Source organism: Nelumbo nucifera, chromosome 4 (assembly GCF_055504915.1).
Source record: "Nelumbo nucifera cultivar China Antique chromosome 4, China Antique-T2T, whole genome shotgun sequence".
In the NCBI taxonomy this organism is placed as follows: Eukaryota; Viridiplantae; Streptophyta; class Magnoliopsida; order Proteales; family Nelumbonaceae; genus Nelumbo; species Nelumbo nucifera.
This window is the reverse complement of record NC_142652.1, coordinates 87,027,315-87,088,262: the sequence shown is the minus strand read 5'-3', so window position 1 is coordinate 87,088,262 and position 60,948 is coordinate 87,027,315. Positions and strand designations below refer to the sequence as shown.

The 60,948-nt window shown below is 40.0% G+C and overlaps 2 protein-coding genes across 4 annotated transcripts; one reads left to right on the top strand and one right to left on the bottom strand.

Moving 5' to 3' along the window:
- The first annotated feature begins 1,815 nt into the window (after positions 1-1,815).
- Positions 1,816-31,202, top strand: LOC104613108 (AP-5 complex subunit mu). 3 transcript variants are annotated; one of them, XR_016085797.1, is made up of 9 exons: positions 1,816-2,130; positions 2,514-2,660; positions 3,000-3,311; positions 9,613-9,905; positions 10,029-10,927; positions 13,095-13,258; positions 28,573-28,629; positions 29,121-29,168; positions 30,819-31,202. XR_016085797.1 is itself a non-coding variant. In XM_010280809.3 (8 exons), the coding sequence occupies exons 1-8, from the start codon at positions 2,066-2,068 to the stop codon at positions 30,906-30,908; spliced, it is 1,911 nt and encodes a 636-aa protein (XP_010279111.1). In that variant the 5' UTR covers positions 1,817-2,065; the 3' UTR covers positions 30,909-31,202. The 3 variants fall into 3 exon arrangements, 1 of the variants encoding a protein (XP_010279111.1); XR_737889.3 differs by lacking the exon at positions 30,819-31,202 and having other exon boundaries at positions 13,108-13,258; XM_010280809.3 differs by lacking the exon at positions 13,095-13,258 and having other exon boundaries at positions 1,817-2,130.
- Positions 31,203-45,325: 14,123 nt separating this feature from the next.
- LOC104613120 (putative galacturonosyltransferase-like 4) lies at positions 45,326-47,221 on the bottom strand. Its single transcript, XM_010280824.2, has one exon. It carries the CDS (start codon positions 47,008-47,010, stop codon positions 45,943-45,945), a length of 1,068 nt encoding a protein of 355 aa, XP_010279126.1. The 5' UTR covers positions 47,011-47,221; the 3' UTR covers positions 45,326-45,942.
- Positions 47,222-60,948: the final 13,727 nt, after the last annotated feature.

Here is a 60,948-nt window from a genome sequence, read left to right as displayed (position 1 = left end):
CTCCCCTTGTCTTCCCACCACCGCCATCACCGCTACAACATGTAGTAGCGGTGGTTCGGTGAATAATAATAATATTTTTATTAATTATTAATTATTAATTAATTTAATATTCTTTTATTAAACATTAATTATTTTTGTTATTTATTAATTATTAATTATTTTTATTAACTAGTAATTTTTAATTATTTCATTAATTTTTCAAAATCATTTTAATTTTTATTTGTGTAAATTAATAATTAGTAATTATTAATTATTTTAATACTTTTATAGTCATTAATTTTTTTTAATTTTAATCATTTCATTTATTAATTAGTAATTATTAATTTATTATTTTTTATTGTATTATTTTAATATTATTTTGAGGTTGAAAATTATTTTTATGAGATAATGCAAATTGAATTCAACATTTTCAAATAGTATGTTTTAGGGGTAAAATAGTAAAATTAGTAAATTTTAGATGGTAAAGGGTTGATCCAACACAAACAAAATTATGGATTCAGATCCTCTAAAAAGTAGAAAAGCATCTATACCTCTTTTCAGATTTTAGACACTTTTAATATATTTTTAACTTTTCAGATTTATCAAACGCCACCTTATACTCTTAATACTCTTGCACCTTTTTTGCAAGAGTATTATCAAGACAATTAAAGATACACAGTCCTTTTTCTGAAAATTGATTACTATATTATTTTTTCATCGATACAGTCACTCATTAACCCTCCCCCCCCCCACCACGCGACATTAGCCCTCCCTCTCCCCACTTCACTTTGACAAGACTTTTCTTCTCCCCATCTCTTAACTTGCAATTCTTAGTGTTTCTAACCTATCAATCCATTCTTATTTCCGCCTCATCTCCCTCTCCCCTCGTCGCGTTATCATTCTTCATTTTCACTGCTCTTAAACTTGCAATCAGAGGTAGTATGGAGAAAAAAAAAGGAGAGAGCATCGGGTTTTGTAGAAGACAAATGAGTTTCATGGCATTTTAGCTTCTTCTATTCAAATCCTAGCTTTCTTTGTTACTTGTTCATTTTTAGATTTTTTTCGGTGTTTTTTGCTATTCTTTTTTTCTTATTTTAGTCTTTTGGGGTTTTTCTTTTTTGCTCACAAGCCACATCAAATGGGTTTTTTCTTGTATAATCTGATTTTTAGATTTAGGATTTTTAATATTTATAGAATCAGTTGAATTTGAATATTCAATGCTTTAAACAAATTCGAATTCAGTTTACATTTTTGAGTATCCGGCAGATATTGAATCGAATTCAAACAAACTACTCTTTAACCAAAATTGAATACAAATATCATCAAATTCGAATTTGCTCCATTTACAAGCCTAACATCTTTTGACTATAGCTACCAGAATATCTTCCCAAAGACTTGCCAAAAAGGAAATACTGTCACTATTAATCAAAATCGAATTTTAAAAATACTGTCGCTATTAATTGTTTTGAATTTGCATATTGTATGATCCAATTTTGTTTCATATTTGATTTCTTGGGCTTTGAGGTTTGAATTGAATCAGATCTCCAGATGTGTCCATGAATGGAACCTGTTTTATATATCCATCAGATATTGGATCTATTGACCACCCAAAAAAAATGATATTGGATCTATTTGGTATCTCTCGGATACTTGTATTAGATTCGGATGTATCCCCGATCTGAATTCGATCCAGTATAAAGGGCATAGGAACGGATACTGGATCCTAATTCCTAATTCCAATTTCCAAATCTGGATTCGTGTTCGGGTGAACCGGGTCAGAGTTGCAGTGGGCCGAATTGGGTCATAATATATATAAGGTCCATTGTCAACCGGTGGGACTTAAAAACCAGGTCGAGGGCTTTAGGGGATCTATGTGTCATGATGTGCTTGTTGGCGCGTAAGAGGGTGTGAAGAAGCCGCAGTTTGGCCCCGGACTATCGGCGGTCTCGGCTCTCTTGCCGGCCTTCGCTGTGGAATTTGCCTAGCCTCGTTGATCGATCCGAAGACGCGACAACGACATTCAATCTGTTGTTGTTACTTTTGATCTCTCAATTTTGAAATCACAAAACCAGTTTTCGGAGGAGCAATGACTGGCTGCCGCATCAGGGCTCTCTGGATCCTCAACAATCAAGACACCATCGTCTTCTCTAGGTGATTGATTCTTTTTCACCGAAGATTAAAGGCTTTTCCTTTGGGAACTTGATTTTCGAGCTGGATTTTCCGTTCTCGTTATAGAGATGGAGAATTCTAGTGCTTTCTTGTTCGTTCTCCTGTCGGATCTGAAGTTTCTGAACTCACGAGATAGTTTCTGCATGTGGAATTTGGATTTCTTATTCGAACGTGTTGATTGTCTGTTGTTTCAACTTTAAGTAGCACTATTGTGTACTGTTTTTTTTCCTGTTTTTCGTTTTCCGATACCAAATGTTCTCGTATGCAAGGGTTTTCAACGTGGAGCTCTGTTTTCTTGGGCTAACTTCCTTGTATTTATTTATTTATTTTTAATTTCTACTCATTTGTTTGTTTTTTCTGATCAGGAGGTTTCCGGTAGTTGAGAAGCAGTGGCGATTAGCTTGCAAGAGAGAGAACGAGAGCTCTAGTGGGGATAATTTGAATTCCATTGTGTTGCCGTTGCTTCCAACTGATTCAGAGTTAGCTGCTGCTTTCCTAGAGAGGAAAAAGAGGTTGGCAGGAGATCTTTCATTAAAGTGATTTCTTCTATTTTTTTTTTCTTTTCTTTTAGTTGTGTTGGTTGGTTGGCGGTGTTGTTTGATTGTCAATTGACCTGGCAATGACATACAGGAACAAAACCCTATGCTTCGGTTCCTCAACAACATAGAACCACTCTAAAATTGTATAGCTATTTATTTTCAAGTGTCTATATTTATTTTATGTTGCATTAGCAAGTGGCTGAACCAACAAAGTATATGTTAGTGTTAGAAACAACTCTTAATTTTATTTTATTTGCATTTAGAGTTCCTGCTTTCATAAATTGATAATTAGTGGTATGGCTTTATGTGCAGAGAGGGTTCTGCCCGTGGTTTTGGCATACGTGTGACCCAGTCAGTTGAAGGTTCAGATTCCTGGGTTGATGACCCTATTACACGTCATATTATCAGCCTTTTTATTAGTAAAGAAGAGGAAGGAGTGAAGTTTTTATTGTGGCCGTTGGTTTTGCATGTAAAAGGCCATTATTATATTCTTGTATTGCCTTTAGTTGAACCCCAGCACTTAAAAGCATATGAAAGGATGTGCAGAAGATCTGATTGTGGAAATTCCATTGGAATAGAAGAAAGCTTATCAGCACTCCTCTTTGATCTTCCATGCATTACAGGGTAAGGTAAGTTTTTGGAGATGTTGATTTGATTATTATCATTAAAAATCAACAGAAAAAGAGAAAGAAAGAAAAAAGAGAGAATCTCATGATATCATACTTGGTGTTTTATTTAGCTCATATAATATTAATAGTTTATACTTTATAATGGATTTCAGAATATTGATAAATTCTGTTCATTTATCAAAAAAGAAAATATTGATAAATTCTGTTTTGTTCCTTTTTTGTTCCATTTATCTTTCATTTCATGATTACTATTAGTCTTTGATAGGCTTTTTTTTTTTATAATTAAAAGAAAACTTTCATTAAAAGGAAAAAGAAAATTACAAACCGGTTAGGTGTTAAGGCAACACCTAGAAACCACCCAACACAACATCAATAACAGAATAAAACAAATCGAAATCAATTGGCCAAATTAATCTTCCACCACTCCAAACTCTTCCAAACCTTCCTCATCCATATTTCTCCCATAACAAATCAGAAGCTTTCCTCATACTTTTTCCTTCCTATTCCTCTCAAAAGCTTCAAAGACTTTCCTAGCAAAGCTCTCACCTCCCAAAGAACAAGCCCAACGACGTGCCAAATTCCACTTCTTTATTAACTAATTTCAGTGCAATAAAAGAATAGTAAAATATTTCAGATTATAGGAGAAAAGAAGAAGAAGAAGAAAACAAGAAGAAGAAGATGGAGAACAAGGGAGAAAGTATTTCTATAATCTCCACTCACACCTCACTAATTCTTTTATTAATCTTCATTAATTGGGTTAATTACAAGTCTGCCCTTAAGTGGGCAGCCAGCTAAGCAAGAACTTTAAAAGAACTTATAAAAGAGATTAACAGGTCCAATAACATACAAAACAAATAACTTACTACTTAAACATAAAAACAAATACTAGGGCCCATTCGGCGTAGTCTCTCTACACTCCCCCTCAAGCTGAGCATAGATTTCAATCATGCCCAACTTGCTCATATAGTGTGTCAGCTTCCCTTTTGGAACACCTTTGGTCAAAACATCAACCAACTGCTCTTATGAAGAGATAAATGGCAAGCAAACTTCCCCTGAAGCAACTCTCTCCCGTATAAAATGTCTATCAACCTCCATGTGCTTAGTTCTGTCATGTTAAACAGGATTATGTGCAATGTTGATAGCTGCCTGGTTGTCACAGTAGAACATCATTGGTTTTTCATAGTCAATACCCAACTCTTCCAAAAGTGATCTCAGCCACAGTAATTCTGACACTCAATGTGCCATTGCCCTGTACTCTGCTTCAGCTGAGGATCTGGTTACTATAGACTGTTTCTTACTCCATGAGACAATGTTTTCTGCCACGAAAGCACAATATTCTGAGGTGGATCTCCTATCATTGATACATCCAGCCTAGTCAACATTAGTGTATGCCTCTAACTTCGTGTGCCCATGCTTGGCAAACAAAATACTTTTTCTTGGAGTGCCTTTCAAGTAACACAAAACTCTTTCTACAACAGCCAAATGTGTATCTTTGGGAGAATGCATAAATTGACTAATAACACTCTTTGCATAGGAAATATCTGGTCGAGTCATGCAAATATATAACTACTTAACTAGCAGTCTATGAAACACTCCCCTATCAGACAACAGTTCACCATCAGTAGTAGAGAGCTTATGATTGAGGCCTATAAGGGTGGAAACCAGTTTGACACCAAGTTTGGTCTCTACAAGGAGGTCAAGAACATACTTGCGTTGAGAAATGAAGATACCATCCTTAGATCTAGCAACTTCAATTCCCAAGAAATATCTGAGATCCCCCAAATCCTTGATCTCAAATTCAGAGTTAAGAAAGCTTAATCACTCCCTGGGTGTCATTACCCATAACTACAATGTCATCAAAATAAACAATCAGAAAAGTCACCAAAGAGTTACTTCTTTTTAGAAACTAATTATGGTCAGATTGAGTTTGTGTGTAATCAAAGGAGACAAGGGCAGCTCTGGATCTCTCAAACCATGCTTGAGGAGACTATTTGAGACCATAAATGGATTTCTGCAGTTTACACACCTTTCCTTGCATTTTCTTTCCATACACCCCTGAAGGACATATAGACCTCTTCATGTAGGTCTCCATTCAAGAAGGCATTTGTAACATCAAACTGGTGGAGGGGCCAATCAAAAGTACCAGTTAGAGACAACAAAACTCGAACTGAAATCATCTTAGCGACAAGAGCAAATCAAGGTAATCAATGCCATACATTTGAGTGTAGCCTTTAGCAACCAATCTAGCCTTAATAAATCTCTCAATGGTGCCATCGAAATGATACTTAATGGTGAACACCCATTTAGAACCCATTGGTTCCTTCCTTTCAAGCAAATCCACAATATCCTAGGTATGGTTCTTATGCAAAGCATCTAGTTCAGCCATCATAGCATCCCTCCATTTAGGTTTGGATAGGGCTTCTGGTACAGACCTAGGAATCACATGGGTAGAAACAGAGGCAAGAAAATAGTAGTAGGTAGGGGATAGAAGGCTATAGGACAGGTGTTTGGAGATACAATGTGTTGTACACTTTCGCTTGCCTTTGCGAAGGGCAATAGGAAGGTCAAGGTCTGAGAAGGTAGCAGAAGGGTTAGATGAAGGCCGACTTGTTACCTCTGAAGTGATGGGAGGTGCAAGAGCCCAGAGGTTCTATTGAAGGAGTGGAAACAACTTGCCCATGCTTGAATCTTTGTTTTTGATACCACCTTTGGACAATGGGATATGAGTGAAAACTAGGAGTGTGATTTGGATGAGGAGCAAGAACATGAGAGGTAGACCCAATGGAAGGAGAAGCAGTAGAGAAAGATGGCTCAATAGAAGACTCAAAGGGAACTAGAAGGGGAAGTGGGGAACAACTGGGGACATAGCAAATGGCTCCTCAGAATGCTCCCCCTCAGGAGAAACACCAAAGAAAGGAGTAGGCTCAACAAATGTGACATCCCTAGAGACAAAATGGGTGCCATGAACCTGAATCAAAACAATATGTACATAGCAGGTGCACCCAAAAACTCGGAGAGGAAGAGAAAAGAGATCCTCATTCGGAAAGAGAAGGCTAAATGGGGTTTTGAAACCCAGAACTTGAGAAGGCATGCGGTTAGTCAAATATGTGGTAGTAAGAACAACATTCCCCCAAAATTTGATAGGAACATGTGATGCAAACAGGAGACATCAGCAACCTCAACTACATGGTGGTTCCTTCTTTTTGCCACTCCATTCTGTTGTGGAGTGTAGGAATAAGAACTTTGATGAATAACCCCAAAAGTCTCAAAGTATGATGAAAGGTTCTCCTCAAAATATTCCTTAGCATTATCAGAGTGGAGTATTTTGATCTAGGTGTTAAATTGAGTAAGAATAAGTTCATGAAACTTGCACAATGGTTGGAACTTCATCCCAAGGTCTCATGAGGTAAATCCAAGTTTAACGAGACTAATCATCAATGAAGAGGATAAAATACTTGCAACCCCCCATAGTAGGTAGATGATATGGTCCCCACACATCAGAGTGCACAATTTGAAAAGGAGAAATAGATCTTTTATTGCTTACTGAATAAGAATGTCTACAATGCTTTGCAAGTTCACATGACTTACAATGAAGACTCGATAAAGACATTCCCTTAAACATATCGGGAAACAAATGATTCAAAGCAAAAAAAGGTAAACGACTAAACCGTAAATGACATAACATGACTCTATCAAAAGACTCTAACAAAAAAGACTCCAAGGCTACTCCAATAGGTGGTCCAAGATTCTTATCAGGTGTGTTTAACAAGTATATTCCATTATGGCCACTCCCAATCGTCCTCTGAGATGTTAGGTCTTGAAAAACACAATGGGTAGGGAAAAGGGTTATGCTACAGTTCATGGATTTAGTCAAGCTACTAATAGATAAATGGTTGGTATTAAGTCTAGGGACATGAAGAATAAAGGATAAGACAAGGGTGTTAGAGGCCTTGATATCCCCTTTGCCAGAGATGGAAGCAAGAGACCCATCAACAAGGGATATCTTCTCTCTACCTGAGAGGAGTTGATATGAACAAAAAAGGTTAGATAAACTGGTCATATGGTCCGATGCACTAGAATCAATAATCCAAAGGATTTTATGATTACCTGAAATCGTAGCATGATTTGCAGAAGTATGTGTATCTGAGTTAGCAAATGCGGATGATGAGGTGTTGTCGGAAGGGTTGGATGCTGAGATAGTGGTTTCCAAGTGATTCAGTAACCTCCCATACTTTTCAAACTCTGCCTTTATTGTTGTCAGCTTCTCCATTAGCTGATTTTTCTTCACTTTCCCTATTCCCTCCACCAGTTTGATTGTAGTCACTCCTGTGAAAAGGGAATCTACTGGACCAACTCCCGACACTGGGACCTACTTCATCTCACTTCCAAATTGCTCCATTGACCAAACGAAAATAAAAAACAAGGTTTTCAATCTTTATAGACCTAACTGAGGTTAGTTGAACACCTAAAGGTCCCAAAACTAGGGGTTCACTGTACTCGACTTTCGGGGAGAAAGAGAGAAGTAGCCGCTCCTACCAAAGCTTCCCAAACCTCTTCTAACTGCAATCACCCACTTCTGGAGATCAAAAGGAGCCCTCCAAGCCTTGAGCACCACACCCAAACAGTCTCTTTAACATGTAATTGGAAGCTGTCTAGTCGGCTAGGGTTTTGGGCAAAAAATCAGCAGCTCCACTTTCTTGGCAATCTACAACCAGATTTTGACTCTCCAAACCCTCTACCAACTAGGCAAAAAAGTTCTCTGAATGATCAACAACTTATCTCTCCATACACTCCTCTAATTGAAGGGTGTATGGGAAAAGAAAAGAAAACCAAAAGAGGAGGAAGACTTGCTCTGATACCAAGATGTGATTCAGTCCAATAAAGGAATAGTAAAACATTTCAGATTATAGGAGAAAAGAAGAAGGAGTTCGATAATCTCCACTCACCCTCACCCCTCACTACTTCTTTTATTAATATTCATTAACTGGGTTAATTACGAGTCTGTCCTTGAGGGGGCGGCCAGCTAAGCAAGAACTTATAAAAGAGATTAACAGGCCCATTAACATACAAAATAAATAACATACTACTTAAAGATGTAGGGCTAATAAGATACTACAAAATAAATAACATACTACAAAATAAATAACATACTACTTAACAGGCCCATTCGGCCCAGTCTCTCTACATATTTATTTACTAACTAGTTTATTGTTCTGTGGCTAATAAGACCTAGAACCATTTCTTCTAGGTATTTTGGGGCTTCCCTCAAGATGTAGGGGCTTCATGACATTATGGCATTTTGCTTTGTTTGGCTCTAGAGACAGGCTTATATGGAGATGCAATCTAAACGCCTGCGTTGTTTGGTCAGAAAAAAAGAAGGATTTTTGAAGATAGAAGTTGCAAAATCCGGGCAGTTATTGGCCTTATCATCATGGAGTTGGTTCCATTTTGAGTTGGAGACTTGGAGTCAAGCAGCCAGCTTTGGTTTTCACAAAGAGATCATAGGGATTGGTTCCCTTTGCCTTATTCATCAAATTAGTTGATTAGGATGTTCCACGAGGATGCTTCATGGCATGAAAGAACTATGCAGAAGGTTAGACTCTTGGCAAACAGCCTGAACATTTTTCCTGGATCCAACGGTTGGCTGTTGTTCTTGTGGATCTCTTAGAAAATAGAGGATTGGTGGCTTTAGAAAACAAAAGCTTTGCTTTGGTGTTACTTCAATGAAATGGCAATTCCTGCAAGAAATGATTATTTAACCTAGACAGCCCACCTGTATGGTGGGTGATAGATTGGTTAATCTGATTATTTGGATAGGCTGATCAATGTTCACATGTATGTAATGAACAAAAAATTCTAAAAAGAAATACAGAAATGAAAACTTTGTTTCTTGACTATATAAAGAATCAAGGACTCATCCATCTTCCTTCACAGAATAACTGTACCATTCAATACTTGTGCTTCTCAACTCTTTGGACAGAAAGAAGAGATAATGATTTAACTAATTATAGAACCCTAATGGTAACCATAAAGAAAGAAACTCCTAAAGGATTCAATGGATTGATGACAGTATTGTGGGGATTATTCTGCTGAGAGTAGGGTTGCCCAACTTGAAGAATTTCAACTACATTGTGCTCAGGTTAGGGTCTGGAACAATTGGAATTTTAACAAATTCCCAACTCAACCTGACCCAAGTTGTACCTTAATTGAGAACTTGTTATTACTCAGACTGATGTATTAATAGCACCTGCAATATGCTTGGGACATGTTTCACTGTTTTTCTTTCCATTTTAAAGGGCATTTATGGTGGGACATGCTATTGGTGATGTAATCACTGGTGATTTGGTGGAACCTGAGGTAGTTATAAGTGCGGCTCCTTCAGTTGGAGGATTGTTGGATTCCTTAACTGGCAGCATAGGGATCTCAAGCATTTCTGCAAGAGCAAAACCTGTGGCTGCACCAGTTGTGGCTTCTACAACTTCAGGCGCTGCTGTAGCTGGAGCTGCTACATCAGATGCTCCAAAGATAGGTTCAAGGCCTTTTGACAAAGATGCACTGCGGACATTTATTAGTAGCTCAATGCCCTTTGGTTGGTACTTTCTGTTATGGTATTTCTCATCTCAAGTTTCTCTCATATGATCTTTTGTAGATCTTCCAACAAGTTACTAAATATCTAGATTGGTTTTTAATCTGTGCATTTATTCAAATACAGGGACTCCTTTGGACCTTAACTGTTCCACTATTTCTGCTATGAAGGTGAATGGATTTTCTTCATCAGATTTGCCTCCTGCAGACCTAAGGCAACCGGCATGGAAGCCATACCTCTACAAAGGAAAACAGCGAATACTGTTTACAATTCATGAAACAGTTTATGCTGCATTGTATGATCGTGATGAAATTCCAGATGTTTTATCAATTTCAGGTCAAGTAAACTGCAGAGCAGAATTAGAAGGATTGCCTGATGTGTCATTCCCATTGACAGGGTTGAACAATGCTCACCTAGAGGTTTTATCATTCCATCCTTGTGCTCAAGTTCCAGAGCAAGGTGTAGATAAGCAGGGTGTGATGTTTTCACCACCACTTGGGAATTTTGTTTTAATGCGTTATCAGGCATTCTGTAGCCTTGGACCTCCGATAAAAGGATTTTATCAACTTTCAATGGTCTCTGAAGATGAAGGTGCCTTCTTATTCAAATTGCGCTTAATGGAGGGTTACAAGCCTCCCCTAACTATGGAGTTCTGCACTCTGACTATGCCCTTTCCTAGGAGAAAGGTGGTCTCTTTTGATGGAAATCCTTCTATTGGTGCAGTTTCAATGACTGAACGTTCGATTGAATGGAAAATTGTTGCAAGTGGAAGAGGTGTTTCTGGAAAAAGTATTGAGGCAACTTTTCCTGGAACAATCAAGTTTGCACCAAGGTCAACTCAAAGATTGCCCTCCATGCTTAGGTCAACTCAAGGACATATATCTGAAGATGATAGTGATATTGAGCCTGAGAATTCTAATAATATGGTAAATGTAGAGGAATACTTGATGGAAAAGATGAACAAGGATCTTCCATCAGTTGATTTAGAGGAACCATTCTGCTGGCAGGCATACAATTATGCGAAGGTATGTATTAGCTGTTTATCCCTGTGAAATAATTTATGGTGACCTGCATGTATGTGGTGTATTTATTGCTGCTTTCTGAAATATACTCTCTTGACTAGTTAAGCCCTCCTTGTGCATAAAGAGTTTCATAATCTTATTTTTTATTATTTAAATTTATAGATTAATCATAGTTTTCCACTATAAAAGGTGAAGCAAAGGGGAGTTATTGGGGGACATTATTAATATTAACATTTATTTAATGTGCTATTTATGTTGAACACAAATTTCATAAAATAAGCTTGGGAGGATCAATTATTGTACTAGTAAATAAGATGATATTTAATGCACTATTTGTGTAAAGGGGAAAATATTAAATCAATGATAATACTGCTAATTAGACGGGCAAAGATGTTATTGAGAAATCAAGATGCAGGTAATTGTGTAATGATGCTTCTTTGTACAAGGTAATTAGATATATAGGGTTATCCTATTACTGGTCATTTGTATTTTCACTTTCCAAACTTAAAGTGTAACATTTACCCTGTAAAAAATGTTTTTTTTTTCTAATTTATCAAAAAATGCTTTTTGTAAAAAAATGACAAAAAGATTTTTACAAAAAAGTTAGGTCCACATCCAATCCACCTAAATAAACATAATTACAAAACTGTTGAGAGTTCTTCACTGTGCATTCAAACTGCTCATAGTAGTGAATAATTATTTTAAAGGCATTGCCTAGGCAACTAGGTAGGGGTGGTCATGGGCCGGACTGGGATTTTACAGGGTATTAACATCATTCTGGACTGCCTGGACCCAGTCTGGCCCACACCTCAGGCCTAAGCATCCAAGCTTGCTCGTATGGATTAACAGATCTATACTTAAGAAAACTATTTTAATTTAAGGTTAGGGGTTATTTTCTCTCTGTAAGTAACATTCTCATTCTTTTTGAAGTTAGTGAAGAATTCTTTGAAAGCAATTATTTTTTTCTGCAACTTTTGGAGTTTCTGCATTGAGGAGTCCTCTTACTCTCTTTTGGTAGCAAGACCATTAATCTACCTGCCTGTCCTGTCCCCCCGTCCCCTTCTATACATCATCCCATTTATGTGCTTTTTTTAACCAATGAATTTATTGTCATCTCTTTCTCTCTTGCAGAAGAAAGTCCACATTTAACTCTTTCTACTAATTTATTAGCCCTAGTTAATTAATCATAATTTCAGATTTTAGTATTCTTTAAATCTCAAATTATTTAATCCTATGACCACTATATTTTAACAATAAACAAATAGACAACTTAAGATTGGGTGGTCCTCCATCGCTAGGTTTGAGTAAGAGGTACCAAAACTTCTATGTTTAATAAATTCTGGAGCCAAACTCCCATTTTTTATCCACTTATTAAAAAAACTCTTTTTTATTGATACAAAAGGAAGAATGAATTATATATTACAAACGCACATCTACACCAGTACCCCAAAATAATTTATCCCTTTCCACCCCTTGTTTTGCCAAAGCATCTCCGATGTGTTTGCTGATCTGTGAATAGACCTGTTCATGGGCCGGGCTGGGCTTTGTATATATATCAATAGAATACACTCAGGCCCGAGCCCAGCCCGACCATCGGGCCTAAGTCTTGAGCCCGAGCCCAGCCCTCATATAAAGCTCGAAGCCCAGGCCCGAGCCCGAGCCCGAGCCCGACCAGAAATTTGAAAAAAGAATTTTTTTCTTTTTTATTCAATTGAAAAGTGTTTTATTTATATTAAAAACTTCAAAACTCAAAAATAATAAACATCTCACTATTACTTGGAAAGAAACAGAAGAAGAACAAAGAAAAAATATTGTATATATAATTTTTATTAAATAAAATATATGTTTATTGTTTAATATATTGTATCAAGTTGGGCTCGGGCTCGGGCTCGGGCTGGGCTTTTTTGAGAAAGCCTGAGCCCGGCCCAAAAAAATGTTGGGCCCGGTGCTTTAGGCCCGAGTCTGCAGGCCTAAAATTATGACCAAGCCCGACTTAATAGCGGGTTGCCATCCTCTGATGTTGCCATCACAAGAAAAAGATTTATGCGCATATACTGTGTCTTATGCAAGCCATATACTGAATATTGTTTTAGGTGATTTTATGGTGCACTTTTTTATCTGTAACTTCCAATTTTATTTTATTGATTTGAAAAAGAATAATATATTACAGAATGGTTGTGCAGAATACCCCAACAAGTTTAGGGCTGTCTATCCCTTCCCATGCTTCTATTTCAGTTATATATTTCAATTTTATATCCTGGTTTATGAGTCCAGAAACCTGCTAGACCATTTGCTGATCAATGAGTCCAGAAAAAAGATGCTCCCAACTCCCTGGTTAGGCTCCTCACCTTCATTTTATTCCCATGCTGCCATGTTCCTAGTGTATCATTATGAATTTATGATGTCAACTTATGATCACCTTTGAATATCCTTCTGCCACAATATTTATGTAGCTTAGTTGTTTTTCCATTGTCAATCCTTGTAGTACAACTAATAATTCCACTCTGGTTGAGTTTCCTTGGCCCACCGGTCCAGTTGATTTTCATTATATCTCCTTGATGATTTCCGAAAGATGGTACTGAACAGAACTGAATGGCGAAACAGATTCATGCCGCTAATGTTATCTAATGTAAATAATAGAGTTCCTTACCTTTAACAGAATATCTCTAGAGTTCCTTAGCTTCTTTTCATCTTGAAGTTCATTTGAATGTAAACTGTTGTAATATTAGATTTATGTCACACAGGGGCATTATTGTCTTTTCTCTCACCCTAATATTCTCTAATATAAATAATAGAGTGGTCTGCTGCCACACATTCTTTTGACCCCTAAATCTTCTTCCTCCTCTCTCTTCTTTCTTCCAACTCTTAACCGGACAACATAAACTTATGTTATTTTTATTTTCTTAGTCATCTGGGAAATTGGTGGTGCATTATTCATTATTCTCCCCATCTTCGTTCATCTTGGTTTGTGAACTTCTAGTTTTTTCATTTAAGGTAGGTAGGTGAAAACTGAGGGAAAGAACCCAACTTGGTAATGTAGCAGGGTCAATATCCCTATTGGTAATACATTTTTATATTGGTGTCTCCATTTTGTTAATTATGCAAAAGAATAACCCATTGGTCATATTTTCATGAAAACCCAAGGCAGGGAGTTTAGAAAAAAGAAAGGATCCAGCAATGGGCAGCTTGTTCATGTCACCAAGGTTTTTCATCATCTCAAGGACGGGTTGGGGATGGTCCATGTGGCAGATTTAAGAGAAAATACAAAAGGAAAGGATGTAAGCTCATATCTAGAAATCAGATCTGTCTGACAAACAGAGGTGATGAAAACGGTTTAGCTGTGGATTCAGACAAGAAGGCTCAGAGCATTGATTTAAGTTAATCAAAGAGGGGAAGCTCTCGCAGGGGAAAAGGAGGATAAATATAGGTTAAAGGATTATGAGAGGAATTTGGAGGAAGAGAGAGAGAGCAGGAAGAAGGTTGAGGAGAAAAATAATGAAAAGGGGGGGGGGTAGTTAGGGGGAGAAGGAAATAAGAAGGAATAAAGCTGAAGAAACTCCCAAGGAAAATATAATGCAGAGAGGAAAAGTTGGCATTGATCAACTAGTTGATAGACAGTTGGCAGTTGGGAAATCTCTTGGTCTTTTCTTTTTGAAGTAGAGGAGTTTGACATCGTTGATGAAGAGTGAGGTGTTCTGTTGGTATGCTGCAGGTGAAAGGGGCGAGGCTTGTGTAGCTGTGGTTGTTCTGCATTTGGTTCCCTGGCTTAGTTTGTGTGTTCATGTGGATGCTTCAAATTCTGGGTTTTAGTTTTTATATTTCTTTTGGGGTGGTTGGTTTTGTAAGATATTTGAGGGTTTGTTGTGATGAGATTTGGGTGAAAAAGTTTTCAAAGGAAAGTGTTTGGGAGAATGTTGTTCCTTAGCTTTGTTTGGAGGTGTTTCCTCAACACTTCTCTAGGTTGTATTTGCTTTTTTCTTTTTAATGAAATTTCTTTTTTACTTGTAAAAAAAAGATATTTTCATAAGATGATGCCTTCTTTTCTCTTGCTTCAAAAGCATTGAAGGCATGCTATACAGGAATTGGAACTTACGTAGTCCCTGATTTGCATTGACAAGAGTTATGGTCATCCTTATGCCGTTTGAAGAGAACAAGGTGATACTGGATGTGGGGTTGGAAGAGGTAGATTTCACCACAGTCCAAACTGAGGAGGGCATTATAATGGTGGAGAACTGGTGGCCCCTCCTATAACTCGAAGACTTTCAACAATGGAAACTTTCGTTTGAAACTGGTAGGCCTCCCATTCAATCTATGGTGAAAGTGCCTGTTGGAGAAAATTACAGCTGCGTTGGATGGAGTTCTCATCTCCTACAAGAAAACAGATCTGAAGGCTGTTGGGATGCGAATTATAGGAGTGAAGCCAGACGCTGTACCACGTTCGTTCGAACTGTAGCCGATGGCTTATGGAGCAAGGTATGGGTAGCATTGGAGGTGGAAGCAGCACTGTTGAATGGGAGTTCGAAGGTTGAAGAAGATGGTGACGTGGCAGGTAGGGTGACACGTGGTGGCGACAGAGAAGCCACAAGACAATTGCGTAAGAAACAGAGTAACATGTGTACTTCTAAGGAAGTTGAAAAGCCAATAGTCTGGAAGGTTCGCACTCCAGAAAAAGAAGTGTATTCAAAAAATGGGGATAGGAAAGCGGGAGATTTTTCTTTTAAAGAGATATTAATGAAAGGGGCTGGAGTAGAGATTGGGGTGGGCCCACAAGGGAGTAAGTTAAACTGCCAGACCTTAGACGAGCTGGTGGTTCGAGCCGGCTCTAACATTTTCAACTCGGCCCACCGAATAGACAATAAGGCTAAGGTGTCACATGATGCTTTAAGTCATCACGTGAGGCAACCCGTTGGACCTTTGATAGACAGACTGAAGGGTCTATCATCGTCTTCATCATCTCTGAGATCGAATAGTAGGTAGAATGGGTGCGAACTAAGATGGAATCCGTGGCCAAAGAGGGTGACCGAGCACCCTAATCCAAGATTCACTAGGTGGAGAAATGATGCACAGGTAGTAAGCGAGTCAGATTGGTGTGACTCGGAGGACAAATCAGAGTTTTCTAGTTCGGAAGAAAACTCTTTAGCTGGAAGCGACCAAGGTTTGGAGCTAGAGCTGGGCGACATGGAAGCACTCTTCAAGCTTAATCTAGACGATCAAGCCGGTCAGGTTCAGTCTAGTTTGGAACCGATGACAGACATAAGGTCCTTGGGTGCTGTAGAAAACTTTCCGTCAAAGGAGGAGGAACCAAACCAGAGCCATAGACAATGTCAGGGAGCATCTTTAGGGATGAGTGAGGCAAGCCAGGAGATAAACGCTGACGCGCCAAGCAAGGTCAAAGTGCCAGACCCAGGCCAAGGCCATTTGATTTAGAAAGACACTGACCAACCAGCAACACCCACTGAGTCGGGAACTGGGGGTGCCATCTGTATGCCCTTACCGAGTCATCCTATAATCAACCCAGGTTTACTAGGTATCCAAGGTAACTGTGAATTCAGTTTTGGTTACTAATGGTGATTGTGCTATCCTTGCAGACACTACAGCTGAGAACCATTTTCACAGAGAGCCCCAAAATACTGAAGGTGCCCAGACTGACGGGGGAGCAAGTGATGTGGTGGGGGAGGTAGCAGCAATTGATGCTGTGGGGGATATCAGAGAAGATTATGGCAGGAAAGCAAGGTTGGTAGAAGATAGAGAGAGAAGCTGAGGATCATGGTGAGGGTGAATCTGATGAGGAGATAATGCTAAGGAAGTGGCTGAGAAGATGGGGGCTGAAAATTTCGCAATTAGGCCCAGACAAGTTTCAGAAGAAGTTGATTGAAAGGGAGAAACTAGACAAGAGGCGGGTAAGGGATCTGAAAAAGCAGAGAGGAGGGTGGGGTCAGACGGTGAAGGGTAGTGGGATAGGTGGAAGGAAAGGCTGAAAATAAAAGATAGGTGGGGTAAATGCTGTCATGATGATATGAAGATTTTAAGTTGGAAAGTTAGAGGGCTGTGGAGGAGGGTAGCAAAAAGAAGACTCATAAAGGAAGTGTTAAGGAGAGAAAAGCCAGATGTGGTGATGCTCCAAGAGTCTAAGGCACAAGAGATTGATAGAAGGTGGGTAATTAGTGTTTGGGGAGGTAGAGACATAGGATGGACAATGGCTCCGTCTTGTGGTGCATCAGGAGGAATAGTCACTATGTGGAATGAGAATATGGTGGAATGTTTGGAGGAATTAATAGGTGGGTTCTTAGTGTCAATAAAATTGCAGAATTTGGATGATAATTTTAATTGGGTGTTGACGAATGCTTATGGGCCTAAGGAATGAGATGTGGGAAGAATTGGCAGATGTGAGAGGTTTGTGGCAAGGCCCGTGGTGCTTGGGGGGGGGTTTAATGTGATCTGACATACTACTGAATCGAACAATCCGAGACAAAGGATAACCACTAGTATGAAAAGATTTAATAATTTTACAGACATATTTGAATTGAAGGAAATAGGGACCGAACAATATAGGTATACCTGGACTAACTGTCATTTGAACCCGGTGTGCTCAAAGCTGGATAGGTTTCTTGTGTCTTTGGACTAGGAGGAACATTGGAGTAACATGGTGGGCAGGATGCTGCCCAGGATCATCACCTTAGATCACTGACCGATATGTATCGGACAAGGGCTGACACCTTTTAGATTTGAGAACATGAGGTTAACAGTCCTGAAGTTTGTGCGAAAGGTTGAGGAGTGGTGGAAGGAAGATAACCCCCAAGTTGTGTGGGAAGGGATTAGATTCCGCAGGAAGCTTTGGAATTTAAAAGCAAAAATCAAGGAGTGGAACCTTAATAAGTTCGGGAGGATAGAAGAGAGGAAGGCTTATCTCATAAACAAGATTGAAGAAATAAATAAAAAGGAGGAATCCGACTCATTGGGTGTAGGGGAAAGAGATGAGAGATTTAATTTAAGAAAAGAGTTGGATTCTACACTCCTTAGAGAAGAAATGACTTGGAGGCAGAAATCAAGAGTGCGTTGGATCAAAGAAGGGGATGGGAATACAAAATTTTTTCACATGATTGAGAATGGGAGAAAAAGGAAGAATCTGATCTCTATGTTAGAATTGGAGGGTCGCACAATAACTAATCATGACGAGATTGCAGAGGCTTTTGTGGATCATTTTAAATCAATCTTAAGAAGGCCTGTCTCAGGAAGATAATTGGAAGGTTTAGATTGGCCAGTCCTAGAAGATGCCGTTAGTAGGAGCTTGGAAGAGAAAATTTGAATTAGATGTGGTGAAGGAAGCAATTTTTTCCATGGACCGCTCTAAAGCTCCAACGCCCGATGGATTCACTATGGCTTTCTACCAGGACTGTTGGGAATGGCTAAAGGATGATTTGATGTGAGTCTTTGTGGAGTTTTATGGTAGGGGGATTGTCAGTAAAGGTGTAAATGCCACTTTCATTGCGTTGGTTCCCAAGAAATCTGGTGCCTGCCACCCCAAGGACTTCAGGCCAATCAGCCTGGTGACAAGTCAGTATAAAATCCTTGCAAAAGTCCTCTCTATTCGGTTGAAAAAGGCCCTTCCGTCAATCATATCTCAATTTCAAGGGGCCTTCATCCAAGATAGACAAATTTCAGATCAAATACTCATTGCCAATGAGTGTGTGGAGGATTTCAAGGTAACAAGAAGGAAGGGCATTGTGTGTAAGTTGGATCTAGAGAAAGCCTATGACTTGGTGGATTGGGAGTCTTAGTTGAAGGTTTAAGGAAGTGTGGCTTTGGGGCAAGATGGTGTAAACGGATTAAAGGATGCCTTCAATCTTCCCACTTTTCGGTGTTGGTAAATGGTGCAGTTAAGGATTTCTTTGGTGCCCTAAGAGGTGTGAGACGTGGGGACCTTTTGTCCCCTTTCCTCTTTACCATTTTAGCTGAGGTCTTTAGCAGATTGATCTCGAAGGCAGCGGAGGTAGGTTTGTTAAGGGGTTGGAAAGTAGGAAGGGAGAGGGTGGTTCTAACTCACCTACAATTTGCAGATGATAGAGGAACTCGTGTGAGCAATGTAGTAAGAGACCTAAGATGGGAAGTTTCACTCAGGCGGGGAAGTGGCGAGTGGAGCTGGCTATAGAGTCAAAGAAATTCCTATTTGAGCCGGGACGGACAAAGGGCAAGTCGTACTTGAAGATCAGGGAAGGAAATAGGGCAACGATTATTCTACCAGAGGAAGCTTGCAGTTGGCTGAAAGGTTTTGTTGATGGAGTAGTCAATACTATCAAGGAAGAAGGTTGGAAAAACTCACTGAGTTGCAATGGTAAAAGATACGATGCAGTACTTAGGAAAAATGAGAGGGACTGGTTCTTCACAGTAACAGAGTATTTTGGCATCAACAAGAAGTAGATGATTTGTGTGCCGGAGGGGCAAAGGAAGCAAGGTTGGAGCTCCTTTGCTAGGAACCTTCAAGCTTTCCTAGTGAAGGTTGAGAGGAAGGGCGAAGAGCCTAATGGAAGCCCAATGGTTTGTAACTCCACCTCCCACTGTTTACCAGCGTCGAGTAATAACCACACCCCGCTCTGTCAAGAGGTCTTAGTAAACTCTGCAACTGTTCTTTGGAAGATAACTCTCGATGAAGAAAGAAGCAACTGGGAGCACAAAATGGTGTTAAAGGCAGATAAGGTGGTAAGGGATTGGACAAAAGTCCTTAACACAGTGGCAGAGAGATTGGGTGTTGATGGCGATGCTGTTCTTTTGCTGTTTTCTGAGAAGAAAGCAACCCTTGACGTGGGTGGTGAGAAGTTGAGTTTCAGCACGGTAAGAACTGAGGATGGGCTGATACAGATTCAAAACTGGGTCCCAATCTGCAATGAAGTCGATCCAGAAGAAGGCGGTTTCTCCATTAAACTGTTAGGGCTTCCATTCAACCTCTGGAATGAATCGATTCTGGGAAAAATCACAAGAGCTTTAGGTGGAGTTTTGCTGGAACAAAACCAGAGGTACTTGCGAGTTGTGGAGATCAAGGTCGCAGGCATAAAGCCAGAGAACGTGCCTCACTCGTTGGAAATCCTCTCTGGTGGCGCCTGGTACAAGATTTGGCTTGCTTTTGAAGCTGAAGCATCGCTTTGGGGAAGACGCACGGAGGTAGGGGATGATGGTGAAGTGGCAGGGTGGAGGACACGTGGCAAGCTAGGGACGGAGAAGCGGAAGTTTGGCTGTGTGAAAAGGGAAGAGGAACAGTCGTAAGAGGTTAATCAGTCCCGTAATGCTCTATTTAAGGCAATAAATTCAAATATTTTTGAATTAAAGACTTTCATTAATGGTGGTCCTTCCTCTGTTGACGTGGCCAGGAGAGGAGTCGGCTTGGTTGGTCTCAACCGAGTGGCTCTATCTGAACCGGCTGGAATTAGGGGCGGCCCAGCCTTTAGACCTTTGATGACTTTAAGTGAGCCACGTGACAGTTTAAGGTGTCACGTGGGTCGGGTTAAGGAGAGGGAGATGGTAGACAAGACTTACCGTCTATCATCTTCCAAATCAGGTGTGTCTGAAACGAACCAGGTTCAGGGGCGGTGAACAGAAGCTGGAACCAAGTCTCTAAGCTGGGTCTCTCGGTGGGATGTCGACGAACAACTCTCTCTTGCAGTAGATCGCCCAAATCCGCGATACCTGAGACACAGAACAGAAGAAAGGGAGGAGGATGATAAGGATTGCTTAAGGTGTAGTTCCGAAAGTGAAGATGAGGAGAGTTCAGAAGAAATTTCAAGCCAAGGGAGTTTGGAAGACGATGAACTCCAAGGAGATCAAAACAGGGAGACTCTAAATCTGATGGGTCTCTTTCTTGGAAATTGGGAGTGTGCACAAGTGGAGTCTGGGGCAGATTGGAAGGAAAAGTCAGTGTTTGCCAACAATGCTGGTCAAACCGACGGGGGGCAATTTCAATGCCCACAAGGGGATAAGCCTTCACAAAGTCTTGGGGCTAGGCAAGAAACCGAGATGGTGGCAGATCGTGTTAACCCAAAACTGAACGGGGATACACCTCTGAGAGGTAAATAGTCGGGTAAGAGAAGCAGCCTATGTGTAAACCAAATGATGGGGAATGTTTCCCTCCAAAACGAGGAGACAGAAAACTCCAATTTCTCTTTACTGGGTTTGGCTTCCACCTGTCCTCCCTTGCATTCCCCTCTAAACTCCCGGTCAGATTCAGGTAAATCTGTCAACTCTGTAAATTCATTTTTTTCTATTGATGAGGTTGCCGGGTCCCTTGTTCTAGATTCCCTCCCCAGTTCAGAGTCTGAAGCCCATAGTCAGAAGACCACAAGAAGTTTTCAGGGGGTGTTGGAAGGGGAGATGAGGGTGGAGGGAACTTGCATGGATAAAAGAATTTGGGGAATCATTGACGGTATAATGGGAGCAATTGAAATAAATGAATTATGGAGGAAGGCTACAACTGGGACAGAATCGGATTATAGTGGGGAGGCTGAGGGCAGAGTTGAGGAGATGGCTAGGAGTGGAGAGCACAAAGATATTGAAAGAGGAGAGGATAGTAAGGAGGACTCGATAGCAGAATTTGTTGGCAAGCTAGGGTGTAAACTTAAGAACCCAAATGACCTAAAAGCCTTTCTACAAAATAAGGAGGAGAGTAAGATTAAAAGAAGAAAACTGAGTGAAGTTGAGAGGTTAAGGAGAGATATTGAGGGGGATAAGAAGTTTGGGGTGAGAGGGGAGAGAAGGAAAGGGATTAAATAAATCTCAAGTGAGTTAGGGTTGAAGCCTAAATTTGAAATGCGGATCCTAAGCTGGAATGTAAGGGGGATGGGTAGTGCGAGGAAGAGAGCAACTATCAAGAGGGGATTAATAAGTTTGACCCGGATGTGGTGTTAATTCAAGAATCTAAGAGATCTAATTTCGACAATAGATGGGCAAGAGGTGTGTGGAGATCAAGGGGGATAAGGTGGACGACTGCTCCATCATGGGGAGCTTCAGGTGGGATTGTAACTTTGTGGAAAGAGGATGTGGTTGTAGGGGTCGAGGAATTAAAAGGAGATCACTCACTATCTGTGAAATTTAGGCAGGTGGCAGATGGTTTTGATTGGGTCTTAACAAATGTATATGGCCCAATGACTACAGATAGAGAGAAACTGTGGGAAGAGTTGAGTGATATTAGGGGCCTCTGGGAAGGACCCTGGTGCGTGGGAGGGGATTTTAATGTGGTGAGGTTCAAAGAGGAAACTAATAATCTGAGTCAGAGGGTGACTACAAGCATGAGGAATTTCAATCAGTTTGTGGACACCTTTGAGCTTAAAGAAATCCCTCTTCTAAATCACAATTTCACTTGGTCCAACCTACAATCTAGGCCGTTTTGCTCCAAGCTAGATAGATTCCTGTTTTCAACAGATTGGGAAGAGCATTGGAGGAATCTAACTTCTAGGGCACTCCCTAGACTTACCTCAGACCACTGGCCCATAGTGATGTGTAAGGAGGAATTAAGAGGAGATGGACCTACCCCTTTAGGTTTGAGAACATGTGGCTGGCTCATCCGGGATTCATTGAGAAAATCAGAGACCGGTGGGAGCAATGTAATCTATTAGTAGAGTGGGAGGGTATGAAATTCCACAAGAAGCTTCAATTTCTAAAATCCAAGATAAAGGAGTGGAATTGGCTGGAGTTTGGAAGATTGGAGGAGAGAAAGCAGACTTTGCTGGAACAATTAGAGGACTTGGATTTGAAGGAAGGTGCCCCTTTGGAGAGGAAGATAGAGAGTTGAGGTGGAGTGTGAGGAGGCAGATGGAAGACCTTTTGCTCCAAGAGGAAATAAGTTGGAGATAGAAATCTAGGTGCAAATGGTTAAAGGAGGGAGACAGAAACACGAGGTTTTTCCATTCTTTGGAAAATAGCAGAAGAAGGAAGAACTTCATTTCAAAATTGGAAGTCGAAGGTGAAGTAATTCCCCACCAAGCAGAAATGGTAGAGGCCTTTGTAAATCATTTTAAATCTATTTTCAGAAGGCCGGTAAATGTGAGGGTTTGGTTGGAAGGGCTAGATTGGCCTACTCTAAGTGTAGCGGATAAGGAGTGGTTAGAGAAGGTTTTTGATATAGAGGAGATTAAGGAGGCAGTGTTTATGATGGATAGGACAAAAGCTCCAGGCTCAGATGGATTCACAATGGCTTTTTATCAGGATTGCTGGAATATTGTGAAGTAGGATATTATGCGGGTCTTTGAGGAATTTCATAGGAGGGGAATTATCAATCGGGGCTTAAACTCCACTTTTATTGCTTTGATCCCGAAGAAGAAAGAGGCTTCACACCCTAAGGATTTTAGACCTATCAGTTTGGTGCATGGTCTGTATAAGATAATTGCAAAAAGTGCTGTCTCTAAGAATAAAGAAAGTTCTTCCTTCTATTATTGCACCCAATCAAGGAGCGTTTTTGAAGGGGAGGCAGATCATTGTTCAAATCTTGATTGCAAATGAGAGTTTGGAAAGTTTCAAGAAGTCCAAGAAGAAGGGTGTGGTCTGCAAACTAGATTTAGAGAAGGCCTATGACCTAGTTGATTGGTCTTTCCTGGTGGAGGTGATGAGGAGTTTTGGGTTTGGAAACAGATGGTGTAAATGGATTTGGGGTTGTGTTAAGAGTTGCCACTATTCAATCTTGGTGAATGGAGTTGTAAGGGATTTCTTTCCTGCCTCGAGGGGAATAAGACAAGGAGACCCACTCTCCCCCTTCCTATTCACTTTGGTTGTAGATGTTTTGGGCAGACTGATTCATAGAGCTGATGCGAGGAACTTAGTAAAAGGGTGGAGAATAGGAAGGGGTCAAGTACCACTAACACACTTACAGTTCGTAGATGACAATTCTTTTTTGTGAAGGTGGGGACATAAATTGGATAGGGAACCTGAAATTGGCCATACAATTATTTGAGTAGATGTCCAATCTAAAAGTGAACTTTGATAAGAGCTATTTGGTGGGAGTGAATTTGGAGGAGAGAGAGGTAAGTGAATATGTGGGGTTATTAGGGTGTGCAATTTCGGATTGGCCATTGACTTATTTGGGTCTCCCCTTAGGAGATAATCCCATGAAGGACAACTTCTGGAACCCAGTTCTAGAAAGACTTGAGAAAAGGCTTGCCTCATGGAGGAAAAATTATCTTTCTCTAGGGGGGAGAATCACTTTAATTAGGTCTACCCTAGCTAACCTTCCTGTTTACTTTCTGTCGGTGTTTAAGATTTCCGCAAAGGTCTCAAGTAGAGTGGAAAAGTTAATGAAGGATTTCTTGTGGGAACCAGGAGAGGAGAAGAAAGACCATAGGGTGAGTTGGGAGGTGGTAACTAGAAGCAAGCAGTTGGGAGGGCTTGGGATTGGGAATATCAGGAAAAGAAACATGGCATTGTTGGGGAAATGGTTATGGAGGTTTCCAATGGAAAGGGACAAACTCTGGACGAAGATTGTGGCTAGTATACATGGGCTGGAAGACAATGACTGGGATCCAGGAATCTTGGCAAGGACTACAGCTGCTTCTCCTTGGAAAGCCATTCATGATTTGCTTTCGGTTTTCTCCCCTTGGATAAGGTATGATCTGAACTTTGGTAATCTCGTAAAATTCTGGGAGCAGCCTTGGGTTGGGGACTCATCTTGATTGTCCAATTTCCCTCCTTATATGCGTTGTCAGACCTGAAGAATGAACCCATTTCTTCTTTCTTAGTTCCTTCTGATTTTGGATGGAATCTAGGGTTGAGGAGAACAGTAAGGGATACGGATTTGGGTTGCTTGTCATCTCTACTGGCCACCCTTGAAAATGTTTTCTTGGACCCGAGTAAGGATGACTCCAGAATTTGGACCCCATCCTCCAATGGTTCCTTCTCCTGTGCGTCGTTTTTTGAGACCTTGGTCCATCCTCTTGCTCTCTCTGGCCTTTTCTTCCTTGTTAATGAGATTTAAAGTAAACCCATTCTTCCTCGGGTTGGTAGTTTTTGCTGGGAAACTTTCCTGGAAAGAATAAACACAACCGACTTGCTTCAAAGAAAGAGACCTAATTCTTACTTACTTCCCAATAGGTGTGTTCTTTGTAAAGCTAATGGGGAAACGGCTTACCGCCTTATGGTTACTTGTTTAGTTACTAAGACTATTTGGGAATGGGCTTCATCCTTGTTTGGATGCACTTGGAATCCCCCCGTGAGTTTGCAAAGCTTGTACTCTCCCTCGTTCTCTAGATGGCCTAAGAAAAGAGGGAAGATCATGTGGAGAAGCATTAGAGCAGCTGTGTGCTGGTCCGTATGGGAAGAGAGGAACTCTAGACTTTTTTCAGACAAGGAAAGATCTATGGAGAATTTAACTGAATTGATACACTTAAGGGTCAGCCATTGGCCGAAATTTTTGGAGCTTTATTTAGAGTTCTCCATGGCTGATCTTTTGAGAAAGTGGAAAGAAGTTGCTACCTCGGCTTAGTGCAAAAGGACCTCTAGACCTTCTTGGTCGCCCCCTCCTTCAGGATTCATGAAACTGAATTTTGTTGGTTGTAGTTTAAGGAATCCCGTGCCTTCTGGGATTGGGGGAGGTTTCAGAAATGAGGCTGGGATTATTTTTGCTATGTTCTCTGGCCCTATTAGTGAGGGTGACTCTCTTAGGGCAGAGATTTTAGCAGCTTTGGAAGGAATCAAAAGAGCAAGAGAATCAAACATTCAGTGCTTGATCATTAAAGGGGACTCGGAGGTGGTAATTAGGTGGTTGAAGGAAGACAACAATGGTTTGTGGAGCTACAGAAATGAAAATAAAAAATGTAAATGGCTGAGTAGGGATATTGAGGTGAAGTACAGTTGGGTGAAGAGAAGTGCTAATTCCATGGCTGATGGGTTAGCCAAGCAAGGGGTGCTTAAGGATTCTTTGCTTTGGGCCACTTTTTAGCTTTCCTTCTTGTTCTCTGTTGTGGGGGAGTTAAGATATTTTACCTCCCCTCTCTTGTACTCAAAGTTTCACAATTTTTATAATCTAATAAAACTTTCTGTTATTGATAAAAAAAACAATTTGTGGATGACATCATTATTTTCTGTGAGGCTGGTGAGGAGTTAGGGGCAAGAAACCTAAGAATGTTGGTAAAACTCTTTGAAAAAGTGACAAATCTAAGAGTAAATCTTCACAAGAGCCAGGTGGCAGGGATCAATTTAGCACTAGAAGAGATTAATGTTTGGGCCGAGGAACTAGGATGTTTATGCAGTGAGTTGCCACTCAAGTATTTAGGGCTCCCCCTTGGTGCAAATCCCAAAAGCATAGGTTTTTGGAATCCAGTTGTGGAGAGGTTTGAAAAGAAACTCAGTGGTGTGGAAGAGGAATTATATTTCTCTGGGGGGAAGGATTACTCTTATCAAGTCTACCCTAGCAAACCTTCCAGTTTACTACCTCTCGGTGTTCAGCTTGCCTCAAGTTGTGAGAAAGAAATTAGAGAGAATAATGAGGGACTTTTTGTGGGAACCTGGCGAGAAGAAGAAAGATCATTTAGTAAGATGGGATCTTCTAACTAGAAGGAAAGAATTTGGAGGATTGGGGTTAGGAAGGTTGAAGGAAAAGAACGAGGCTCTACTAGGAAAGTGGGTATGGAGGTACCCACAAGAAACAAACATATTGTGGCACAAAATTGTGACTAGTATTCATGGGCTTTTTGAAAATGGTTGGGACGCTGGAGTGTCTTACAGGGTTTCCAGTGCTTCACCGTGGAAAGCAATTCACAAACTCCTCTCTTTGTTCCTCAATCATGTCAGGTTTGATCTCAACTCAGGTAACAAAGTCAAATTATGGGAAGATGTTTGGGTGGGTGACTCTTCTTTAAAGACTTTATTCCCTTCAGTTTATGCCCTGTCCCGCTTTAAGGGCAAACCGGTTGCTGATTTCCTGTCCCCCTCTCCCTCACAATCTGGTTTTGCTTGGAACCTGGGTCTCCGCCAGAAATGTGCGTGACTCGGAGTTGGATTTGGTGTCTGCTATTATTCAGATGCTTGACGGGATTTGTATTGAACCTACTAAGCAAGACACTAGAATCTGGATTCCTAACCCCCTTAGTGAGTTCAGTTGTGTGTCCTTCAAAACCTTGACTTTTCAACCTGGGGTCCAATTTCCAATCCGTGAAGTCTGGTGTCGCCCTATTCCCCTTAAAGTGGGTGCTTTCTGTTGGGAAGTTTACCATGGTGCAATTAACACCTGTGATCTGATGCAGAGGAAGAGGCCTGGTTGGTGCCTTTCACTTAATTGGTGCTGTTTGTGTGAGTCTAATGGTGAAACTGATCTTCGTATTTTTGTTTCCTGTCCTGTAGCTAGCAGCATTTGGGAGTGGTTCTTTTCTCTCTTTGGATGCAGGTGGGATACCCCGGTGAGCTTGGGGAGATTGTTTGAAGCCTCTACTTTCAGGTGGCCAAAAAGAAGAGGAAAAACCTTGTGGAGATGCACACGGGCAGCAGTACTTTGGATGTTATGGGAGGAAAGAAATCTGAGGATTTTTGAAGGAAAGAAAAGGTGCAAGGAATTACTGATAGAAGGGATTATGTTAAAAGTGACTTCATGGGTAAAATCGATGGAGTCATTCTCAGATTTTACTGTGGATGATATAATCAGGAACTGGAGGACTATAGCATCCTTGTCATCTGCTAAAAAGAAGGTAGTAACAAGTTGGAATCCTCCTGAATCTGGATTCCTCAAATGAAACTTTGATGGGAGCAGTTTTGGCAACCCGGGCATGGCTGGAATTGGTGGGGTCATTAGAGATGACATGGGGAATGTAGTGGGGCTGTTTTCCGACCCTATTGGGTGGTGAGACTCCATTACAGCTGAACTAAAAGCTCTGGTTTTCGGTATACAAATAGCCTCGGAAATAGGTGTAAGGAAGCTGGTTGTAGAAGGCGACTCCAAAGTGGTTATAAGCTGGCTAAAGCAGGATGGAAAGGCTCCATGGGTATTCAGAAATGTGATTAAGAAAATTAATCACTTTACAAAGGATATGCAGGTTCTATTTCAGTGGACTCCAAGAGCAGCAAATGGGTTTGTGGACCAGCTAGCAAAGCAAGGGGCTAATAGGGAACATTGTTTTTGGGCTCTGTTGTAAGACTGTAAAGCAAATCTTAGGTGGAATGTTTTTGGACATTGGGGTAGCTGAGGGTATCCAATCTCTGTATTAATGTTCATATCTTTTTATTAATAAAATCATTTTCACTGATAAAAAAAGAGTTATGATCAATGGCATCATACGACTAGTTGAATGTTACTATTTTCAGAGGTTTTAGGGAAGACCAACCAATCGGCGCCATATATTCTTTTTATTTTTATTTTTATTAGCGAACCGTATATTCATTTTATGACAACAATCACACTCTGTTGCTTTATCAACTGTATTAGTGAGAAACTGATAAGTATTTGGTAAAATGGCATATTGGAGTGAGCACATGTTAAGCTCACAAGTGATATTAATATCAGTATCTTTGCCTATTTTATGTTGATAAATCATTTGGGGCAACATATATTGAACCTGTAAAATTGCAGCAGCATTTAATTGAGCTCATTATATTAAATTAACAGTTAATTCAATCATGATCACAAGAAAGTTTTGGCTTTACAATCATCTAATGCCCTGGTATGATTGTTACTTCATTATTTACAGGTGTCCTTTAGGATTGTGGGAGCAACACTTTCAGGAATGACAATTGATCCAAAAACGGTAAGCCAAGTACATTTTGACTGTTATAGTTTTCTCAAATTCCATTCCAATTGGTTCTTAAAGCTTTGTTATGCCACCTTTGATCATTTATGTAACTTGCTTTGTTTATAAAGTATTACCGAAACCAATGTTTTTAAACCATTATTGACCAAGACGGTCAGAATGTTCAACCTGTTGCATGTAGGGAAAGCTGGGTTGGTTCAACTCTAAACCCACAAAGCCTTAAAACCTGTTGATGACCTAGGAGGGGTGAGGGGAATTATATCATATGATTCTTTGAACAGTCTCTTTGGTTCAAATGCACTTCTGACCCTTATTGAGTACTTTGGCCTTTTTTATATTTGGATAATAGGATTCCTTGCTGACTTATATGGCTTAGTTTTCGGTTTGCCTGGACGTGCAAAAGACCTAATACTTGCTCATAATCATGAGTCGATACTTCTAACTTCATGGTTTTTATTACAACTCCAAATTTTATGTACGGTGTGCAGGTTAGCATTTATCCAGCTGTCAAAGCACCAGTGGAGTTCTCAACTCTGGTAGGCTCAACTTAACTGAAACAAAAGCTTTTAGTGCTAGTATGCTTCTTATTTGTTTCTTCGAATGTTTATTGTCTAAATAAAAAGATTACATAAAAGTATGATTACACAAGTGCTCTTGAGTTCTTCAACAAGGACAATAGATAGTCACAAAATCCCATTCTACCAAGTTCTTCAGAATACAACATACCAACTTTTCTTATGAGGGATTCATTCCTGGGTGAAATTAAGAAAAAAATGGATGGGATAGAAATTATGGTCGAAATATTACAGAAACCCCCCCTGGGCACGTGAAATGGCTTAGCAAATGCACTAGCTAGGTAGGGTGCAAATAGGGACCAAATGTATAGGGAATTTGTATGATTATATCCTAGAAGGAAGAAACTTGTAAGAGGTAGGCAGGATGGGGCCTAGCCTACATAAAAAGGGTGTCTCAAGACACATCCTATATACATTGTAACATATGCATTATTTCTTTCTATACTTAATAAATTGATCTTTTGTTGTTGCTGATAAAAAATGTAATGATGCAGGCAATGTTGCCCATTTACATAATTACATGAATAGCCATCATCATTGACCTAACCCCAACTATGGGGCAGGTTAAGGCTGCATTTGGCATTCCTTATTTCAAGGACTTACCTCCTTTTTGCAATTAAAAACTCAAGTGTTCATAAGGGCATTTTATTAACAGCAAAAAGGAGATTAGTCATTAAAATAAGGAATGTCAAATGCAGCCTAAATGGATCTTGTTCCTTTGGTTCTGCTCCCTTTAATACCACAACTTTTGTCAACTATACTCTTACCACCAGAATGCTTTTGCTTACCTGCACGGCTGCACCACATGCCCTTTTAGCCTTTTCTTTGTCCTTTTAGAGCCTTGAAGTCTTCAACTTGCAAAAGATCACTCTGTATCACTGACGTAGTTATTGGTCTCATTTGACATTACTGGACCATCATTGAAGATATGTACAGATAAACTCAAATTGCATTACATTTCTATTGGCGGATGGTTATAAGCAGCACATATAAGTTTTTTATACTTTTTGTAAAGCAAGTATGAACTTCCTTTTTTAGCATGTATAATTGTCATTGCTGGACCTATATAATTTCTACTGGTTTTACTGATTTTGGGAAATATATTAGTGGGAATATAAATAGGAAAGCTCAGCTTACTCGAAGCAATCCTTTCACCTCAGTGCCATGAAATTGGAAGCTGACCCTGTATTATACATGATGCTTTGGTGGAGAACAATATGAAATTGTTCTAGGCCATTTATTTGTAAACCGGTGTACAAGTTAGGATCGAGTGAGTAGCTACTGGCTGGGCTATGCTGAATACTTCTGGATCCCCTTTTTATATCTCTACAATGCATGCCGATAATCAAATATCTAGTTGTCTATAGTTCATTCCTGGATCCCATAAGCTAGGAGGCTGAAAAGCTATGCCTATGGCCATTTATCAAAGGGTTGATGACTCAGTTTAACAGAAGATATTGGCCCTTGGTAGAGGGGAAATGTGAAAACAGGATTCATGGGTTGTAAGTCGGGATAGTTATGTTGTTTTCCTCCTTTTTTATTGCCTGTGCATGTGATGTGTGTTCTAGGAGGTTTCCACCATATTTACCTGCTATGATTTGGGTGCTACAGGTTTCCTCTGGAGATTATATATTGTGGAATACCTTGGGGAGATGCCCCTTTGCTGCTTCACCTACAGTACAGAGAAAGGACCGCAAATGAGGGCGAACAGAATTTTGTGCTTCCGCTGAAAAGATGCCTTGTGTTTTCCAATGAAATGACCCAACTCCTGTGTTTTAAATGGGAGCCGAACAAGAAAGAATTGACATTGGATGAATCGAACATTTCGAGAGGTGTTGCGTTGCAACATCCAGGTGTAGAGCTTTTTAATCATCTCGATTTCAAATAAAAAAATGGGGAAGACGAGTACTGATATTCTGGGTGTGAGTCGTGTGACCATGTAAAGGGTATTATTCATTCCCTCTTTAATTACTTTAGTGCCATTCTTTTATTTCATTGGGCAAATTTCTTAAAATATCCTTATGCTTTAGGAAACTGATTAACTCTATATATATTATTTCAAAATACCCTTAAGTTTTCTTATAATCGAATTTATCCTTTCCACTGTCCTGTAAATTTTTAAAATAAAACCGAACTACCCAAGTGATGAAAAATTTAATTTGCTTGGCATTCTCCCATTGTCACTGCACTGGGATCTCGGGCGTACTTAATTACAGGAACTTCAACCGTCACCACATTGGGTTCTCAGGCGCGCTTGATTACAGAAACCTCACCGTCACTGCATTGGGTTCTTGAGCGTGCTTGAAACATAATCGTCACCGCACTGGCTTATCTAGTGCACTTGAAACTTCACCTTCACCGCACCGAGTTTTTGGGCGTGCTTGATTACGAAAACTTCATTGTCACCACATTAGGTTCCATAATTTGAAGTTTCTACAGACACCTTCATTGTCATTCTCACAGTAGAGTCTGTCTGCCCATTGATCATTGGGTCACTGTAATGGGTAAGGGAGGACCCTCAGTTGTATGGTGGTGGCTCATCGTTCCAAAACCCACCACCCAGTCCTAGTCTAGTCTCTGCTCCCATCCAGTCCGGTCAACTATGTTTCCATCGCTTTTCCTCTGTTCTTTCTTCCTCTTAGAATCTAGATATTTAAATCCAATTTTCTACCATTTAAAACCATTTGAGGATCCCATGGTTTAATTGATATGCTTTGTTTCTCAATTATTATTGTAATTATCTTGTTCCAAATTTCTGCTTATTTGATGGAGACAACAATACACACAACACATACATACACAAAGAGAGAATGAAGGTACAGAGATCAGATTGAGCTACAAAAGGGAATATGAATCCATTACACTAGAACTTTCTCTTTCCAAGTCCTCCCCTTGTATCAAACTTCTTATAATCAATTTCAAAATCCAGGGAGTCGGCATTAGAATTCCAATCAGGAGAGATACTACAAAATTTCATATCAAAGACCCACCAACTAGGGTGGCCACATTGGTTATAGTAGGTGCAGTTTTTTTTCCTGCAACCCAGTGCACTTGTAGAGACTGGTAAGCAATAAGTGTACCCCAAGAGCAATGTGTGGTCACCCAGGCTTTCCATCTTATCCAAGATAGCTCAGAAAAATCAAGCTTGAAAACTTCCACATCATCCACCACGTCCATCAGTTCCACAGAAACAAATGTAACCCAGCAGGATTTCCCCTTTACATTCAATTAATTACTCTCTAAAACCCATTGACCATGTGGAGGGAATGGCACTTTTTGCACCCATGTCTGTAACTCTAGGCCTGGAGCTGAACTCATAACCTTTTGTGTTCCCTGCAAACTTAAGGCATAACACTTATCTCGAAATCCAATAGTGTGTGAATTGTATGGTACGTGATCCAGAGGACGAATTTGGTTCTGTTAGTCTGCATTCATTTCAGATGGACTCTCCTGTTGGCACATGAAAGATGAAACTGGGATAATAACCACCAGTCAGTACCATGCATTCACAATCGATTGTAATAGTATCAGAGAGCACACTCTTCTTAAACTGGAGACCAGAACAGCCCCGTTCTAGTCGTCGGCTATCAAAAAAACTTCTATGGTCGCCATTGAATTCAAATGCGAGAAGATAGTCACCAGGATTGATTGCTCTGAATATCAGCTCGGCCATGGGACAATTCATATTGCTATAGCTATGTTGCTGCCACCAATACGTGCCCCATTCTGTGTAGTACTTACCCCATGTGCATCAGAGCTTGCCATAGATGATACAGATGATTACCCCATTTTCATGGCCGGAAGGAGGAGCTGCGGCGGCAAACGTCCCGCCTAGCTGCATTTTCTGAATCCTACTTTCCACAGTTTGAAGACATTGTTGGTATATGGTATGATTAGTACATCTTTTCTGTACCTGAAATTGTATTTGGGGTCGTTGATGAAGGTGTCTATTTGATCATCAGGAAGGTCTGTCGACCAACGAAAATTTGGCCACTTTTCCTTGTTAGTTGCATGCAACACCTTCAAAACAACCATTGCACGGTTCACCTTCGTCAGTCCGAGGAAAGAAACTTGTTTTCTGGGTTGAGAGCCGCTTTCATCTCCATGAGTGCTCTGAGCTCGAAACATGTCTAATAAAGCCTGAGAATGCAAAGAAAGCGAGAACACCAAGAAGGGAAGAGAGAAAACCCATCTTTCGTTCACACCAAAAACACCCAGAAACCTCTCCGTATCCGTCCCCCCCCTCCCCCCCTCTTTCTGTTTCTGTTATCCTTATTTTAGAAAATATGCAAACCTTTCTTTTATTTTTCCCCTTTTTTCTTAATGTCGCTCAGACCTTTCTTTACTCGGAATAAGGAAAAAAAATTATAAGCCACATGATGTCACATGTATACGGATTGTAACGGAACATTAACGACACTAACGATAAGGGTTGGTCAATTGTTAATAAACGTAACGGTACTTTAAATATTATATAAACAATAAGGTATAATTAGTCAATTTCCTAAACTTTTAAGGAATTTGTCCCTATTTTTATCTCCAACATTTTCGTCATTCATTGGGAATCACAAGGGAGTGTTGCAATGTGAACTCAGTAAGTCATTTGTCTCAACATGAGCAATGGATCAGATCAGATTACTGAACTGGGTACCTAGTAAAAGGATCCTGGTTTTTTGACACATGGTTTTCAAACTGTCGTTGACCCGGATGATCAGACTGTTTGGCCCAAGAATCGTTCAGTCAATCGGTTCTGTTTTATTCTACACTCGGTCCCTAATAAAAAATCATTAAATCAATTAAAAATCTATTGACCGGAATCGAATTGTTGACCCATTCAACAGCGGTTTTGATCATTTTTTATTTTAATTATTTTTTAATTTTTTATCAGAACCGGCCGTTTACCCGAGTAGAACTCGTGAGGTACTAACTTTGCTTTGGTCATGATCTATCCCATCACAAATTGTGAACATGCTAATAGTCTATTGAGAATAAGATCTGAAATTGTGTTGAATAAACCTGTAAGAGCATGTTTGAATATGCATCACACCGAAGAAGAGGAATAGGAAAAAAGCCTGGCCTAATAGGCTAGTACAGATTGTTCATCCTGATCCTTGGCAAAAACAGCAGCAACCACCTCACTTATTTCTCTCTGAATGCCACCGCTAGCCTCCATGATTTAGTGGTGCCAAAAACAAGGGGCTTTATTTGATAAAACAGGATAAGAGTGCTAGAAGAATAACGAAGTAGTTTCATGCAATTTGAGAAAAAAAATCAAGGATTAAAATAAGGTTTTTAAAACTGGATTAGGGAGTCATTTGGGGGTTCAGTTGTCAGGTCGAGTGGTTCAACTGTCCGATCCAAACTGATGGCCCATTTTGACAGAAAAAATTAAAAAAACAAAAAAATAATCAAAAACTATTGTCCGAATTAACAGTTCAACTATTCAAGTCAACGGTTCATTGACCAAATCAATAATTTTTAGCTTAAAAATGATTTTAAAGTAAAGCGGAATAAATCAAGTAACCGGTGATCAGTTTTCCGGTCCATCTTTTGAAAACCATGAGTTAAAATACTAATATGCCAAATAACCAAAGATGCCTATAAATGTGTATCGATACTCTCATTTTTATTTAGTTTTTTTATTGGGTAAAATATAAAATCCTCCCTTAAGATTTCTCTGACAATTGTATAAATCTCTAATAAAAAGTAAAAACCTCCCATGACCTATATAAAAATGTATAATTGTCTCCCATCAGTCATCTTTCCAAATTCTGATAACAAAGGGACTGAAATTACAAAATGATCCTTTTAGCTTCAAGGTTTCATAAGCAGGAGAGAAACAATGGCCGGTCTAACTCCATTCTCCCATATTTAAAAAAAAAAAATACAAAAGCACTTGAAATGGATGGAAAGATACAATTTACAGGCATAAATGACGATTCGTTTTATCCTTCAAATCCATCGCTTTCTTCAATATACTCATGAAAAATAACCTCCCTAGTTCTGATAGAAAGCTTCAATACTAATCAAATTCTGATCACGTTTTTACACATGACGATTGATGAGGGCGGATTTGGCCCTCCAGTGAAAATATGACACCTGGCATCTCATGTCAAATAAGTGTAACCTCTTGACAACTAGGTAGCTCGCCACTTAGGGGCAGATCGGCGTATCGCAAGAAGATTTCCTACCTAACAACCGTACCTGCAAGATCTGGAGACTGCACCCACGTCTCTGGCTAGGCGGCATTGTGCCTGCCAATTCTGACAACGCCTCATGTCTGACAGGGCCGTACCCTGCAACGGTTACCTGCACCCACCAGCTCAGCCCTGGCCAGTAACGACTGCGGCAGAGAGTCAGAGGTGGTTACACCAGATCTGTCAGGACACCGCTATATAAGAGCCCCGACCCCTAGAGGGGAAAGGGGGATGAAAAATGGAGGTAACCCTTGCTCTCTAGCTCTCTCATTTCTCTAATATTGTCTTCAAGCTCTCTACCATTAGAGTGCTAACTTAGCCATCGGAGTGGCCCCGCCGGGTAAACACCCCCGGGTCCTCTGATTCAGTTCTCGCAGGTTCATCGGCTCCCGCCGACTACAAAGAGGAGCAGATCATCTCATGCAAAGGGCAATCGGGTTGCACTACACTAGGAGGCCCACCAACAAGGCAGCGCACCCAACAGCTCATCCAAGTAGCTCACCACCAGGGAGCTCGTCACCAGGTAGCTCACCACCAGGGAGCTCATCACCAGGTAGCTTACCACCAGGGATCTCGTCACCAGGTAGCTCACCACCAGGGAGCTCGTCACCAAGTAGCTCACCACCGGGGAGCTCGTCACCAAGTAGCTCACCACCAGGGAGCTCAGCACCAGGGATCTCGTCACCAGGTAGCTCACCACCAGGGAGCTCGTCACCAAGTAGCTCACCACCGGGGAGCTCGTCACCAAGTAGCTCACCACCAGGTAGCTCACCACTAGGGATCTCGTCACCAGGTAGCTCATCACCAGGGAGCTCGTCACCAAGTAGCTCACCACCGGGGAGCTCGTCACCAAGTAGCTCACCACCAGGGAGCTCGTCACCAAGTAGCTCACCACCGGGCAATTCACCACCAGGGAGCTCCATCATCCTCTAAGCCATAGGCCACCTGGGAGCAGGTCAAATGATGAAGTACTTAGCTAAAAATTGATACATCACGAAAAAAAATTGGTACGTGACCAAAAACGGTTACATCATTTGGCACCGTCTGTGGGAACACGCGACAAAAAGCTAATTTCTCATCCCACAAAAGCTAAGTCCTCACTTTTTAGAAACTGAATCTCTCGCTTTATAGTTTCCATTTTGTATGAACTCAAAGACTATGCAGGGAGCTAACAGGCTAAGTAGCTCTACCAACTTTACTTTCAATTCAGATAAAACCTTGCCAGTCCTCTTCGTGAGGTCCCCCCTACAAAGATGAGCTCTTCGTGGCTTCTGCGGGAGTTGGCGGCCAACATACTACACGGGCGCCCTTGCTGGTTGAGCCTTCCAAGGCTCCCGTGTGAGCCAGCGACCTAAAGTTAGTAGTGCTGCCCCCGAAGGTCGAGCTCCTAGTAGCTTCTTGTAGGAGTAAGTGATTGGCATTACGAGGCTGACGCAGCGCAATCATAGCTCTAAGGTACCCACCTAGTCAGCTCGACACCTAGTTAGTTCGACACCCGGTCAGCCCGACACCTCACAGGCAGCTTGACACCTGGTCAGCTCAGCGCCTTACAGGCAGCTCGGCACCTGGTTAGTTTGGTACCTCCCAGGTAGCTCGGCACCTGGTTAGTTCGACACCTCACAGGTAGCTCGACACCTGGTCAGCTCGGTGCCTCACAGGCAGCTCGGCACCTGGTCAGCCCGATACCACATAAGTCCCAGTCGCTTCTTCGGCATGGGCAAAGTCAAGAAGAGTGGACTACAAGTCGCTCCCAAAGCCTACGGGCAACATTATTACTGAAAAACCCAATCGCCTCTATGGCATGGGTAACACAACTGCGTAAGACCCAGTCGCCTCTTCGGCATGGGCAAAGTCAAGAAGAGTGGACTACGAGTCACTCCCAAAGCCCACAGTCCACATTACTGACCTAGTCGCTTCTTTAGTATGGGCAAAATTAGCAAAATTGGACTATAAGTTGCCCCCAGAGCGTAAGGGCTACAATACTGAACTGGCGGAGACCTCCTCACCTTACAGGCATCTCCCAGAGCCTAAGAAATTGGATTAGCACTAACTAGCTCGTCGACTTACGGGCCAAAAGGAGAAATCTACTCCCTTCGCCGAGTTACTCTCAGCTTAGGAGTGGGAGGCAAATGATGAGGGCGGATTTAGCCCTCTAGTGAAAATATGACACCTAGCACCTCATGCCAACTAAGTGCAGCCTCTTGACAACTAGGTAGCTCGCCACTTAGGGGCAGTTCGACACTTACAGGCAGCCTGGCGTCTTACGAAGAGCTCGCCACTTAGGGGCAGCTCAGCACTTACAAGCAGCTCGGCATAGGTAGCTCGCCACTTAGGGGCAGCTCGGCGTATCGCAAGAAGATTTCCTACCTGACAACCGTACCTACCAGATCTGGAGACTGCACCCACGTCTCTGGCTAGGCGGCGTCGTGCCTGCCAACTCTGACAATGCCTCATGTCTGACAGGGTCGTACCTTGCAACGGTTACTTGTGCCCACCAGCTCAGCCCTGGCAAGTAACGGCTGCGGCAGAGAGTCAGAGGTGGTTACGCCAGATATGTCAGGACACCGCTATATAAGAGCCCCGACCCCTCAAAGGGGAAAGGGGGATGAAAAATGGAGGTAACCCCTGCTCTTTAGCTCTCTCATTTCTCTAATATTGTCTTCATGCTCTCTACTATCAGAGTGCTAACTTAGCCACCGGAGTGGCCCCACCGGGTAAACACCCTCAGGTCCTCTGATTCAATTCTTGCAGGTTCATTGGCTCCCGCCAACTTCAAGGAGGAGCAGATCATCTCATGCAAAGGGCAGTTGGGTTGCACTACACTAGGAGGCCCACCAACAAGGCAGCGCACCTAGCAACTCATCCAAGTAGCTCACCACCAGGGAGCTCGTCACTAGGTAGCTCACCACCAGGGAGCTCGTCACCAGGTAGCTCACCACCAGGGAGCTCGTCACCAGGTAATTCACCACCAGGGAGCTCGTTACCAAGTAGCTCACCACTAGGGAGCTCGTCACCAGGGAGCTCGTCACCAAGTAGCTCACCACCAGGGAGCTTGTCACTAAGTAGCTCACCACCAGGGAGTTCGCCACCAAGTAGCTCACCACCAGGCTGTTCACCACCAGGGAGCTCCATCATCCTCTGAGTCACAAGCCACCTGGGAGCAGGTCAAATGGCGAAGTACTTAGCCAAAAATTGATACATCACGAAAAAAAAATTGGTACATGACCAGAAACGGTTACATCAACGGTCATTCAGATCATCAGACCATAGAAGGTGTCAAACAAATATTATACGAATGTCTACGATAAATCCATAACTCATCGCACACATGCAATGAACTCTTGACATGAAACATGTTGCGATGAACTTTAGACCCGCGCGAACTTGCGATGAGCTTAAAGTCATCGCACAACCGTGATGAGTGCAAGCTCGTCGCGGGACAAAAGTAAATGAAAGAAGTACGTTTGTCATTAATAACGTGTGTGACAAGATGCCCTATGGGCTTAAAGAGGACACACAAGCTAAATAGTGATGTCATCCACGCTATGTCGGTTTAAGAGGGTCACGAAAAGAAATAACACATATGTATTATGAAAATCTTAGACGAAAGGAAAGTTTGTCCTTGAGATATCTCATAAGACGTGGCGAAACCCTAACAGTGCTCCCTGATAACTGACACTGAATCCTACATTGCCTTTCCTAATGGGAATCAAACGCTTTTGGCTCATTCCTTTCGGGACCTCGTGATCTCACCTTATAATAGGGGTCCAACTCATAATGGGATAATCATTCTATCACTCCATTCGCCCTAGCCTTTAGCCTACCTCCTACTCTCGGCTTTCTTTTGTCTTTCAAGGAGATCCCTATACGTAGCCTAACCACTTTACTCACACATGGTTTTAGAAAATAACCTAGAAATGAAACCGTTCTGGCCACCGGTTTTTGGCTTGACGGTTCGACCGTCTGGTTCGAATGGATGGCCCGTTCTAACAAAAAATTAAAAAAGTAATTAAAAATAAAAATGGCCAAAAACTGTTGAACGGGTCGACGGTTCTATTGCCCGGTTTTACGGATTGTTGATTGATTCAACGATTTTTAGCCAGAAACCGGGTTTGGGGTAAAACAGAACTGGTTGCCTAGATAGTTCTTGGGCTGAACAGTCCGACCATCTGGGTCAATGGCAGTTCAAAAATCATGTTTTTACAATTAGATTTTTAAGAACCTTTGAGTTTTTCTAAATGACCACAGTATTTTTGAATTCCTTGTGAGTTGATTCCATTACCGTTTTGTACTAGAAACATAGATCTGATTAGATTCAGGGAAGTTTCTTTACTTCTGGTTCTAAATGGAAGGTCATGATACCAGGATGAAGTCGGGGAGACATTGTAATTGAAGGAATATTGGGGCCTCGATTGTAGTCGCATTGGGCAATTTAGAGCAGATTCCTCTCTAGATATTTCTGTTTCTTTGTCCATGGCTCGATAGATAGCTACTATTGTTAAGAAAAAATGATGAATTCATCAGAGAAACCCATCCATAAAAGGGTGTCTTGATAAGCAATAATCCAATGATTAGGGTTGTCAATTAGATAGGATTTGATCGAATCCAATCCAATTCAATATTGGTCAATTTACAAATAGATTAGACCAAATCCTGTCCAAATCCATATAAATCAAGTCCAATCCAATCTAAATAAAATGCAAATGGATCGGATTGGGTCCAATTCAAACCAAATTGAATCAAACACCAAAATAACATAAGAAATCCATAAAATATATAAACAAATTACAACACCTGCTGCAATCCAATTTAGTCCAATTAAAATGCAAACGGATTGGATTGAATCCGATCAAATCCAAAGTAAATGGATAAAGTATTTTTGTAGAAGTGTTTTTGTGTAAAAGTACTTTTAAAAATGTATTTTCATAAAATTACTTTTATAAAATTGTTTTCATAAAAGTGTTTTTATGTCAACTTCAATTTTGATCATTTCAAATTGGACAAGGTTTGGCCTCATGACCAGATTATTGGGAATTTGGTTTAAGTTTGATTTAGACCGATAAGAATATGGACCAATTTATTTTGGATTGGCCCAACGCAATAATTATAATGGGCTGTCCAAATTCGACTTGATAAGATTTGGATAAAATTGGATCCAATCCAAAATTGGTTCATTAACACCCTTACCAATGAGTGATTAGATGTTGGTGTTTTGTTAAGGAGAATGAATCTGATCTGCCCATTTCCCCATTTTGTGGTGTGGTGTTGTGTTGGAGTCCCATCTCTTGTTGCACGTAAAGAACCATAGCTTGTTGTCTTAAAATGAACAACACAAAGGGTAAATCTTGTATTTTGAAAAATAAATATATTTACATTAGCCCTTTTTCATTTTGAAATATAACAAAAATTATATACTTTTAAAACCACAGAGAAGGTTAATATGATTATTAGAAGACCTAAAGGAGGTTTTTATATTTTACCCTTTTTTTACTTTCTAAGGATGATAACAAATGTAATATAATAACTTTTATTATAATTTGTATGTACATGTAACCCAAACAAATAACATGTGTTTATATCAACAATTCCAACTAAAAATAAAAAAAAAATAATATTCAAATTTGGTATTTTATAAACTATTATAATAAATAATCTATTAAATCCACATTTATATGATTTTTAATCTCAAGAAGTTATGCAAAAATATTAATAATAGAATAATTACTTTAGTACTTAAAATTTATAAATTTTCACATGATAAGTATCTTAAAATTTTTATAAATTATAAATTATTAATTTAATTTAAATTAAATAACAACATATTTATTATTTTCAAAAATAAAAATAATTTTTTTCAAAATATTCGAGTATATACTGGATTAATTATTTTAGTAATTAAAAATTATGAATTTGAATATGATATGTATCTTAGAAAGTTTAATAAATTTGAAAATATATTTATTATTTATAAAAATAAAAATATTGTTTACCAAACATTTAAGAATTTAATATTTAATTGATTTTTTAATGCTAAAAAGTAAAAATAGTAAAATAAAATTGATATAATAATTAAAATATAATGGTTGCATATGTTTGGTGCCTCGAACTTAAATAGAAATAACAAAATAATGGATTTGTGCATGTATTAATTTGTAAAAATCTATATCTATATTCTATACTAGTATTTAGAGGTGTAAAATAGCCTGCTTGCAGACAGCGCAAAGTGTGGGCCGTGGCATGCCAACCCACAGGCCGTATCGCCCTCCCTAGGGATAATTTGGGGGGTTGGCCCGGCACGACCCATGGCCCAAGCCTGTGTGGCCCTGTATCGTGCTACTGGGCTGGGCAGGCTACAGGCCATACCGGGCTGGGCGGGTTGCAAGCCATACCGGGCTGGGCCTTGGGCATGGGCCGAGCCAAGCCAGATTGGTTTTTTTTGTTTTTTATATTTTTGATTTTTTTATTTCTTTGCTAAGTAAAACTAAAATATTTAACTTTCCTTTGGGAACTATTTGAAAAAATAAGAAATCTAACAAAGAAATGAAAAAGAGACTTAACCAAATAAGAAATCAAAGAGACAAAGACTCAAGCTGAATAACAAATTGGAAGAAAAAAAGGCATTTTATTTCATTTAAATTTGAATGATACAAAGCATATAATGGTTGGATGAATGAAATATGAAAATTGGAAAATGGAATAAATTAATAAAATATAAAAAATACAATATAGTTACAAATTAAAAATAAAAAAATTACATTATTAAAAAATATCAAATAAATTGAATAAAATTAAAACAAAATTTACAATAATTTGAAAAAATGCTATACAACTATTGTGTATACAAAAAATATTGACTTCATCATTTTCTCTTATTGTTCTTGAGTTTGATCATTGTAGGAATTGAAAATGGTGGAGGATATGGCTATTTATAGGAATTGTTGAATTGGTGTGATGAGAATGGTGGAGGATATGGCTATTTATAGGAATTTGGAGGGGTACTTTGGTCATTGTAAAGTTATTTATCACTTTACCCAAAATGCCCTCCAACTAGTCATTATATAGTTGTTGGGGGCATTTGTGTCATTCTTTCTCTCCCCAAAACCAAAATACATAAATACCCCCCCATATAGATGTTTATAGCTATTGGGGGGTATTTTTGTAAACCCCCCCAAAAGCTCGGCCCACTACTGGCCCGTGGACTTGGAGCCCCAGGCCCAGCACGACCCGGACCATTGTACTGAGCTTGGCACGGCCCGCATTCCATCGTACCATACCATGTCGGTCCGGAACGACCCGATTTACACCTCTACTAATTTTAAAAGTGTAAATGAGAGCATGAAACTTTTTTTGACTAAAATATCCCAATTTTTAAATTTGGTCCCTCTTTAATTGTAAGGACATAAGTGTAATTTGAATAACTAGTTTACTCCTCAATAAGTATTATATTTAAGGTATCAATTCTCATTAAATTCATTAAATCCTATTCCTGATTAGAACACCCATATTTTTCAATTTGGTATCTCTATAATTGTAAGGATAAAAATATAATTTGAAATACTGCATTTCTTTTACCCATTTAATTCCCTCCATTAAGTCTTATAGTTACATTATTAAATCCCATCGTTTAGTATTCCCTCCCCCCCTAAACATAAAATTCTACCTACGCTTGTGTCATTCAAATCCCTCTCATTAAGTCTTATGTTTAAGATATTAACTCCCATTAAATTCATTGAATCCTATTGTTAGTGGTGAGCAAGAAAAACCAAAAAACCAAACCGAACTGAAAAATCAACCAAAACCGAACTAAAAATCCGGTTAACTGAACTGATGGGTTCAGTATTTTTAAAAAACCAAAGGTACCGGTTCGGTTTTGGTTAACCAATATAGAAAATCGACAGTTAACTGAATCGAACGGTATACATATATTTCTATATATTTTATGTATATTTATATATATATTATATTATATTTTCTATATTATAAAAAAATAAATATGCATTGTATATAAATATATATTTATAATATATTATTTAAAATATAATGTTATACATATTTCTAGTTTTTTATTATATATTTATATATTTTTTATAATATATTGTAAATTAAAAAAAATCGAATAACCGACGAACCGAACCGATGGTTAACCAATCAGCTTCGGTTCAGTTTTGGTTGTTGGTTTTCTAGAAACCGGTCATATCGGTTCAGTTTCAAAATTAGGTCCACGGTTCAATTAACCGAACCGTGAGCACCCCTACCTATTCTTAATTAGAATACTCATTTTTAAATTTGGTATCTTTAATTATGATGGCATAAAATTTAATTTAAACTACTACATTTCTCCTTGTATAGTTCCCTTTCATTATGGTATTAACTTTCATTATTTCATTGAATCTTATATTAATTGACCATATTACAAAAAAAGGTATGACAAAGAACAATTACTTTTATTGACGATAAAAATAAAATACAAATTTAAAATCAACCCAAAAAATAGAACGAAAAAATTAAAAACCAAAAAAGAGAGCATCAACTCTATGAACATGATGCACAAGTTTGTAAATCCTGCACATCGATGCTTTGAACCATGGTTGCATATTGTGGATGGCAATATTTGGAACCATGCATATTTGAATTTGTTGAATTTGATCAGATAAACCAAACTAAACGGTATAAGTTTTATATCTAAATTCAACCGATTACCCTATTTGAAATTTTGATTCAAACATCTAATCTCAAATGTGAAATTGGATACCATTTATCCAAAAGATTGCAAAATTGCAGTGTTTTTATTATGCCCATTTCCAACCTTGCAGGTCACTTTGCAAGCCCTGACTTGGCTTTATGGTCCAATGGCATTTTCAGTAGGGGTTATTTTTGAACCGTGGGGTTATTTCAGTAGGGGTCCAATGGCATTTTCATGGTCCGATTAGTTGAACCGTGGGGTTATTTTTGAAATTGAACTGGTACTACTGGTTTTTAGAAAATCGGTAACCAAAACTGAATCTATCGAAGTTAGTCAGTTAATCGGTTGACTGGTTCGGTTCGTTGGTTCATCAATTTATATATATATATATATAATATTATATTTTAAATAAGAAATAATATATCATATATTATAGATATATATTTATATATAATGCATATTTATTAATTTATAATATATAAAATTTATATATAAACTATATATAATATACATAAATATATATAAAATATATAGAAATATATGTATACCGGTCGGTTCGATTAACTGCCAGTTTTCTAAATTGGTTAACTGAAACCGAACCGGTACCTTCAGTTTTTTAAAAACCTGAAGTGACCGGTTCAGTTAACTGATTTTTCAGTTTGATTTCAGTCGATTTGGTTTTTTTATTTTTTTTCTCACCCCTAATTTTCAGTCTTAATTAGCATTGAAAAGATGTTAAAGAAAAAAAAACTTAATTTAAACATCCTACTTCTCAGTTAATCCTTCCCATTTATCACAACACACATTGCTGGCAACATGCATCACACCGTATACTAGGAATATCGGCGATATAAAATACAATCGATGAAGCCATATATCAAGAATATCAGCAATATAAATTACAATCGATGTTGTTGATGTATGGCTGGATGGGCGTGGCTAGCAATGTGTCTTGGATATAAGAAATCATCTAAACCTCCATTATCATGCTAACTTAGAAAATCTGTGGACAGTTGTCGATTCATTATTTCAGGCAAATGCATGTTTCATGTTAGATTTACATTTTGTAAAGGATCTGTATGTGTCTAAATTATTTGTTAATTGAGGATGGTAGGATGTTAAAATAAAATCCCGTGAGCAGAGTTATTAATTCTAGTATGCGGTCCACATGACACATTAACATGATTCTTGAGTAAAAGAGGAAAAGGTGAGAAATGTTGACAGGTCTGAACTGTAGTCACAAAATATGGAAATCTCCTCAACCAAACACGCACACACAAAGTTTGGAGGGAAGAGCCTTTTTAATTCTATCCTCTATCACAAAGAAGACAAAAGAAAAGACAGCAGATTTCCTCTTATCTGTCTCTGTCTCTGGATCGATCATTCACATAAAACCATTGCTTTTTTATGCAAAGTGGCCCAATGCTAGATATCTTCACTCTTCAATAAAGTTAGTCTCAGAAGTCAGAATTGATTAAATTCACAAGAGTACGCAGTAGTAGAGGGTCAGAAGATTAGTAAAATCACAAATTACTGCTGGGGGAGGTGAAGTTAGGGTTAGTGGTGATCCAAAGGAACTAATAATTAAACACATTTTGTAATACATACGTTTGTATAACCAGGAGAGACTATGCAGTCTCGCTTCCACCAGGCTGATGATGCCATGAGAACCCCCTTTGGTGTGAACTAACTTTGAACCACAGAACCAGTAATTAACCCCTCTCTTCAGTCTTCATCCTCTTAAAAACCCCAAAAAAAAAAGAGAGGTTTCTTCCTAGATAGTTTAATTTCTTTTTTTTTTAGTTTTTTCATCATAATGAAATTGTTCCACAAACCCAACATTGCCACCTGTCTATCATTCTTCTAGAGAGAGAGTTGATGAGCGATAGAGATCATATGGTGCCCAAAGATGATCAACAGTGCATGGCTTTCTGGAATCCAACCTCAGCCATGGCTTACCCTTGCCACTCCAGTGGAGTAGGCTGATGGGTCCAGGGTGAAGGTTCCTACATTTGCCTTCGAGGTTGTCACCACCCAAACCATGCTGGTTCCATCTATGATCGACTGCTTTGATATTCCCAGCAAAGATGAGCAAGAAAGGTGGAAGAGAGCCCAAGTGATATATCCTCTTCTTTTTCTGCACCGCCATCCATTCCTCAACCTTGTGCGTGTAATCTCCTTTCCTCCATTTATCCACATCAACCACCATAACTCCTGTGTTGAAGTAACAAGGCTTCCTTCCTTGAAACGTTCTCACCAAATCTGGGTCTGACCAGAATGCTTCTGTGAAGTATTTGGTGAAATTTGCATGGCAGTACTCTGGTGCGGCCACCACCTTACCCTCCAAATCCACCTCCCAGAGCTTTGCAATGTCGTCGACCATGATGATGTCGGAGTCGAGGTAGATGACACGGCTTACATCTGCGGGGAGGATGTCTGCAAGGTAGATGCGTGCATAATTTAATGGTTGGTCCAGAGCTAGGCGAATGGATTTGGAGATCTTCCCATGGACACGTTTGAAGTCGAAGTGATATACGTTGAAGTTGAGATAAGGAAAGGTGGAATTGATGGTTAGGAAGATATCAGAATCGAAGTCGCCTGCGAGGAAGTGGAAATCAACATTTTCTGGACAAGTAGAGTGCTGTAGCATCGACAGGATGGCAGCCATGGTGCCTCTGAGATAATTGGCGTCAAGGGTCATGGCGACATGGATGCGACCAGTAGTGTTTGGGGAGCCACAGGTGTCGCCATTGCGGAATGCAGGAGCCTCACGGAAGACGGGAATATTGGAGGAGTAGGGTTTATTACGGATAAGGCCGAGGCGGGTGCCGGCGCCGACGGTGGAGGTGGTGGTGATGGGGTGGAGGAGGAGGAAAGACAGGAGGCCAAGGAGTGGAGAAGGGATTAATCTCCGGAAGGCCATCCTGCCTTGATTAATGAGTCGGGAATTTCAGAAAAGAAGAGGAAGAGCAGCCATTGAAGGGTGGTTAAGAGGTCTAGGAAAGGTTAGAAATGGTTCATAAATAGGGGAGTGGAATGAGATTATGAGAGGTGGGTGGGATCGTGAGGAAGAGAAGAAAGGTCGGAGGATCTTGTAATAAGAACCCCCCAGCCCCCAGCCCCATCCATGTTTGTATATGTATGCATGTTAATTACTCTTTCTACGTACCATTAATTTCATCATCTAATTTTTGCCTTTTTTTTCCAAAGCTTAAATTTTTTGTTTTCTAGCTTCTTTGTAAAAGATAGAAAAGAAATTAAAAAATGAGGCTGCTAAGATATTTGTTTAGATTGTTTTTCAAGTCAATTTGTTCATTGAAAAGATTTTGACTCTTGAGTTTTAGGACTTGTCCGTCCAACACACATGCCAAATTGGTTTAGTTGGTTTGTTTAGAGGAAACCTCCGAAAAGCTCGACGAATGCTTTCATCTTGATAATCTCAGAAGTCCTATTCATTTTGAACATGGACACCCAATTATAAATAGGTATTTCCTGTTCGAGTTAAGGGACTTTTGGAAGAATACTCTTTGAATACCTCTTTGCACTATCTCTTCGGCCCAGACCAGCATTATTTCAACCTACCAGCCCGACCACATCTTTCTCTACCCAACTGACTTGAGCGTCTGATTACCTACCCGAGGAACAACTCCTTAGGCCTCTGACCTTTTCTCTTTGTTGCAGATCTCAGTGTGCAACTTCGTCTTTCCACCTCTGCCTCGTCCAGTTGGCAGGATTATTTCATTGTGTCATCGGTTTGGAACACATCGTTTTGGATAGTATTAGATTGATGCCATCTATGAAAAACATACAAAAAGTCATTTCCCAAACCCCTTTCTGCACACTAAAAGCAACCATGCTTAAGAACACATCCAACCGCCTAGAGCCCCACTCCCCATCTCAAGGATCCCACTCAGTTCGTAGCTCTTCGCCTCGGGAGCCCTAGTATTAGAAGGTCGATCATATCTTGGCCATGATAGAGATGCTGGGGCAACTAGATCATGCCCCCCAAGTTACTCGCCCTACCACTCACGCACCTACTATAGCCGATCCTTGCACCGGGTACACCAAAAGGCACCACACAGGTCTGCATGGAGCCCAATCCAACCGTGAGCGGCTGCAACTGCCAGAAGACCTAACTCCCCAACTCGGCCTCGTGCGCATAACACCCGTAGTAGATCCCATCACACTATTCGAGTGTTGGCGAAAGAATGGTGTAGACACCCCATTTTTACGCTCTTTAGTCTTTCTGCAACACTTTGAGCTTCAAGCATGCTTCAACGAACACCGTTTGCCCCTTCATCTGATTCCGATCGTCTGATCGGGATCATTTTGAACCTGAACCTCATTTCACATCAAATTAGAAATCCAAAACCATAGGTACTTAGAACCCAAAAATCCAAATCCAACAACACCAAGATCACCCGAGTTTGACACCATTTACCTCATCATCCTAAGACTAGAAGCTGAAACCGATTCCAATCATCTGATCTGAATCATTTTGATCCTGAAATTCATTTCACATCAAATCAGAAATCCAAAACCATAGGTATATAGATTCCAAAAATCCAAATTTGACAACACCAAGATCACCCAAATCTAACACCATTTACCCCTTCATCTCAAGACTTGGAGCCGGAACTGATTTTAATCGTCCGGTCGGGATCATCTTTGATCTTGAACCCTATGCCTCATGAAATCTAAAATCCAACCTTTTAGATGGATGGAACTCGAAATTCTGAGTTCAACGGTACCAAGATCATCCAATTCCAACACCGTTAACCCCTCCATCTTGAGACCCAACTAAACCCAATCCGGGCCTTCTGTTTGGAATCCCCTTCACTACAACTTCGAGCCTAGGGCATCCTACAATCAAACATTTTTCTCAACCTCTAGAACCATTTTAAAATCTAAGATTTGACCAGTTAAGAGCCTCCAATCAATCAAGCTAATCACCAAAAGTTGGAATGTCCAATTTAGGTAAATTGGTAAAATCTTCCACTCATATTCTTGATTGATTGAGAGGATATCTCTCATGCAAAACTGTCTTGATAGCCCATTCAATCACCCTCCAAAAACCCTTTTAAACCTCAGCCTTTGATCTTCCTCGTCTCTCAATCTCAACCCTTCATTCCCTTCTAGAATCATTCCTAAAAATCTATAAATACCATCTCTTTCTCACATTCTAGACACACAATCTAGCTTAGGGAGATAACTCTAAATCATTAGCCTAGACAATACCTCCTTCACATCCTAAGCAACCCCAACCTTCATCCTTCACGTCCAAGTCTTTCCCTAATCACTCTCCAACATCCCTAGAGTCTCCTCATATCGGTATTACAGTAGTCCAAGAAACTCCTAAGTCATGTATACATTCAATAGAAGAAGTATGAAATGTTCTTGAAGCAACAGTGGTGCAGCAGAAATTTACAAGCATTCAACAGCCATCTTACACCATTTGGGCAATATATCAGAAACAAGAACAGTCCATGAATGATCAATAACCCAATTCTATAGAGGTCTTCGAGTGGAAATTGTTGAAAACATGCACGCTGTCATTGGAGAACGCATTAGTAGGGAGCAAGACAATTTCATCTAACTTTTTTACAAGGTACATCTATTAGCATACCCAGCAACATGATTATTATTCATTTTATTTATTTTTTATTTCTTGTTTTCTTTGCAAAGTAGCCTGGTAGGAGTTAATCTTTGCTTTCTTTTCAATGAGTATCATTGGTAGATAGTCTTTTTTTTATTTGCTTAATTTAATTGCTCCCATTAATGCACAACCGATAGAATAACTACACTCAAACTTGGTAGATAGTCTTTTTTTAGTCAAATGGTTTCTTGAAAAATCTCTTTGATTTCTTGCTTTTTTCTTTTTTTTTTTTGTGTGTTTCATACATCATTAAGTAGGTCCCGTTCTCTCAAGTTTCAAAAGTCTTAATCCCTACCATCCTAATTATCTCCTTTCGTAGTTTTGATTATTGATTATTGTATGGATCATTTAGTTGCACATTTTAGGTTTACCTTTTTTATTAACATGGTCAGATTTCATCAAGTAGGGATACAATTTGTGTGTATTTCCAACTTCATCCATTTCACATTAGTGGGTCCCCATAATCAAGTCAAAGAAGTTTCTCCCTTTATGTCAAGGACAAGTGTCAACCAACTTTTAAAAACATAATCTTTGCTTTCTTTGGTTCCTATTTTCATGTCTAGGTTCGTTAGAAATTCATGCTTTGTGTAATTTGATTAATCTCTTTATTTAGTGTTAACTTTTCCTTATGTAGTTAATGCTCTCTTGCTTTGTTGTTGAATTAAATAATTAGAATTTTAGCATGAAAAGGGATAATAGCATATAAGGGCAACTTTTAGGCCCTAATATTAGTAAAAGTAATATTTAAAAAAAATTCAAAAATAGGTTAACTTTTGAAAAATAATATCAATTAAGGGAAAAAACACTTTTCATCTTCTTCCTCTTGCAATCTATTCACTAGCGCCGTCGCCTACTGCCGCCTGCCACCATTCGCCACCGCCACTGCCTTCGCCTATCTCTGCCCACCTCCACCTCTGCCTTCGGCAACGTTGTCGGAGGTGGGCGACGCTGGTGAATGGATTGCAAGAGGAAGAAGATGAACAGTGTTTTTGCCCTTAATTGATATTATGTTTCAAAAGTTAACTTATTTTTGAAATTTTTTTAAAAATATTACTTTTACTGATATTAGGGCCCAAAAGTTGCCCTTATATGCTATTATCCCTTTGCTTATTCTTTTGTTAATTTAGTGTGTGTGTGTGTGTGCTAATTTTAGTAAAACATATCAAGCCCAAAAATTATAAAATCTTCCTTGGAACTTTGGTGAAGTAGAGGCCGGTCTAACCGAGTGCATGTGGGGTGCCTAACACCTTCTCACACTGTACCTTGGTCCCCAGACCCTAAGAATCTCATCTTCATTGGGCAACAAGTCACCAAGAAAACCAAATTATTTTCTTAAAAATCCCGGGTTTTCCTAAATTTCCAATTCCAAAAATTTAGGTGTCAACTCAATTCGTTGGGGATTTTCTAAGAGGACCAAACTCAAAAAAAATCGAGTTCCAAGGATATTTAAACAATTTTAGGCCTACACGCACATCACTCATGTTGCATTGCATTTTGTCCCTCCAACTCAACTATAGGCGGTCCCTGGTATGATTGCTTAGGGATAACCATCCTAGAAAGAGGAGGACCCTTCTTTCTTACCTCTAGTATAGCCAACCACCGCTTGAATAAGGTTGGTGGCTCTGGATTGACGAGGTGAGGCCTCAACAACGTATCCAAGACTTGTCTTAAGATATATGGGCAGCCCGACCTGACTGAGGTTCCCCTGCACCTCTTAGGAGCCTATAGAAACAAACCCAAGCCCTTGCATGTAGAGCCCTAGATATTCTCCTTAGGAGTCCCAATTAGGCATTTTAATGCATTGCTACCTTTTTACATTTGTCTTTTGCATTTATATTATTGTTTGTATTTGTTCTTTTGCTTGCATTTTTATTTTTGTTTTCGTCTTTGCAAGTGGGTAGGATCTGTTGTGGGCCCACTCACGTATAATTCTTCCTTTTCTTTTAAATAAAAGCCTGCACAATTAAAACCCATGGCTACAACCCAAGGTCAACCTAACCCAAGTATGAACATTAACCAATTGTTTTGAGCAGTAGAACAATTAAGCCAAAAACTGAGCCAATTTGAACAATCCCAGAACCAACAAGTGGATCAATTCCTAACCCAAATAGAACAATCCACTGAGCAATTCAAGAGCCAAGCAAACCAACTCCTATCCAAAAACCAAGCCCAACCCAAACAGGGACAAAGCACTCAAGTCCAACCATCATGGGCTCCAACCTTGTTAGTACAGCCGAACTAAGGGCAATATACTCGAGCCCAACCATCATGGGCTCTATTTTTGTCAGTTCAACCAAACTAGGTCCAATACACTCAAGCCCAACCATTATGGGCCACATCTATGCTAGTTCAGCCCAACCAGGGGCAAAATACACAGGCTCTCAATTCGGCCCATTCAAGGCCATCCAAGGCAGGCCCAACCATCATGGGCCACAATTCCAATGCAACCCATCCAAGGGTATTCTTTCCCAACCTAGCCCTCACCAATGCCAATCCAGTCAAGCTAAGCTCAATTCAATCGAGCCTAGGTCCCAATGCAAGGGGCAACAATAGCCCAACCAATCCAGACCCAAACACCCTAATCCTCTACTCCAACACATCCACCAACCCCAAATTCCATGCAAGGGGCAACATTCTTCCCCGTGACCCTAATTGACCCAGGGTTGGACCAATGGTTAGACCACATAGAGCAAAGGCTTAGCAAGTTGCAAGGCAACAACCTAGATTTGACTATTGGACATAGGCTACCCCAGGCTTTAAGTGGCCTGATAAGGATAAATACGATGGGACAGGGAGCCCAAGGGCCTACATCAGAATGTATTAGCAAATACTAAGGCCCATGGGCTTAACTAATGAGCTTCTAGCTCAATCATTCTTAAGGAGCCTAATTGGACCTGCCACAACTTGGTTAATGAACACCGACCCTAACCTAGTAAAGACTTGACCAAGTCTATTTGACGCATTTGTAAATCACTACTATAACATAGACATCCTATTGTCAAGGTGTAAACTAGAATTGGTCAAACAAGGACAAGAAGAATCATTCACAAACTTCATAGCTAGGTGGACGACCCAAGCATCCCAAGTCCTTAAGAGGCCTAGTGAGGAGGACCAAATTTCAATGGTCTTAAAGAGCTTGGATAAAGAATATGCTAGCAGGTTGACTCTAACTTATCATCCTACTTTTCAAGCCCTAGTTTGTGCAGGTTTCCAAGAGGAAGATTCTCTGACAACCAATAATGCATTCACCCTTGAAGTTCCATCAGCAACTGACAAGAAGCATATTACAAAGATTGAGCCTTTAGAAATTGAGGTGGACCAATTAGGGAATGATCTTTAAACTCAAGTGGTGATCTGCAGTGCATAAACTCTAATCAATCAACCTCAACAAGTAGTTTGTGAGAATAAGTTGATCCAAGTTCTAGAAGACATGCACCAAGTCAATTCTCAAGGCCCAACAAAAGAGCAACAAGCCCTACCAAGTCATTAAGTCAGCACTTTCCAACAAAAGAGTCAACCATTTGATCCCACCAAGTACATTAGGCATATTCAATCTGTGAAGGTGTTATCAACAACCAAGGAAGATGAGGCTTTTGATCCAACAAAACTCATCAAGTCGATTCAGATGTCAGGAGAAAAACCCTCCAAAATTGTAACATATATAATCACTATGATGCAGCAAAAAACTGAAGATCAATTTTTCGATCCAACTCAATTCATCAAGCCCATAAAGCAGATAGACATCAACAAACCAGTTCAAAAAGAAGAGCATAATGTGCAAACCAACCAACTAGACTTGGAGCAAGGTTCTATTTCCTTAATTCAAGTGATTCCCACAAACTAAGGGCAAGAAAACTCTAATACATGTCTAAACCAAGGGCAAAGTTCTGCATGAATCAGTCTTGGACGTCAGTTAAAAATCTAGGATTCTTTAGTTCCTATTTTCATGTCTAGGCTTAACTCATCTAATTTGTTAGAAATTCATCCTTTGTTTATTTTTATTAATCTCTTTATTTAGTGTAAATTGTTCCTTATGTAGTTAATGCTCTCTTGCTTTGTTGCTGAATTAAATAGTTAGAATTTTAGCATTTGATTATTCTCTTGTTAATTTTGTGTGTGTGTGTGTGTGTTTTAATATCAATAAAACATATCAAGGCCAAAAATTATAAAATCTTCCTTGGAACTTTGGTGAAATAGAGGTTGGTCTAACTAGGTTTGTGTGGGGTGCCTAACACCTTCCAACACCATACCTTGGTCCCCGGACCCTAAGAATCTCATCCCCATTGGGTCATGAGTCACCAAGAAAAACAAGTTGTTTTCTTGAAAATCCCAGGTTTTCCTAAATTTACAATTCCAAAAATTTAGGTGGTGACTCCATCCATATCCATATTTTCCCATCCCACTTTCGGGTCGGGTAGCCACAAATGGCTCGACCAACATCTACAGCAGTTGCCAACTTCGATAGTAGAATCCAACTCGGTCCAAGACCGACCTCTGATCACAAAAGCGAAGAAGTATGTGAATGCGGTCACGAATGACAAAGATGTCGAGATTAGAGAAGAGAAAATAGCTGGCCAAACTAGAACGTAGTCAAGCGGATAGAAGCACGGCTCCTCCAAAGGCCCGGTCCTTGGAATAGCACCACAACTAGCCTGCAAAGGAACCCGTCTTCATCTAGGAGGTCGTTGACGAGCTTCCCCTAGTTGGTTGGTGACCCCCTTAGTTCGAGAAATATGATGGAGCCTCAAATCCCAACGATCACATTGAGGGGTTCAAGGCAATAATGATGTTGCACGACTCGTCCGAAGGTCTCATGTGCCAGGCCTTCGTCACCACCCTCTATGGAGTCACCAGAACTTGGTACGCCTTCCTTCCTCTACAATCCATATCCTCTTGGGAGCAGTTGGAGACGTAGTTCTTGGTACAGTTCACCCTTAGCCAGAGGCACTAGAAGACGTTGGTCAGCCTCATGCAAGTATAACAAAGGAAAGGGGAGACCCTAAGGGAATGCTTGGCGAGCTTCGACGTCAAGGCCCTTCAAGTCCGAACTCTAGACCAATTGGTGGCCATGACCAAAATCATGAATGGGTTGCGCTCCTCAATGTTCAGTTTCTCCTTACAAAAGAACCCTCCACCCAACCTGACCGCGCTCATGAAGCATGCACATAAGTATATGAATGTAATAGAGACAATGATAGTCGAATACTGGATTGACGCCAAGAGGCTAGACTGCCAACCTAACTATATACCGAGGACCCCACCGCTGATGCATCACAACTTCACTCCGCTTAATGCTCCGCGGGCCAACATACTGATGCAAATCCGCAACCGCAACTTTGTCAAGTAGCCCGAGAAGATGAAAACCCAAGGAAATAAGAGAATTTGAGACAAGTTTTACGACTTCCACTGAGACCACGGTCACGACACTGAAAGTTGCCACGACCTTCACCACCACCTGGAAGACCTCGTCTGATGCAGATACCTCCGTGGCTTCATCGATTTCTAAGAGCATAAATCTAAGGAAGAACTGCACTGCACTGATGAGCCTCCAACCCAAGCTCTCTCGGTCGGGGTCATCACCGTCATCTCGGGCGGAACGACTTTTAAAAGGGGAAACTAGGCGCAGAAGATCTACTCCGAGGAGTTGGAATGCCCGGACTAAAATGTATTAACAGTGACTAGCACCGAGCACTAACGATGACTGGGTCATACAAATTCAATAAATAAAGAATTTTCTTCGAGCACAAATAACCAAACACCTGCATACAGCCCAATCGAACTCCAATGGTTGAACTTCGGGCTGACCGACGGTTGTAGCGTGACGTTAACTTCATGAAAGACCCGACCAACCATAGACGATCGAGGCCAGAATAAGCCCCCGACGAGCACTATGGGAATGATGTCCCCGCCACAATGGCAAGATGATGGCTATCGAACTACGCACACCCTCCCAACTCGTAGTTGAAGTAGAGCTAATCGAGGACCACGATTAGGGGTGATCATTTCAGCCTGGCCTAGAAATTCCGGGCTTGGGCCTTGGTTTTGTGTTCAGGCGTGGCCCGGGCCCAGGCCCACATCAGGCCCGTAAATTTTAGGGTCAGGCTTGGGCTTAATACTTCAAGCCCGGCCTGGCCCGTATATATTTAAACTTACACATTTTGTGTATAATGTATACACATGTATACATGTTATTTATCATTATATTATATATTTTATATATAAATATTATAACATGACATTTATAATTTATATTATATGTAATATTTTATATTATATAATGTATAAAATAAGTTTATATGCATGTTATGTCATTTAATATATAGATATGTAATGTTTTATATATGAGTGACATTGGCCAGGAATCAGGCCCAGCCTGGCCCGGGCCCGTATAGACTTGGGCTAGGGCTTATGTTTCAGGCCCGGGCCTAAGCTATAGATCTTATCATAAGTGCAAAGCTTGGCCTGACCCGGCCCATGATCACCCCTAACTACGGCTAGCCCAACCAAAAAGCAAGAAGCTCTCCAAGACCAAGTGCCACTGAGCTCCCCAAACCGAGGTCACTAAGTCAAAGACCTTAGTCGGCAAGAATCAGAGCCAAGATCCCAGCCACTGAAGACCGAAGACCTCGACCAACATAAGACCGATGCCACTAAGCTAAAGACCTCGACTAGCGAAGGTCAAAGACCTCAGCCAGTATGAGGTCGAGGCCACAAAGTCAAAAACCCTGGCCATCTAGTGTCAAATCCAAGACCTCGACCAACAAAAGACTGAGGCCACAAAGTCGAAGACCTCGGTGCAGCCTATGGACCCCACTGATCAACCACACTCCGAAGCAGAACACCTTCAAAAAAAGAAGGGAAAAACAACACAGAGCATGCTCAGCAAAAAGATCAAACTTCCATTAATTAAAAGGTTCATACAATGACTATAAGCTCGGCACACCGAGCTGTGTACAACAAAAAAAATCAATCCAAGCTGGCCATGCCATCTACCGGATTCACCTCCTCAGGGGTGGCCGCGTTATCATTTGGGGACCATACTACTCCACGGCCGTGGCAATTTCAGGATGCTCATGCATGACCCTAAGGCTTTGAGATTTGGGGACCATACTGCTCATGCATGACCCTGAGGCTCTAAGGCAATTTCAGCATACTCCACGGCCACGGCCGTGTTAATTTCATTCACCTCAAACAAAATTCAAATTTAATGAAATTTTGATAAAATTGAAAACAATGCCATGGAACACATCAACCTCAGGCTTTGAGATTGGGACAAAATTTCTTCTAGGGTAATTTGCAAACACCCCCTTGTACGCTGGGGTTAGTGACAACGACCCCCTGAACTTCCCTTATTTTCTTTTCATTGCCCTTTTCTCTTAAGTCCTAATTGACCCCAAAATACCTCCATTTTCTCCAAACGAAACCAACTAAAATAACAAGAATCATTTCATTGACATAGAAAACTAAGTTACTTTAAATTCTTGTTTCATTTCATTGGCATGAATGTCTCTCTTCATGTTAAAATATAAAAATGAAGGAAAGACCAGGGAAAGGAAAGAAAATTCAGGGAAACCTATACAAGATTTGTAAAGGTTTCCCTTCCTTTCCCTACTTTTTCCTTCAAACCAAACATAGCCTAAATTCATATCTATCAGAAAAAAACCTCTACCATTTTATCTGAATATTGAATACAGCCAGAAATATGCAAGGACATATTAGAGCAATTGAGAGGACTTCAATATTATATTTAGAAAACTAATTGAATCATAAATCATTCAAATAAATAAGAAAGGGTTCGACTATAATATGGAAAAGTTATGATATCCGAAAAATAACTGACCAATAAACTGGAATCATAAGTGTGGTAGCGAATAAGGTGTTATTTATCAAAATTCATGGGTGGATTTTGATTGGTTAAAACTCTTTCCATACCATATCTTTTCCACATCATAAATTTTTGCAATAAGAAAATGATAATTTGGGGGTTTAAAAAAAATAAACAGATAAATGAGAATATTTTTCAAAATTGACTGTCAGAAATCTAACGGAGGGAGTATTTATTGCAAAGAAAAAGTTTAGGGGGTCTTTGTAATTTACCCTTCTATAATGGAATTCCCAATGTCAATAGGTTCAGATATAAACCAGAATGATCTCTCCCCCTAGCATCTGTAAACTCAAACTCCCAAAGGATCTCAAGTTTAAGCAACCATCGAAGTTAAGTTTGATAGCCCATTGATCCAAGGGAGCCTGATCCCGAATAGACAGCCTGTTTATGGAGTGGAGACTTTGCAATAACCTACCTGCCTCTAGAATCTACTGACACATCTGTTCTCTCCCATTAGAATTTGATGAACGTCAAAGATAGTGATCAAATTAATAAAATTTCTGTATATTTCCTCTATAATGACTGTATATTCTCCTCTAACATCAATAAAATTTTGCACATTACCGATTAAGAAATGGTTAAGCAAAGTGACATTTACAGGAAGTTAGTATATTCAACCAAAATGCATATTCAGTTACTTTGGTTTGAACCAGGAATTGTTGATTACTTAATAGTGGAGTTTTATGGATTTATTATTAATGCTGTTAATGTTTAATCATCCTGGTTGACTTACTATCATTGAGGCCTTGTTCGCTTTTTAGTATGTCATTTACCTGGGTAAATGCACTCACCTAGCTGGGAAATACTAGGTGCATTTACCTATATTCTTTTATTTCTCATGAAAATAAGGTAATGACCATTTTAGCCATAAAAATTCATTATCAGAAGGGGCATTTTTGTCCCATTCAAGTGTTGGCAACTTTCCCTCTAGGTGGGAAAGTTATTTACCCATGTATGAGATGGGTATCACTTACCCAAGTAAGTGGTGCCTAGGAAAATAAATTTTCCTTATTCCCCACATAAATCTGAGAAAAGAACATAGGCTTCTTGGTCAATGGCAATCAAAATCCCATTAACCAACTTTCCCCCTAGGGATGGCAATTTTCCCCATCCCCAACAAGGACCCGACTTTCCCAACCCGATGGGGCCGGGGATGGGGATTGTTTTGGTGGGGTGGGGACGGGGATGAGGATTAATAGGAATCCCAAATCAGGTCAAGGATGGGGATTGAGGTCCCCGCCCCACCCCAACCCCGATTATATATATATTTAAAACATTATTTATAATTAAAATTTTTTATTTATTTTAAGTAAATTTCATTAAAAAATATTGTTATCTGAAAACATTTCGGGGATTTGGGTCCCCAAGAGGAACCCATCCCGTCGGGGATCGGGGATGGAGGACACATTTTATTCCCAGCAGGGATTGAGGACGGGGGATGGGGTTACTTTCAGAATCGGGATTGGGAATATAATCCTTGCCCCATTGCCATTTCCTCCTCTCAAAATCCAAAAAAGAATGTCCCCTTATTTATTTATTTATTTTTGATAAATAATCAAAACTTTAGAAGTTGAGCCAGTTCTTCAGTAGATCACAAACCAAATTATCATACTTTTTTTTTCTGCATGAATCTAGCGAGGGAGTAGAACCTGATGTCACTTCAGAAAAGCTTCTGAATATTATATTGCATTAAATTTTCGGTATTGGAGAATTGGAATTTCACTTATTCCTTGGTTAAGTTTCTATTGTGAATGAAAGCTATTAGCTGTATTCATGATTTGTGGTTGGGGTTTTTATTGTTCAGTCCATCTCATAAATCTTAATTCCACCCTATATTGGGGTAGGTGCCAGCTCAGAATTGATGGAGTGTAGTCAATTTATTCCTTGACGGTGTCACTCGCTTTTTGATTGCTAGAGGCGGGCGGACTTCTGTTGATGAACTGAACATGCACAGCATTTTTTAAGAGAATGATGTCATATGTGTAAGTCCATTGATTCTCTCTCTGTAATAAAGAACATAAAGAGCTATTCTGCACTCATACCAGAGATTTGCTTCAATTAGGGGATGGTTCATATCTACTAATGCTCAGTTTGAAAGTATAAATAGACAGTGCAAATACATATAAAATAATACAAAATATAAGGTTTTATAGTTTCTAACTATTTAAATCTCCAGACAAGTGAATTCGGTCATAAATATTTGGTTGGCTCAGTTTGAGTCAGAAGAGGTTTTCTCATGGCCACATAAATTCAAAACCAACTCGGTTTTGTCTTTTGGGTCCATAATCTTGAACTTAAAACTATTTTCCAAACCAAAACAAGTGTACCAAATGTTTATATCTATGTCTAGTTTTGTAAACTTGAGCAAAAGGCCTGGATGGGGCTGGTTAACACCTATGAATTATGATGAGAGAAATAGCCCAGGCCTGGACCCCGGGCCTCGATCTGTATGGGCCCGGGTTGAGCTTTGGGCTTATGTATTGGGATAAGGCTTGGAAGCCTTGGATGTGAGTGATTTATAAATATTGCAGGCTGGGCCAGGCCTGTAAGTGTTGGGCCCAAGCCAAGAAATGATCACCCCTAATCTGGGGTCTTTGGAATCTGGAGGGATGGACTGGATACCGATCTAACCTTAAGGCTCTTTTTTATTCCACACAGAGTGGGCCATTCTCAGACTTGTCAGCCCAATTTTATGGTTACTCCAATGAAGTCTGACATATGGACTTAATCTTTGAAAGGCCCCGTTTGGTTTACAGGAATAGGGGTTTGGAATCGGAATCGGAATGGACTATTCCGATTTCAACTGTTTGGTTGAACGGAATTGGAACCAATTCCCATTCCTACTGGAATGACAATCCCTCATTTGAGAGAATGGTTATTCCATACCCCTCTCTTGGGAATGAAATCTCATTCTTGCTGATTTCAATTCTCATATCCATTTCTATTTGAACCAAACAAACTATGAGAATAGATCATTCTGATTCCAATTCTGACTGCAAACCAAACGTACTCTAATTTCTTAATTAAAAAGCATGTGATAAAATGTTGATGAATACATGAACCATGAAGGTGTATGCTTGCATCTTGCAACCAGTGTCAAGTGGCAAAAAAGGTAATTGTGCTACTTCTAGCAAACATACTTCGCCTTTTAGCCAACACTTGTGTCTATGACATGGTAGAATGGCAGAAAATTGAGTAATCATCATTATCATCCAAACCTTATCTTAATTATACGGGGTCAGCTATACAGGTGTAAATCGGGCTGGGCCACCTGTGGCCCGGCACGACATGGCACGACGTCTAACAGGTCATGCTAGGCC

Bases quoted from the DNA above. Each gene is read 5' to 3' on its own strand.
- LOC104613108 (XM_010280809.3), top strand. From the start codon at position 2,066: ATGACTGGCTGCCGCATCAGGGCTCTCTGGATCCTCAACAATCAAGAC. The intron at 3,312-9,612 runs GTAAGGTAAGTT...TCCATTTTAAAG, and splicing joins GATCTTCCATGCATTACAGG to GGCATTTATGGTGGGACATG. The intron at 10,928-28,572 runs GTATGTATTAGC...CATTATTTACAG, and splicing joins AGGCATACAATTATGCGAAG to GTGTCCTTTAGGATTGTGGG.
- LOC104613120 (XM_010280824.2), bottom strand. From the start codon at position 47,010: ATGGCCTTCCGGAGATTAATCCCTTCTCCACTCCTTGGCCTCCTGTCT.